Raw genomic sequence first — 72,089 nt, 5'->3', positions numbered from 1 at the left:
TAATTGTTATTCCATTAATCCGGTACAGACTCAATATGAGTAACCGCGACCTTAGAGGGGATGTTATGAGTGTGGTGACTCTAGGCACATTATGAGAGATTGTCCCAGACTTGGGAGGGGTGGATTTCATCAGAACACTGCATCTACAAGCTTTATTCCAATTGATACTCCACGTGCATAGTTAGCTAGAGGTGGAGGACAGGCGGGTAGTGGGCACCTAAGAGGTGGCCACTTATATGTTATCCCTGTTGGGAGAATTGAGGACGTGAGCTCGTGTCTATCATTTTTATTTTTGTGCACCATTGAGGGCTATAAGTCCAAAAGTAATTTTTATTATTCATCACAGTGGGTTTAATGTGTTTCGGAATAATTGATTCTAATTTATTTGAATTATATGCCCTACCGGTATGCGGGTTCATTATGTGTTATGAAACATTATTTACGAAATATATTGAAAAGAAGAAAGAAATGAAATTGAAATTTCGGTTGGCACAATGTGCAAAATACTTGTGATTCGGAGTTGAGGACCAGTGTCACAACCTAAAATCCAACTAGTCGTGATGGCACCTAACCCAACCCGCTAGGTAAGCCAATTATCACTATACAATTTCCATTAACAATTAATAAAGAAATTTAAATAATGCATAATCTTAATCTTATACATTCCCCAAGAACTGGTAATACAAATCATGTGCTTCTAAGAATAGAGTTTACAAAGCGGAGATGAAATAAATACATAGTTTGTTTGAATAGTACATAAACAGAGCTTTTATAAATCTAAGGATACCAAGAATAAGAGGCAGCTACAACAGGAATGCAGGTACATCTTCAAATCCGGCAACCATCGAGCACAGCAACAAAAGCAGCCAATATCTGCACGCAATGTTTAGAAGTGTAGTATCAGTACAACCAACCCCATGTACTGAGAAAGTAACAAACCTAGCCTTAGGTTGAAAGTAGTGACGAGCTTCTACGAAGGTCGGGTCCAAAAATCAGTAGTCCACAACAGTCCATAACCACGTAAAGCGAATAATACAAGAAGTAACTCAGAGATAAAATGCTCAACTAAATCATGATTTCAAAAATAATAATTCTTCCTTTCAAGTACATCAGTGAAAACCCAAATCGTTTACCGAAGTTTCCAAATATATGAATAAGTTTGGAAACAATAATTTTTCCAAAATCCTTTCAATAATAAATAAGATGGTTCATTTTCTTTCCAGGTAACCAGTGTAAAACAAATGCATCACTATGCCCACCTGTCAACATGTGTAAGAAATCATGAATGATGTGATACTGTACAGCATGAGGAAAATACATCTCTATGCCCGTATGTCATGTGTGCATGTCAATGCGATACAACTCAGTGATAAAGTCATATACATACTATCATCGTATCATTTTACTCAGTCCTCCCAGTCACTCAGTCCTCACAGTCACTCAGCACTTGCAATCAGTAGGTACATGCGCTCACTGGGGTATGTACAGACTCCGGAGGGGCTCCTTCAGCCCAAGCGCTATAATCTGCATGGACAACTCACGTGGTGCACAAACAACTCACGTGCTATAATAATATCTGGATCCGCACGGACAACTCACGTGTTGCGCGGACATCTCACGTGCCATAATAATATCTGGATCCGCACGGACAACTCACGTCCTATAATAAGCCAATTTGGCCTGCTGCGGCGTGCAACCCGATCCCATAATTATCCTCACAATCAGGCTCTTAGCCTCACTCAGTCATCAACCTCTCCAGTCTCTCTCTCATGGGCTCACAATGTCATGAAAATAGCCTAAAAATGATGATATGATGTATCAATAATAACAACAGAGACTGCGATATGATATGTAATAATATGAATATAACTGAGTATGAATTTTCAATTTAAAATAAATAATTTACAGCAATATGACCTCTGTGGGTCCCAATAATACAAGCACATAGCCTCAACATAATTGTTTTTAATATGATTTTCAGCTCAATTTCTTTAACACATAAAACCGCATGGAAAATGCCAAGATTATTTAACTACAAAAATTCCACAGAAATAATTATGTCACAATTTCTATAGTGCACGCCCACACGCCCGTCACCTAGCATGTGCCTCACCTCCCAACAATTCACAAAATACATATATTCAGGGTTCATACCCTGAGCTCCAAGATTAGAAAAGTTACTTACCTCGAACAAGCCAAATCCAATGTCGAGCAAGCTAAGCAATGCTCCAGAAATTCTATTATGCGCGTATCAAATTCCATTAGTCACAATTAATTTGATTCATCCCACAAAAATTATAGGAATTTAATTCAATATAAAAATACTATATTTTCCAAAAATCCGACATTACGCTCCAAACATCACCCGTGGGGCTCACGTCTCGGAATCCGATGAAACTCACAAAATACGACAACCCATTCAATTACAAGTTCAACCATACTAATTTCACTCAAATCCGACTCCGAATCGGTATTCAAAACTCGAAAAAATTTGTTTTGTGACATTAAAGAAATTTTCTTCTATTTCTCTTGAAGATTAGATAATCTTACACCAAAAATGAAGTTTAATTCATGAAATATAACCACAAGGGAGTCAAGAACACTTACCCCAATTTGTATGAAAAAATACTTCTCCAAAATAGCCCAAACCGAGCTCCAAAATCCGAAAATGGGTGAAAAATCACGAAACCCCGAATTTAATGTTCTGCCCAGTCGATCCGCACCTGCGGACAAAATTTGCGCACCTGCATCTCCGCTTGTGCTAGAAAAATGTCGTATTTGCGGACTTCACTTGCCTGCCCAGTTTGCATTTCTACACTCACGCAGGTGCGGAATTTTCCCTCGCACCTGCGTCAATGCCTCACAACCCTCTGCCCGTATCTACGCTCCTTCTCGCGCAGGTGCGATTCCTCACCTGTGCACCTCATTTCAGCGCACCCCTGCTCGCACTTGCGAGCTCGCACCTGCGACTACTTTTCCGCATGTGCGATTACACCAGAAGGCTTTAGTTTCAGCAGTCTTCCAAATTCAAAAATCAATCCGTTAACCATCCAAAACTCACCCGAGGCCCCGGGGACCTCAACCAACTATATCAACAAGTCCCATAACATAATACGGACCTACTAGAGGCCTCAAATCACACCTAACAACATCAAAATGATGAATTACACCTCAATTCAAAATCAACGAACTTTGAATTTTCAAATTCTACATCTTGTGGCGAAACACATTAAATCAATCCGGAATAACTTCAAATTTTGCACACAAGTCACATTTCACATTACGGACCTATTCCAATTTCCAGAATCAGATTCCGACCCCAATATAAAAAAGTCAACTTCCCCGGTCAAACTTTCAAAAATTTAATTTTCGGTATTTCAAGCCTAATTCCACTACAGAACTCAAAACAATTTTCTAGACACGTACCTAAGTCCAAAATTACCATACAGAGCTATTGGAATCATCAAAACTCCATTCCGGGGTCGTTTATATATAAGTCGACATCCGATCACTATTTTAACTTAAGCTCTAAACCTTGGAACTAAGTGTTCCAATTCATTCCAAAACCTCACCGGACCCAAACCAATTACCCCGGCAAGTCACACAACAACTTTAAAGTACAATTTGAGCAGTAAATTGGGAAACGGGGTTGTAATACTCAAAACGACCGGCCTGGTCGTTACATTCTCCCCCACTTAAACATACATTCGTCCTCGAACGTGCCAAGAGTTGTTTCCAAGCCATCAAATCACTGTTCCATCTTACCACACACGTACCCGGGGGTGAACCCACGTCACCCTATTCCATATAGGCTTGACAACACAATACGACTGAAATCATTGATTTAACTTTAGCCCATAAACCTTAGAATGTAATTTCCAACCTTTAGAATTTCTTTCATGACACGAATCTTACATTTACACACTGTATGAGTTCGAACAAGCTGCATCGAGCTGTAACTATAACCACGAATATAATTAACTAACATATTACACAACTTGCATGCTCGTAGAACCATTTCTGATCACTAGTAACTACTCAAAACCAACCAATTACTAGTATAAAACCCATATCAAACCAAACCCCATCCCAAAACCTTCGTACACTGTTGATAATAAAAGAAACACGCGAAATTTCATGACCATTTACCAGATCAACAATTCACGGAGCTGTCTCATCCTAACCAGAACTATAATCACTTTCTGAGCCAACTTTCAATATTATCCTTCCGAACATACCGTAATCGAACCTGATTGTACCTATTCTACGTCCAATGACCTTATATTACAAAAAAAAAAAAAACTATTCCACGGACATGCCGCACCAATATAAATCAGAGCCATAACCAATGCTATCCGTGCACCAATACGCGATAATTCAAATGTACTCAATCATGAAAAATGACTCAAATAAGAGAACTAACCCGCAAGATTAACAAGTACCGCCACAACGAAATGCTGAAAATTCATCATACACCGTAGAACCATCACCCGATTCTAACACAAGGTTCATACCTTAACATAACTTCGCTGCAATGTGTGACTCCATCCAAACATTGGTCCATATTATATACCCCAAGCCACCCGTCTCAAAACTAATAACCACGGAGAGGCAAATAACACACTGCCACACAAACCCTGAAAGAACATAACCAATAAATTACATTCCTCGTAGCATAATTGAGTAACTGACAAATCATCTCAGAACACAAATAAGCTCAACATCAACCGAATGGCACATCCCTCAACAAATAGCAGTATGGAGCCAACCATTCTGGCTCGGTGTAGAATACACATCTTAATTGGGCCTACATATGGACCCCCAAATCAACTCGGGTTACCCACAAATAGATAAATATCCCTCCGAAAATCCATAATGACTGAATCATAACACATTCTATCATCTGGCTAGCTCCGGCCACCACTTCACAGTCCATAACCATGAGCAATCTACTCCTGAAACTCCCAAATTCCAAACTCATAGGACACGTGAATCTTCCTAACTGATCCCAATTCTAGCCTTCGAATGACTAATACATCTTTCATGCACGATCATTCCACAAGAAATACTCCCATAATTCTTCTTCGCCACATAGAAATAATTTGAATATCAGCAGTCTATCAACCATGTGAGTACCGCAATACTAATTGTACATCCGTAAGTCAAAATAAAATGCGCCTTCTCAAATCCGCCCCTTTCTCATACAACACGAAGTAGTAATAGTATTCATCTAGTTATTTGGAACCGTCCATGTTGTCCATCATTCGTTAGCCCCTATTCAAGACTGTACTGCCACCTCGTACATATAAATCTAACTTTTGCACAACACATAACATCTATCTTTCCATCTTGTGAAAAGTACAAGAATCTTTTTATAAATTTTGAGTCATCAACAATTTACATACCCTATTACTTAGAACCCTTTCTCTTGCTTCTTCTAGGAGGAAATAACAATACACAACATGTTCCCCACATCGGTAGAAAGGTATCCGGCTCAAACCATCCAGAGTACTTTGGAATCCATTTGCACATAATCAATCCCTTAGAACTAAATTCCTCTAACTCGACCAAGCCTTTCAGGTCCCCAAACCCAAGAATATTGCCACCAAAATATCTACAAAGTCTTACCACATCGTAATTACCCAAAGGACCGATCCTACCATAACCATACTGGTCCAGTCTACTACCCAGTTGTCCTATTTTCTTCGAGTCCCTTCAGAATTTGTCTTCAAATTGATACTTCTCCTTGCTAAAACACCACGATCTTTAACCACCACTCACGTATGAACCCTAGCATAGAACCACAACGCCCTACAGCCCTTAAGCAACTGTATTCTTCTTAAGCACCTCCAGAAACACCACAACTGTAACACTCACTCTGAAAATACCTTATGTGAATTTAAAAATGTTCTTCTTACCTTCCTTATACTAAAATGTAGCATCCCTAGTCATACAGAATTTTCGTAAGTCCAGGCACCATCAAATGCAAATCTCAGGTTTTATCCATACACAAGTCCGGAGAAATTCTCAATTGCAATATAAAATTCTCAAACCCAATAGAAGTTTCTCGAAAGTCACCTACTTTGCTCAAATCTAAATTGCACCCTCAAGTGGACCAAAATACACATGCCCCATTAGCACAACAACACTCAAATAAGTAACTCTACTTTAATACCCCCCCTCCCCCAATCAAATCCATACTGCATGCGTACTACATATTTTAAAAATAACAACTCACTCATCCCATGATTTTTACATACTCATAAAGTACAATATAACCCGTATCCAAGAATTCATTTACTCAAGTTATTCTCGAACTCCATCTCTGCAAGTCATAACTAATACATAAGTATGCCTCAGACCAAAACTAAAATTTAATATATAACCATGAAATTAAGCCGTCTGCAGCACGCTCCCCCACTTGGCTCAAAGCCGTAAATTTAAACACTCAACAACTCACCATATCCATACTCTACTACTGCCCTGATACTTCTGTCAGTTCAACGAAAAATTTTTCTCAAGCTCATACAACACCAACCATTAAAAAAAATATCCCAAATCATCCGTTAAGCTCACAATCATTTTCCTGACACTCAAGTCAACTTTCTCAGCCAGATTCAAATTCATATCTCCACACATACGCCCTGCTAGCAGAAAAGAAACTCTCCACTCACATATAAGGAACACACCTACGTAGATTACTCTCCAGGAGATAACCCACCTCCCTAGCCTCAAATTGGCATCTTGTTATATCTTTATGCAGTCACAATTACTATGCAATCACTTAGTCAATCTAAGTCCAAACTCATTAACCAGATATGAGAATTTAATTAACCCCAAAATTTAACAATGTGAAAGATCCCTCAAAACATTCATACTCGAGACTGTACGTCACATCAAATCAAAAAATCAAGCACCCAATGGCCTTCCCTTTACATTTCAAGGAAACACTTCTCGTTACGTTCAAATCATCTTAACACATCCCGCGGTCACATCATACCTATCATACCTCCATTCCACCGCTCATCGAGCCACAAATTCCACTGTAGGGTCATCACCAGACATATGAGTCCAAATGTACAAGTTACAACTGAAGCTACCGAGCTTAAACTACTGTCTAACCATGACCTCAAGTCCTCCAGACTGACCCATCACCAAAACACATAATACACATCGCGAACCTCATTCATAGAATCACAAGCCGGCGATGCACAACTGATACTAAGTACTCATGTGCGCATACGAATACGTGGAAGGAATTCAAAGAGTTATGTCTCATGCTCAATCAATCACGCACGATAAGGAAAGAAAGATGGGAAGTATATATCCTAAATGCCCTGTAGCCTCTCGAAGATAAGTATGGACGTCATCATATCGATCCGCAAGACTCTACTTGACACTTGCTCATGACTTGTAGAACCTATGAACCTAGAGCTCTGATACCAATCTTATCACGACCCAAAATTCAACTAGTCGTGATGGCACATAACCCAACCCGCTAGATAAGACAATTATAACTATCCAATTTCCATTAACAATTATTAAAGAAATTTAAATAAAGAAAAATCTTAATCTTATACATTTCCCAAGAACTGGTAGTACAAATCATGAGCTTCTAAGAATAGAGTTTACAAAGTGGAGATGAAATAAATACATAGTCTGTTTGAATAGTACATAAACCGAGCTTTTATAAATCTAAGGCTACCAAGAACAAGAGACAGCTACAACAGGAATGCAGGTACATCTTCAAATCCGGCAACCATCGAGCACAGTAACAACAACAGCCAATATTTGCGCCCAATCTCCAAAAATATAGTATCAGTACAACCGACCCCATGTATTGAGTAAGTAACAAACCTAGGCTTAGGTTGAAAGTAGGGACGGGCTTCTACCAAGGTCTGGTACAAAAACAAGTAGTTCACAACAATCCATAACCACGTAAAGCAAATAATATAAGAAGTAACTTAGAGATAAAATGCTTAGCTAAATCATGATTTCAAAAATAATAATTCTTCCTTTCAAGTACATCATTAAAAACCCAAATCGTTTACCGAAGTTGCCAAAAATATGAATAAGTTTCGAAACAATAACTTTCCCGAAATCCTTTCAATAATAAATAAGATGGTTCATTTTCTTTCCAGGTAACCAGTGTAAAACAAATGTATCACTATGCCCACCTGTCAACATGTGTGAGAAATCATGAATGATGTGATACTGTACAACATGAGGAAAATACATCTCTATGCCCGTATGTCATGTGTGCATGTCAATGCGATGCAACTCAGTGATAAAATCATATGCATACTCTCAGCGTATCATTTTACTCAGTCCTACCAGTAACTAAGTCCTCACAGTCACTCAGTCCTCCCAATCACTCGACACTCTCACTCAGTAGGTACCTGTGCTCACTGGGGGTGTGTACAGACTCCGGAGTAGCTATTTCAGCCCAAATGCTATAATCTGCACGGACAACTCACGTGCTATAATAATATATGAATTTGCACGAACAACTCATGTGCTGCACGGACAACTCACGTGCTATAATAATATCTGGATCCGCACGGACAACTCATGTGCTATAATAAGCCAATCTGGCCTGCTGCGGCGTGCAGCCCAATCCCATAATTATCCTCACAATCAGGCCCTCGGCCTCACTCAGTCATCAACCTCTCCAGTCTCTCTCTCATGGGCTCACAATGTCATGAAAATAGCCCAAAAATGATGATATGATGTATCAATAATAACAACAGAGACTGAGATATGATATGTAATGACATGAATATGACTGAGTATGAATTTTTAATTTAAAATAAATAATTCACAGCAATATGATCTCTGTGGGTCCCAATAATACTAGCACATAGCCTCAACATGATTTTTTTTAATATGCTTTTTAGTTCAATTTCTTTAACACATAAAACCGCATGAAAAATGCCAAGTTTATTTAACTATAAAAATTCCACAGAAATAATTATGTCACAATTTCTATAGTGAACGCCCACACGCCCGTCACCTAGCATGTGCGCCACCTCCCAACAATTCACAAAATACATATATTTAGGGTTCATACCCTCAACTCTAAGATTAGAAGAGTTACTTACCTTGAACAAGCCAAATCCAATGTCGAGCAAGCAAAGCAATGCTCTTGAAATTCCATTATGCGCGTATCAACTTCCAAACAGCTCGAATCTAGTCACAATTAATTTGATTCAGCCCATAAAAATTATAGGGATTTAATTCCATATCAAACTACTAATATTTTTCAAAAATTCGAAATTACGCCCCAAAAATCATCTGTGGGGCCCACGTCTCAGAATCCGACAAAACTCACAAAATACGACAACCCATTCAATTACAAGTTCAACCATACTAATTTCACTCAAATCTGACTCCGAATCGGTATAAAAAACTCGAAAAAATTCGTTTTGTGACATTAAAGAAATTTTCTTCTATTTCTCTTAAAGATTCGATAATCTTACACTAAAAATTAAGATTAATTCATGAAATATAACCACAAGGGAGTCAAAAATACTTAACCAAGTTGTGTGGAAATATTCCTCTCCAAAATCGCCCAAACCGAGCTCCAAAATCCGAAAATGGGTGAAAAATCATGAAACCCCAAATTTATGGTTCTGCCCAGTCGATCCGAACCTGCGGACAAGATTTGCGCACCTGCGCCTCCGCTTGTGCGAGAAAAATGTCGCATTTTCGGACTTCACAAGCCTACCCAGTTTTCGCTTCTGCGCGCATCTTCCCGCATATGCGCTCACGCTGGTGCGGAATTTTCCCTCGCACCTGCGATTAATGCCTCATAGCCCTCTGCCCGCATCTGCGCTCCTTCTCGCGCAGGTGCGATTCCGCACCTACGCACCTCGCTTCACCACACCCCTGCTTGCCCTTGCGATCTTTCACCTGTGACTACTTTTCCGCAGGTGCGATTACACCAGAAGGCTTCAGTTCTAGCACTCTTCCAAACTAAAAAAATCAATCTGTTAACCATCCGAAACTCGCCTGAGGCCCCTAGAACTTCAACCAACTATATCAACTAGTCCCATAACATAACACGAACCTACTCGAGGCCTCAAATCACACCTAACAACATCGAAACGATGAATTACACCTCAATATAAAATAAGCGAACTTTGAACTTTCAAATTCTACATCTTGTGCCGAAACATAACAAATCAATCCGGAATAACATCAAATTTTGCACACAAGTCACATTTCACATTACGGACCTATTCCAATTTCCAGAATCGGATTCCGACTCCGATATCAAAAAGTTAACCCCCCGGTCAAACTTTTAAAAATTCAATTTTCGGCATTTCAAGCCTATTTCCAGTACGGAACTCCAAACAATTTTCTGGACACGCTCCTAAGTCCAAAATCACCATATGGAGCTATTGAAATCATCAAAACTCCATTCCCGGGTCGTTTACACATAAGTCGACATCCGGTCACTATTTTAACTTAAGTTGTAAACCTTGGAACTAAGTGTTCCAATTCATTCCAAAACCTCACCGGACCCGAACCAATGACCCCGGAAGGTCACACAACAACTTTAAAGTACAATTTGAGCAGTAAATGGGGAAACATGGTTGTAATACTCAAAACGACCGGCTGGGTCGTTACATTCTCCCCCACATAAACATACGTTCATCCTCGAACGTGCCAAGAGTTGTTTCCAAGCCATCAAATCACTATTCCATCTTACCACACACGTACCCGGGGGTGAACCCATGCCACCCTATTCCATATAGGCTTGACAACACAATACAACTGAAATCATTGATTTAACTTTAGCCCATAAACCTTGGAATTTAATTGCCAACCTTTAGAATTTCTTTCAAGACACGAATCTTACATTTATACATTGTATGAGTTCGAACAAGCTGCATCGAGCTATAACTATACCCACGGATATAATCAACTAACATATTACACAACTCGCATGCTCGTAGCACTATTTTTGATCACCAGTAACTACTAGAAACCAAACAATTACTAGTATAAAACTCATATCGAACCAAACCTCATCCCAAAACCTTCATACACTGTTGATAATAAAAGAAACACGCAAAATTTCATGACTACTTACCAGATCAACAAGTCACGGAGCTCTCTCGCCCCAACCAGAACCAAAATTGCTTTCTAAGCTGACTTTCAATATCATCCTTCCGAACATACCATAATCGAACCTAATTGTACCCATTCTAGGTCCAATGACCTTACATTACTAAACACAACTATTCCACGGACATGTCGCACCAATATAAATCAGAGCCACAACCCATGCCATCCGTGCACCAATACGCAACAATTCAAATGTACTCAGTCATGAAAAATGACTCAAATGAGAGAACTACCTCGCAAGATTACCAAGTACTGCCACAACGAAATGCTGAAAATTCATCATATATCGTAGAACCATCACCCGATTCTAACACAAGGTTCATACCTTAACATAACTCCGCTGCACACTTTGACCCCATCCAAACGTTGGTCCATATTATATACCCCGAGCCACCCTTCTCAAAATTAATAACCACGGAAAGGCAAAAAAACACACTGCCACACAAACCCTGAACGAACATAACCAATAAATCACAACTCCTCGTAGCATAAAGGAGTAACTCACAAATTATGTAAGAACACGAATAAGCTCAACATCAACCGAATGGCATATCCCTCAAAAAATAGCAGTATGGAGCCAACCATTCCGGCTCGGTGTAGAATACACATCTTAATTGGGCCTTCATATGGACCCCCAAATCAACTCGGGTTACCCACAAATAGATAAAAATCCCTCCGAAAATCCATAATGACTAAATCATAACACATTCTATCATCTGGCGAGCTCCGTCCACCACTTCACAGTCCACAACCATGAGCAATCTACTCCTGAAACTCCCAAATTCCTAACTCATAGGACACGTGAATCATCATAACTGATCCCAATTCTAGCCTTCGAATGACTAACACATCTTTCATGCACGATCATTCCACAAGAAATACTGCTATAATTCTTCCGCGCCACATAGCAATAATTTAAATATCAGCAGTTTTTCAACTATGTGAGTACCGCAATACTAATTGTACATCCGTAAGTCAAAATACAATGCGCCTTCTTAAATTCGCCCCCTTCTCATACAACACCAAGTAGTAATAGTATTCATCTAGTTATTTGGAACCGTCCATGTTGTCCATCATTCGTTAGCGCCTCTTCAAGACTGTACTACCACCTCGTACATGTAAATCTAACTTTTGCACAACACATAACATCTATCTTGCCATCATGTGAAAAGTACAAGAATCTTATTATAAATTTTGAGTCATCAACAATTTACATACACTATTAGTTACAACCCTTTCTCTTGCTTCTTCCAGGAGGAAATCACAATACACAACACGTTCCCCACATCGGTAGAAAAGTATCCGGCTCAAACCATCTAGAGTACTTTGGAATCCATTTGCATATAATCAAGCCCTTAGAACTAAATTCCTCTAACTCGACCAAGCCTTGCAGGTCGCCAAACCCAAGAATATTGCCACCAAAACATCTGCAAAGTCTTACCACATCTTAATTACCCAAAGGAACGATCCTACAATTACCATATTGGTCCAGTCTACTACCCAGTTGTCCTATTTTCTCCGAGTCCCTTCCGAATTTGTCTTCAAATTGATACTTCTCCTAGCTAAAACACCACGATCTTTAACCACCACTCACCCCAAGAACCCTAGCATAGAACCACAACTCCCTACAACCCTTAAGCAACTGTATTCTTCTTAAGAACCTCCATAAACACCACAACTATAACACTCACTCTGAAAATACCTTATGTGAATTTAAAATTGTTCTTCTTACCCTCCTTATACTAAAATGTAGAATCCCTAGTCATACAGAATTTTCCTAAGTCCAGGCACAATCAAATGCAAATCTCAGGTTTTATCTATACACAAGTCCGGAGAAATTCTCAATTGTTATATAAAATTCTCAAACCCACTAGAACTTTCTCCAAAGTCACCCACTTTGCTCAAATCTAAATTGCACCGCCCAAGTGGGCCAAAAGACATGTTCCCCATTGGCACAACAACACTCAAAGAAGTAACTCTACTTTAATAACCCCAATCAAATTCATACTCCGTGCATACTACATATTTTGAAAATAACAAGTCACTCATCCCATAATTTTCACATACTCATAAAGTACAATATAACCTGTATCCAATAATTTGTTTACTCAAGTCATTCTCGAACTCCACCTCTGCAAGTCATAACTAATCCACAAGTATGCCTCAGACCATAACTAAAATTTAATATATAACCATGAAATTAAGCCGTCTGCAACAGGTTCCCCCACTTGGCTCAAAACCGTAAATTTAAACACTCAACAACTCACCATATCCATACTCTACTACTGCCTTAATACTTTTGTCAGTTCAACGAATATTTTTTCTCAAGATCATACAATGCCAACCATAAAGAAAATACCCCAAATCTTTCGTTAAGCTCGCAATCATTTTCTTGACACTCAAGTCAACTTTCTCATCCAGGTTCAAATTCAAATCTCCATACATCCGCCCTGCTGGCGGAACAGAAACTCTCTCACTCACATATAAGGAACACACCAACGTAGATTACTCACCAGGAGATAACCCACCTCCCTAGCTTCAATTACTATGCAATCACTTAGTCAATCTGAGTCCAAAATCATTAACCAGACATGAGAGTTTAATTATCCCCAAAATTTAACAATGTGAAAGATCCCTCAAAACATTCATACTCGAGACTGTACGTCACATCAAATCAAAAAATCAAGCACCCAATGGCCTTCCCTTTACATTTCAAGGAAACACTTCTCATTATGTTCAAATCATCTTAACACATCCCGCGGTCACATCATACCCATCATACCGCCATTCCACCGCTCATCGAGCCACAAATTCCACTGTAGGGTCATCATCGGACATATAAGTCCAAATATACAAGTTACAACTGAAGCTACCGAGCTTAAGATGTGGTCTAACCATGGCCTCAAGTCCTCCAGACTAGCCCATCACCAAAACACATAATACACATCTCGAACCTCGTTCATAGAATCACAAGTCAGCAATGCACAACTAATACTAAGCGCTCATGTGCGTATACGAATATGTGGAAGGAATTCAAAGAGTTATGTCTCAAGCTGAATCAATCCGGCACGATAAGGAAAGAAAGATGGAAAGTATATATCCTAAATGCCTTGTAGCCTCTCGAAGATAAGTATGGACGTCATCATACCGATCCGCAAGACTCTACTAGACACTTGCTCATGACTTGTAGAACCTATGAACCTAGAGCTCTGATACCAATCTTGTCAAGACCCAAAATACAACTAGTCATGATGGCACCTAACCTAACCCGCTAGGCAAGCCAATTATCACTATCCAATTTCCATTAATAATTATTAAAGAAATTTAAATAATGCAAAATCTTAATCTTATACATTCCCCAAGAACTGGTAGTACAAATCATGTGCTTCTAAGAATAGAGTTTACAAAGCAGAGATGAAATAAATACATAGTCTGTTTGAATAGTTCATAAACAGAGTTTTTATAAATCTAAGGCTACCAAGAACAAGAGGCAGCTACAATAGGAACGCAGGAACATCTTCAAAACCGGCAACCATCGAGCACAACAACAACAACCAATATTTGCACGCAATCTCCAAAAGTGTAATATCAGTACAACCGACCCCATGTATTGAGTAAGTAACAAACCTAGGCTTAGGTTGAAAGTAGGGACGAGCTTCTACCAAGGTCGGGTCCAAAAACCAGTAGTCCATAACAATCCATAACCACATAAAGCAAATAATACAAGAAGTAACTCAGAGATAAAATGCTCAACTAAATCATGATTTCAAAAATAATAATTCTTCCTTTCAAATACATCAGTGAAAATCCAAATCGTTTACCGAAGTTGCTAAAAATATGAATAAGTTTGGAAACAATAATTTTTCCGAAATCCTTTCAATAATAAATAAGATGGTTCATTTTCTTTCCAGGTAACCAGTGTAAAACAAATGCATCACTATGCCCACCTGTCAACATGTGTGAGAAATCATGAATGATATGATACTATACAACATGAGGAAAATACATCTCTATTCATGTATGTCATGTGTGCATGTCAATGCGATGCAACTCAGTGATACAATCATATGCATACTCTCAGCGTATCATTTTACTCAGTCCTCCCAGTCACTCAGTCCGCACAGTCACTTAGTCCTCCCAATCACTCGGCACTCGCACTCAGTAGGTACCTGCGCTCACTGGGGGTGTGTACAGACTCCGGAGGGAATCCTTCAGCCCAAGCGCTATAATCTGCACGGACTCCTCACGTGCTATAATAATATATGGATCCGCATAGACAACTCACGTGCTATAATAATATATGGATCTGTACGAACAACTCACGTGCTATAATAAGCCAATATGGCATGCTGCGGCGTGCAGCCCGATCCCATAATTATCCTCACAATCTGGCCCTCGGCCTCACTCAGTCATTAACCTCTCTAGTCTCTCTCTCATGGGCTCACAATGTCATGAAAATAGCCCAAAAATGATTATATGATGTATCAATAATAACAAGTCACATTTCACATTACGAACCTATTCCAATTTCCAGAATCAGATTCCGACCTCAATATCAAAATGTCAACCCCCCGGTCAAACTTCCAAAAATTCAATTTTCGGCATTCCAAGCCTAGTTCCAATACGGAACTCCAAAAAATTTTCTGGACACGCTCCTAAGTCCAAATTCACCATACAGAGCTATTGGAATCATCAAAACTACATTCTGGGGTCGTTTACATATAAGTCGACATTTGGTCACTATTTTAACTTAAGCTTTAAACCTTGGAACTAAGTGTTCCAATTCATTCCAAAACCTCACCGGACCTGAACCAATTACCCCGGCAAGTCACACAATAACTATAAAGTACAATTTGAGCAGTAAATGGGGAAATAAGGTAGTAATACTCAAAACGATCGGCCGGGTCATTTCAACGAGATCCTTGCATTTTTATATGATGTGAAATATTTAAACCGGGCTACAAGTCGCGGTGGAAGTTCTATAAGGACGAGGTCCTTCTGGAAAAATATTTATGAGTTTAAAATTCTTCCTTTGTAAAATTTAATTTGTACAATAATATAAATAGGGAGTCTTGCCTTAGGCTTATCTGATAATTCTTGTATATTGTTTGTGCATATTCAGCCATTTTCGTGCTGTAAATATTGATTTCTAACCTATGAGATGAGTGCCCAGGTGGCGTTAAATATGACTCATTAATCCGATTAAGTAATCATGAGGTCCTCATGCCTCACATTCTGTTGTCAGTGTTGTGAAAGTTCGAAATGAGGTGGTGGTTAATTCGAGATTAATTGATGATGCTGTAATTAATTATGAAAAACTTTTAAGACCAGAGATGTGGTGATGAGCATACATATGATGTGCTTCATGTCCTAATATCATTATGATAATACAGTGCTTGTAATGCTGAGATTATTGTTATTGATATATACCTTGTGGTATTTTGTTAGGTTGTGGATGTGCTGTTAGGAGTTGTTTTGGTTTACTATGGCAGGTGGATAGGCCCAATTACAGGGGAGACTCTGCCAAAATGTTTGAAATATTTGAGAGATTGATATGTGTGAAAGAAGAGAAAAGTTATGTTATGTGTTCAAAGGAGAATGATCCTAACCGGGGGAGAGTGTAACACCCCGGAGTACTTCAACAATATCAAGAAAGTTGATGTGTGCGTAGGAACGAGTTGCTATAGCCAGTTGAGACTAATACCGTGCGTCAAAGTGAAAATCAGGCATTTTGGAAATGATTGGAGAGTTAGGGAATTTGCTTTAAAGCTTATAAGAACGGAGAAAAGAAATAATCTCAATTGAGATGGTGTTGTTGGACCCGTGTTAAATTGTGTGAATGTAGAATCACCCACAAGTATGTGTGTAAGAATACACTTAGTAACTTAAACTCCTCAGAAAGATTCTTAGCACGCTCGAGGACGAACGCATGTTTAAGAGGTGAAGAATGTAACGACCCGACATGTCATTTTAAGAATTAACACCCCGTTCAGTGACTTAAGATCTCGAGCAGCTTCGCAATATGTATTATGACCCGCGGGTGTGGTCGAGTTTGATTTTTGAAACTTTCGGAATTAAATTAAAAGAACAATTCTTATTTAGAAGCTTAAATGAAAAGAGTTGACCGAAGAGTTGACTTTTGAGTAAACGACTCCGGAATGGAATTTTGATGATGTCAAAAGCTCCGTATGGTGATTATGGACTTAGAAGTGTGTCTAAAAAATTATTTGGAGGTCTGTAGAAGAATTTGTCTTGAAATGGAAAAAGATGAATTTTTGGAAATTTGGACCGGAAGTGGACTTTTTGATATCGGGGTCGGAATCCGATTCCAGAAGTTGGAGTAGGTCTGTAATGTCAATTATGACTTGTGTGAAAAATTTAAGGACAATCGGACGTGATTTGATAGTTTTCTGCATCGATTGTAGAAGTTGAAAGTTTAAAGTTTATTAAGTTTGAATTGGGGTGTGATTCATGATTTCGATATTATTTGATGGGATTTGAGGTCTCGAGTAAGTTTGTATTATGTTATGGGACTGGTTGGTATGATTGTACGGGGTCCCGGGGGCCTCGGGGTGTGTTTCGGGGTGGTTTCGGATCATTTCGGGCTGTTTCAGAACTGCTGTATCTGGTATCTGAATTTCCTTCTTCGCGAACTCGAAGAGAGCCACGCGAACGCGAAGAGGAGTTTTGAGGCTGCTGGATTTGGCCTTCACGAACGCGAAGGGATGTCTAAGGAACTTTCGTGAACGCGAGGGGCCAGTCGCGAACGCGTAGAAGGAAGGAGGGGACTGGGCCTGGAGTCATTAGCCTTCGCGAACGCGAAGCTTCAATCGGGAACGCGATGCAGTAAGGCTTGAGGGCATCGCGAACGTGAGGGCTTGAACGCGAACGTGATACTATGCAAGGACAGGCCTTCACGAACGCGACGCTGGTCACACGAACGCGGAGAAGAATTTGAGGCAGCTGGGTTTTTGGCCTTCGCGAACGCGAAAAAGGCCTATCTGGGCAGAATTAAAAGTCCCAAAAATGGGGGTTTGAGTTCATAACACAAGAATCAAATTGGGAGCTCGGTAGAAGGCGATTTTTGGAGAGATTCTTGAATGGGTGTTTGGGGTAAGTGATTCTTATCCAGTTTTGATTAATTTTCATGATTATTCCTTTGAATCCATCATTTAATTTGGATTTAAATGGAGGAAAAATCAAGATTTTGTAAAATCTTCTAAAAACGAAAATTTAAGATTTGGAGGTCGAGCTGTTATTGGAATTCGATAAAATTGGTATGGTTGAACTCGTATCGGAATGGGTGTTTGAATTTCATGAAAATTATGTCGGGTTCCGAGGGGCGAGCCCTGCGTTGACTTTTGTTGATTTTTTGGAATAAAATTTTAAGTCGATGTATTATTATCCTGAATTGTTTCCGATGAATTTTAATAAAGTTGTACAATTAATTTGGATAGATTTGAGCTGTCCGGAGGTAAATTCAAGCAAGAAGGCTATTTTGGAATATTGGCCTAACTTCAAAAAGGTAAGTGTCTTGCTTAACCTCGAGTGGGGGAATTACCCCTTAGGCATCGAGTCTTATGTGCCATTTGTGATATGTAAAAAGCCGAGTATGCGAGGTGACGAGTACGTACTCGGGTTTATACGTGCAAAATTTATTGAGTTAAAGTCTTGGAAATATTGTGTAGTAAATTGGATAATTGTTGGCATATATTTAATTATCTAACTGCCATGCCTCAAATCAAATTTATTGAATTTGTTTTTATATGACAATTTGATGTAATTATTACTTGTACATTTATGTGAATTTCGTGAGTTTGATGGTTGATATTCTTGGAATTTAATTTTCATTATGAATTTTCTCTAGGCAAATAATTAATTAAGCAAGCTTAGAAGATGTGCTAATATAATTACCTAAATTTGGATTTAATGAAGGCTTTGCTTTATACTGAATAATTTCTATCTCTGTTGATTGTTTTTGTGGTGTTATACACATTGTTGGAGTCTTCGGCTATTTGTTGTGAAATTAATTAACTTGGTTGTATCTTTGGAATTTTCGTTGTGGCCATTGGGCAAATTGTGATAAGAATTGATTTTGTTATGTTCCCATGATAATTTCCCATGTAAATTGTTGTATTGTGTCAGTTATTATTTTGATGAGATAAGGGTGGCATTTCACCATTGACAATATGTGGGGTATAAGGGTGGTATTTCATTGTTATTGTGTTTGTTGGAATATTGTCCGGGCGGAGCGATAAGGACGGATATAGGAGCGATAAAAGTGGAAATATGAGCGATAAGGGTGGCTATTGGTATTGTCAGGGTGGAGGGATAAAGGTGGCTATAGAAGAGATAAGAGTGGCTATTGTCAGGGATGGTATGTGATGATGAGGAGTGGTTGCATTGGTTATTTTTATGTGATGTTGTGATTTTCCTTGTGTTTATTTTTATATCTTGTGCAATTGGAAGCCTGTGGCTATTGCCAGACGGATTATAAAATAAAATGTGGGCATGAGGTACCGTGAGTAGATAATGAAGATATTGGCACGTGAATTATCCGTGCAGTTGTGATATCAAATGAGGGCACGAGGTGCCAGGGAAATATAATGATTTAATTATGGGCACGAAGTGCCGTGGAAATATGAAAAAATAGGCTGAGACCCGTGTTTATAAAAAATATAAAAATGGGCTGAGACCCGTGGTTGAATGATTATGAAATGAAGTGTCACATGGTGACTTTTTAATTGAAAGAATTATATTCAAAATATTTAATTGGAAGGATTTTTATGCAAAAAGATTTATTGGAAAGGATTACATTCGAAAGATATTTATTTAAAGAAATTATATTTGAGAGAAATTTATTTAAAGGAAGTATATTTGAAAAATATTTATTTGAAGAAATTATATTTGAAAGAGAGTTATTTGGAAGAATTTTATGTGAAAGACATTTATTTGAAGGATTTGATTTAATTGGGTGTAATTGTAATTATTAATTATTGAGCGATATTAATGGTGTTCTTATTGTCTGATGTGCATATCACTGGTTGTTTTATGTTGCCCTTATTGTTACTTGTTTCCTATTATTTTATATATTATGTTGCACATGCTATTAGACTAGTGAGTGTCTTGACTGTACCTCGTCTCTACTCCACTGAGGTTAGTCTTGATACTTACTGGGTACCGACTGTGGTGTACTCATACTACACTTCTGCACATTTTTGTGCAGAGCCAGGTATTGGAGATATCAAACTTGAGCAGAGTTAAAGCGGGATCGTAAGGATTCAAGGTAGAGATGCTTGGTCGTCGCAGTCCCTTGGAGTATTTTCATTTCATTGTATTGTTAATTTTTAATCAAACAGTATTATATATTCGGTCCTCGTGATCAGTCCACGCATTCAGTTATAGTTCGTGACTCAGTACTACCAGTCTTGGGAGGTTGTATATTCATTTTGTTCCGCTGTTAGTTTTGATTACTTATTTAATTTTTTAAAAAAATTGCTTCAAAATGTTATTGAAATCGGCTTACCTAGTCTTAGAGATTAGGTACCATCACGACGCATGTGGTGGGATTTTGGGTCATGACAGGGTAGAGGGTGCCTAAGAAGTGGATGCCCAACCCGTTGATATAATTGCTATGAATTGGCTGAGTCCGATACACCAGATGGTGTAGTTACAAGTATGATTTCATTTATAATAAAAGGAGCACCATTCTTATTTTGATTCGATTCCGATTATCGAGTGAGAATTCCTTTCATGCTCCTTACATATGGTGGATTAGTGAATTTGTACTCCACTCCCGTGTTTATCCCTGTTGGGAGATTTTATGGTGTTAGCCCGTATGTATCATTTTTTGTTTTGTACATTATTGTGGGCTATGAGTCCAAAGGTGACTTTCTATTACTCTCTATAGTGGATTTCGATGTGATTTCGAAATAATTGAATTCAATTTTAAGAATTTTATGCCCTACCGGTATGAGGGTTCATTATGTATTAAAAACAATTATTTACGAAATTTATCGAATGGAAGAAAGAAAGGAAATTAAAAATTTCAGTTGGCACAAGGTGCAAAATACTTGTGATTCGGAGTTGAGGACGAGATCCTCGCATTTTTATATGATGTGAAATATTTAAATTGGGCTACAAGCCGCGGTGGAAGTTATATAAGGACAAGATCCTTGTGATGAAAGTTTATGTGATTAAATTCTCCCTTTGTGAAATTAACACTTGTATTATAGTATTAATAAGGAGTCATGCCTGTTAGGCTTATTTGATAATTCGTTTGTGTTTCTGTGCATATTTATCCATAATTGTGAGAAAAATATTGAGTTTTACCCTACGAGGTGAGTGCCCAGGCAGCGTTAAATGTGACTCATTAAGTCGGGTAAATAGTTATGATGTCTCCATGCCTCACATTTTGCTGTCAGTGTTGTGAAAATTTGAAATGAGGTTTTGGTTAATATGATGTTAATTGGAGATGTTTTAATCGATTATGAACAACTATTAAAACCAAGAATGTGGTGATGGGCATACATATTATGTGCTTCATGTCCTGATATCATTATGATAATGCGGTGCTTGTAATGCTGATATTAGTGTTATTGATATATACATTGTGGTGCTTTGTTGGGTTGTGGATGTGTTGTTAGAAGTTGTTTTGGTGTTACTATGGCAGGTGGATAGGCCCCGTTTATAGGGGAGACTCTGCCAAAATTTCTGAAAAATTTGGGAGTTAGTAAAATTTGGGGGATTGAGACGTGCGAAAGAAGAGATAAGTTATGTTATGTGTTTGAGGGCGGACTCTACTTCTCATTCAAGGGTGAATGATCCTAAGTGGGGGAGAATGTAACACCCCAAAAAATTTTTGAAGTACTTTAACACTATCAAGAAAGATGATGTATGCATAGGCACGAGTTGCTATATCCAGTTGAGACTAATACCGTACGTTGATGTGAAAATCAGGCTTTTTGGAAATGTTTGGAGAGTAAGAAATTGGTTTTAAAATTTATAAGTATGCATAAAAGAAATAATCTCAACTGAGATGGTGTTATAGGACCCATGTTAAATTACGAAACATAGAATTAGCCGCAAGTATGTGTGTCAGAAAGATTCCTAGCACGTTCCTGGATGAACAAATGCTTAAGAGGTGGAGAATGCAACGACCCGACTTGTCGTTTTAAGAATTTAAGTCCCATTCGGCGGGATAAGGCCTTGAGCAGCTTCGTATTACGTGTATTGACTTACGTGCATGGTTGAATTCAGTTACCGGATGATTCAGAGTGATTTGGGATACTTAGTCCCTAAAACGGAAGCTTAAGTCTTAGGATTTTGACCGTAGTTGGAACTGTGTGAAGATGACTCCGTAACGGAGTTCTGTCGATTCTGTTAGTTTCGTTGGGTGATTTTGGACTTAAGAGTGTGTCTGAACTGTGAATTTGAGGTCTGTAGCTGATTTAGGCTTGAAATGGCGAAAGTCGAATTTTTGGAGATTTTGACTGGAAGTGGACATTTTGATATCGGGGTCAGAATGCAATTCCGAGAGTTAGAACAACTTTGTTATGTTATTTGGGACTTGCCTGCAAAATTTGACGTCATACTATGTTGATTTGTTAGGTTTTGGCGCGCGTTTTAGGAGTTGGAAGATTTGAAAGTTCATAAGTTCGATTCCTGGTGCGATTCATACTTTCGACGTTGTCTGATGTGATTTGAGACCTCGAGCGAGTCCGTGTTAGGTTATGGAACTTGTTGGTATGTTTGGACGGGGGCTTCAGGTGAGTTTCGGATGGGCTACGGGTCATTTCCTCCTATTTTTGAACTGAAGTTCCTGTTTTCTGGTGTCCTTCTTCGCGATTGCGAAGCGCCTTTCGCGTTCGCGAAGTGTTACTGCCGACTAGCCCGAGATCCTTCTTCGCGTTCGCGTTCGCTAAGGTTTGGTATTCTTCTTCATCACGCTCGCGATTAGCCACCCGCGTTCGCGAAGCTTTTCCTGGCAGCCTCATATTTCTTCTTCGCGTTCGTGTAGGTTCTGTGCCTTGTTCTTCGCGTTCGCACTCCTTCCCTCGCGTTCACGAAGGATTTTTCTGGAAAGCCTTACTTTACTTCTTCGCTAACGCGAGCCTTTCTCCGCGTTCGCGATGCCTTCAGACTTGGGCAAAATATAAGTTTTTCAAATCGAGGGTTAGGCCATTTTTCATCATATTTTGACTTGTAGAGCTCGGTTTTGAGCGATTCTTTGTGGGGTTTTAAAGAAAATCGATTGGGTAAGTGTTTTTCACCTAGAATTTAATATATTCCATGATTTTATCTTTATTTTTATCATTTAAATTGTGTTTAGAGTTGAGGAAAATGGTGGTTTTTGAAGAAAGCTTTCAAAATGAAAAATCATGATTTGAGGGACGAATTGGTATCGGAATTTGATAATTTTTGTATAGTTGAACTTGTATCGGAATGGGTGTTTGGGTTTTGGAAAATTTGTCGGGTTCCGAGGTGCGGGCCCGCGGGTCGATGTTAGGGTCGAATTTTAGATTTCGATAAAGATTGAGCCTTTATGATCCGGAATAGTTTCTTACGAGTTTTATTTTTGCTTTGAAGTTATTTTGATTAAATTTGAGCCGTCCGGAGGTCATTTCACCCGAGAAGTTCATTTTAGAGTATCGGTTTGTCTTCTTTGAGGTAAGTATCTTGCCTAACCTCGAGTGGGGGAATTACCCCTTTGGCATTGAGTCTTATATGAAAATTGTGTGATTGGAAGCTGTGTACGCTAGGTGACGAGTACGTACTCGGGCTTATATGTGCAAATTTTATTGGTTTAAAGTTTTAGGCATTTTATTTATTAAATTGGATAATTGTTGACATAACTTAAATCCTTGAATTATCACGCCCCATTCCTTATTTGTCAAGTTTGTATTTTATATAATAATTTCGTGTTATTGTCACTTGGATTTTATGTGAATTCCGTGTGTTTGTAGATTTGATATTTTTCTTGGAATTAAATTCATGATGGAATCCTTATCTGCAAATATTTATTAAATGAGTTTAAATTGAGGAGTTAATATAATTATCAAGAATTTAGATTAATGAAGGCGTTTGTTACAACCCGCACTTTGGGGTTGTAATTTCGGCCAATAACTGGTGAGAAAAGGCCTTCTGATGGTCTGACGTAGAGCAGTCTACTCGGGCAACTTGGGCTTTTTAATTTTAAGCATATATAAGGGGGTATAGGTGATGAAAGCTCCGACCTGCCTCCCCCATGCGTGCTGCCACCGAGCCGTATAAAATGACCTGCCTTGGGGGCGAACCCCAAGGGCCTGCCTGGATGACTCAAGGGAGTGTCAAAGGTATCCACACGAGTTTGGGAACTCGTATGGGCTGCGCAACGCCTTAGGGTCTGCGTTGGGCATCAAAAGGGCAGTGGAGGCTGCTATTGTGGAACGGCCAGCCCCGCGGGCTGCCGAGTGTTGGAAAGAGACCTCCATGCCAATTGGATACTTGACGCACCTGTCATAGGGGCATCATGTGTCGACTTGTGAGCATGGCTTTGGTTCAGCCATGCAAGCAAGGGTCCGTTGGCCTAAAGGTGCAGGTGTGGGTGGCACTGCACTACTTCAGAATGGAAGCGTGCTGCAAGAGGGCTATGTATGGGCATGGCACGAAAGAGGCGCATGACAATGGCCAAGGGCTAAAGGTTGCCTTACTCGGGCGAGGCACGAGCTAGTCGCGGATGCACTAGGTGAGTGTCAAGCTTGAGGATTGGGCTGTGCACACGGGAGCAATGCTCAGTCTTGGGCTAAGGACAAGGCATGTCCTAAGCCAGTCCCCAGGGCGCGCATGGATTTTGATCCTAAGATGGAGCGCCACGACATGTCTAGGGCCAAGGGCCTAGGCATCTTACGGGCAGCACAAGTTGGGGCGAGCCTACGGGCGAGCCCCACCGACAGGCACAGGATCGTGCTTGGGAAATCCTGGGACAGGAAGATAGGCTGGCCCGCGACCGAAGGGGAGTCCGCGGGCGCCGCATGGGAGAGCAGGTGCCGCTACCCAATGTAAGGATTTGGGCCCGTGACACTTGGTATCAGAGCAGATAAAGGCCATACTATGCCATGGCACAACATCAAGGCAAATGGTGGATATGGCGAGTGCATTTTGGATGTCAATGCCGAGATCACGTCAAAGCAGAGATTGATGTTCATATGCCACCAAAGATCGAGAACCCGATACTGATGGTCGACGAAAGAAATTGGTGATTCCATTATCTTTTGAAGTCTAAGGTGCTAATGGATGAGGTGATATGCCGATGAGTCGGATGGCCAAGAGAATGCCATGTTTGCCAGGTCATGCAACCATATTGCGAAAGAGTGGGAGCCATGGACTATAAACTTGGGCATGATCATAGCGGAGATCTTGCCAAGGATGCGTGCGATGCATCATGTTGAGTGTCTTTCCTTCGGGAGAAGACTTTGGGTTGCCTGAGGGCATTGCCAAGGTGAGGAATCGGATTTGAGGGTATAGCGAAGCTTTGAAATGGGGCGAGTTTCCAAGTTAGAAGGTGTCATCATTCTGGAAAGGGGTATGTCGAATGATCGGGGACCGAGAGCGTCCAGGTGCGAGGCACATAGAATCGGGAAGCCGTGCTAGCAGGACCAAGAGAGTACCTGTCTATAGGGCGAGTATTGAAGTACTACCGGGAGTATTGGCTACTTGATGAGGAAGTGACGAATGGAAAACAAAGAGCTTTGTTCGGAAAGGCGGCGATGCTATGACTTTGGGAATGTAGTACTCACTAAAGGTCATCCCAAGTGCTGGCCGAATGCCAAGTGGGATGACAGTGCTAAGATGTATCCTCCACATTGAGTGTGGGAGGATCCCGCCTATGTAAGAGGCATAAGGGCAAAGTCGTGGGTCTGGAAGCAAACACATCTTCAAGGTAGTGGGCAAAGAGAGCTGCGGGAGCAGAAAGCTACGTGAGCTATGCCAGAGGCGTTTGAAGGCCATGTGAGCGAGTGAGCTACTAGAGCCGCGCCAAAGAGGGCGTCTTAATGCTACGGGAGCGAAAGGCTACGGGAGCCATGCCAAGGGCATCTTAGGGCTACGTGAGCGAAAGTACGGGAGCGATGTCAAAAGAGCACATGATGTGCTAACCTGTGAAGGAAAGCTTCAGACGGACATGAAGACCGTGAGGGTCATGGTGTGATTTGACTAGTGTGGGTCAATCACAAAGTTAGACACCAGAGGATGCAAGTGCGGAGGCACTTTCCAAGTGAACACCGAATGGAGGTGAAGTGCAGAGGCACGCTTGGAAGATACTTGGGGGAGAAGTGCATGGGGCACGACTCCTTTTGAGAAAGGACTTCGAGGAAGTCCAACCCACAGGACGTAGGGAGCTTGAATGGGCATACCTGAGGGGGCAGACTCCGGGATGTCTTAAGCCATGATGTGTCATTGGGGCGATGACATTATGAGTGTGGGAGGATGTTACAACCAGCACTTTGGGGTTGTAATTTCGGCCAAGAACTGGTGAGAAAAGGCCTTCTGATGGTCTGACGTAGAGCAGTCTACTCGGGCAACTTGGGCTTTTTAATTTTAAGCATATATAAGGGGGGTATAGGTGATGAAAGCTCTGACCTGCCTCCCCCATGCGTACTGCCACCGAGCCGTATAGAACGAGATGCCTTGGGGGCGAACCCCAAGGGCCTGCCTAGATGACTCAAGGGAGTGTCAAAGGTATCCACACGAGTTTGGGAACTCGTATGGGCTGCGCAACGCCTTAGGGCCTGCGTTGGGCATCAAAAGGGCAGTGGAGGCTGCTATTGTGGAACGGCCAGCCCCGCGGGCTGCCGAGTGTTGGAAAGAGACCTCCACACCGATTGGATACTTGACGCACCTGTCATAGGGGCATCATGTGTCGACTTGTGAGCATGGCTTTGGTTCAGCCATGCAAGCAAGGGTCCGTTGGCCTAAAGGTGTAGGTGTGGGCGACATTGCACTACTTCGGAATGGAAGCATGCTGCAAGAGGGTTATGTATGGGCATGGCACAAAAGAGGCGCATGAAAATGGCCAAGGGCTAAAGGTTGCCTTACTCGGGTGAGGCACGAGCTAGTCGCGGATGCACTAGGTGAGTGTCAAGCTTGAGGATTGGGCTGTGCATGCGGGAGCGATGCTCAGTCTTGTGCTAAGGACAAGGCATGTCCTAAGCCAGTCCCCAGGGCACGCATGGATTGTGATCCTAAGATAGAGCGCCACGACATGTCTAGGGCCAAGGGCCTAGGCATCTTACGGGTGGCACAAGTTGGGGCGAGCCCCACCGACAGGCACATGATCGTGCTTAGGAAATCCTGGGACAGGAAGATAGGCTGGCCCGCGGCCGAAGGGGAGTCCGCGGGCGTCGCACGGGCGAGCAGGTGCCGCTACCCAATGTAAGGATTTGGGCCCGTGACACTTTGCCCTATACTGAGTAATTTTTCACCTCTGTTGATTGTTTTGAGGTTTTATATACGTTGTGTGGAGCCTTGGGCTATTTGTTGAGAAATTTATTTATTTTGCTACATATTTGGAATTTGGTTGTGGTCAGTGGCAAATTATGTTATGAATTGGTGTATTGTGTGTGGTTTAAACACTCTCCTTGATGTTATTTATGCTTCCTACCTTGCTTGTTAATGATATACATGTGCTTGGTAAGGAAGAGTGTAAAGCACGAAGGGTAATGCCGTGCCATTTGAATTATATTATCATGTGAGGGAGAGTGTAAAGCACGAAGGGTGATGTCGTGCCATTGAGAGTGTAAAGCACGAAGGGTGATGTTGTGCCATTGAGAGTGTAAAGCACGAAGGGTGATGCCGTGCCATTTTATTTAAATTATCACGTGAGGATGAGAGTTAAAGCACGAAGGGTGATGCCATGCAATTATTTTTATATTATCATATATTCATGGCACGAAGGGTGTTTCCGTGCAGGCGAGGACGAGAAACATACATTATATTGTGATATCGTTTTGTTGTGTATACATTCATGCCTTTATCTTGAGATGTTGTTGTGCACCTATGTTTTCTATGTGACTTGTAGTCGTTGTTGCTTCATGTATACCGCCACTTTATTTCTTTTATTGTTATTGGCATTTCTCCCACCTAGTTGGTACTGTTATATGTATGCACGATGAGAAAGATATAAATGCAAGAAGGGTGTTATCGTGCCAATTGATTTGATCTACATATATACATTGGGTGAGAATGAGACAAATGCATGAAGGTATTGCCATGCCATTTGATGTGATATGTTGAATATATTTCTCATGCCAGGAATGTTAAATGATGTGTTACATGGTGACTTTTATTTGAAAGAACTATATTAGAAAGATATTTACATGAAAGAAGTATATTTGAAAGATATTTACTTGAAAGAATTATATTTGAAAGGTACTTACTTGAAAGAATTATATCCGGAAGATATTTATTTGAAAGAATTATATTCGAAAGATAATTATTTGAAAGAATTATAATGGAAATATTTTTTTTTGAAGGAAGTATATTCGAAATATATTTATTGAAAAGGATTATATTCTAGAGATTTTTATTGAAAAACTTATAGATAAAAGATATATATTTTGAAGGACTTGACTAATTGGTTGTACCTGTGTTTATTATTCGTTTGAGTAATATTTATGGTGTTCCTGTTGCCTTGCTGTTTAAATCACTAGTTAATTGGTGTTGCTATCACTGCTATTTGTTTTCTATTATTTTTGTATGCTATATTGCACAGATTATTTGACTAGTGAGTGTCTTGACTGTACCTCGTCACTACTCCACTGAGGTTAGTCTTGATACTTATTGGGTACCGACCGTGGTGTACTCATACTACACTTCTGCATATTTTTGTGCAAAGTCAGGTATTGCAGATATCGGATTCAGACAGATATTAGAGTATGATCTCAAGGATTCAAGGTAGGACTGCTTGGTCATCGTAGTCCCTTGGAGTATTTCCATTTTATTGTACTATTAATTTCTTATTCAATTAGTACTGTATATTCGATCCTCGAGATAATTCCATGTATTCAGTTTCAGTTCGTGACTCAATATTACCAGTCTTGGGAGGTTGTACTAAATTATATGTTTAAAAACAAAAATGGCTTGAATTATGTTTATAATCAGCTTACTTAGTCTTAGAGACTAAGTGCCATCACGACGCCTGCGACTGGATTTTTGGGTCGTGACATCGGCTAAGGGAAAGCCGCATCTGCGAGGGAATTTCCGTGGATGCGGAGGCACATAAGTGGCTTGAGAGCCGTAGGTGTGAATATGTTGCTGGGCTGAATGGTTTAAATGGAACGAGGCTCAGTCATTTTTAGTCCGTATTTCCTCCATATTTGGGCAATTTTGAAGCTTTTTGAGAGGTGATTTAAACTAGCCACTTGAAGGTAAGTTAATTCTACACGCTTTGAGTTAAATACATAGATTATGGGTAGATTATAACCTATAAATCGTGAAAGTCAAGGGTTTAGATGAAAAACCTAAGTTTTGATAAAAATGAGATTTTAACCACAAAAATGTCTATGGAATTGGATGGAAATGGTATATTTGAGTTCTCGAGGTTATGGGTAACGATTTCCTCCGAAGATTTCTAGAATCCAGGCATGTAGGCCCGAGGTGAATTTTAGGAATTTTACCATTTTGGGTTGGGTTATTAATTTAATAGTCTAATTTTGAATTATTGAGCATGTATTAATTATTTTGTATAACATTTGGATAGTTTCGGAATTTTCGGCATCGAATTGAGACTTTAACGCGGCGTTGTGATCGGGAAGTGTGCTTTGAGATAAGGTAAGTCTCTTGTCTAACCTTGTAAGAGGGAATTTACCCCATAGGTGATTTAAATTAATAATTATTACTAATTGTGGGGGTACGTACGCACGAGGTGACGAAAGTCGATGCATAACTAATAATATTGCTAAAGTCCGGGTAGTTTAGGACTCAAATCATGAATTCCTTGTGATAATTGTATTCTTATTTAATTAAAGTAATACAATTATATTGCAAATTATTAGAGGAAATGGTAAAAGATTGAAATCTCACATACTTGAATTTTTGTTTAGAATATTTAAATATTGTAGAAATTTACACATCCTCATGTGTTAATCTCCAAAAATGTATGTATATATATATATATATATATATATATATATATATATATATATATATATATATATTCTCATTCCGGAGGTTCATAAGAAAATGTCCTCCTTTCTTGTGGAGTGGGCCGAACACCTCGGCAGTATAGATGCATCTATGGATCGCGCCACACGTCCCTCGGCAATGTACACGACACTATGGATCGGGTCGTACGACCACGACGGAAATCGTGCCTAATAATAATAATTACATGATATCTTGATATTTTATTGCAGCCTGTGAAGCTAATTGATAAATTGGAAATTATTGGAATTGAAAGAATTATTTTTTTTTTGTTGGTTAAAGAAAATTATTATTATTCCTATAAATCATGTTGATTTAAATATTTCTATTTGAATATTATTGAGCCTTAGTGAGTGTCAAAGTCAACCTCTCATCACTACTTATTCGAGTTTAGGTTTGATACTTATTGGGTACACATTGTTTACGTACTAAGGCTACACTTGATGCACATTTTTGTGCAGGTACAGATATTTCTAGCGACTTTGTGGGCGCAAAGGTGTGGTTAAATACGGGGACTTAGGTGAGTTGCATTCTATATTACGATCCGCAGCCAGTAGAGTCTCCTTCAGAGTTATTTATATTTCTCCTATCAAATTTGTATTTCGGACAGATGCTATATTTTACCAAAATCCGAAGATGCTCATGCACTTGTGACACCGGGTTTTGGGAGTGGTTACGGGTTATTTAGTAATTTAGTTGCTAAAATATTTATCACTTACTCCATGAGTTCTATCTTTACTATTCAATTGAAGAAAATTTCGATTCAAAAATACTAAAATGAGTAATTAAATTAATTAGTCAAGGTTGGCTTGCCTGACAATGGTGTTAGGCACTATCACGATCTTTTATGGATTTTGGGTCGTGACAGACGACAAGGAGGAAGCAAACATTAGGCGACTCCTAATGAGAGTTGCCAAACAAAAACAGGCTGCCCCAACCACATCTACGCAGTCCAACCGTTCGAAAAAGAAGTCATGAATTTTGAAGACATATTGAAGAGGTGTGATGAAGATGACAAAGAGTTACAACTTGAAGAAGTTGCAAGTTTGGGCAAGAAGGGACAAGACTTAAATTCTTACTACATATTATTATATCACTTTATTAGTATAGTCATTTGTAATATCATCACAGAGTATGTTATAAACTCTGTGATGATCATAGAATATTTAGTGCTCTGTAGTTCTTACTTTTTACATGCATGCTAGTAGGTGAGGCTACTTTATGCCTCAATAGGTGTCACGACCCAAACCTAACCTGTCGTGATGGCACCTATTGTGGTACTAGGCAAGCCGACCTATCCAAAACGCTTTCAAAATATAACGAAAATGAATTAAGACATTTAAAATAACTAGAGTTTTTCATAAAACTAGGGTAAAAACCCAATTAAAACATAAGTACGGAAAAATAGCTCGACATCGGGGTGTCACTAAGTCACGAGCATCTAACAACCAATCTAGAAAATAGAGTCTACTACAGCCTGTGCCAAATGCCAAAATAAGAGAGAAATGATAATAAGAAAGGAGAAGAAAGGACAAAGAACGCCGGCAGCTACCTCATAAGTCTCCGATAGTCAGCTCGTGCACGAACTCAGCGACCGCGAGAACTGTACACACCTGGATCTGCACATGAAGTGCAGGGTATAGCATGAGTACAACCAAATCAGCAAGTAACAGAATTAAATAAGGAACTGAGAAGCAGTGATGAGCTATAACAAAAAAATATAGTTCATTTCAATAATTCCAGCAAAAAATAGACATACTTTCAATTCCGGTGGTGTAAGTCAAATTAGTTCGAGCTCACGTAAAACAAATATGAATCTTCAAGAAATTTCACCACAACAACAGATAACAACTAAGTGCAACAATAAATAAAAGCAAGCACAGTCTCTCAAGGCAGCAATCACTCAACTCATCTCAACAACTCATACTCTCGGCTCTTAGCCCTCAATACACACTCCCAATAGGTACTTGCGCTCACTGGGGGTGTGCAGACTCCGAAGGGGCTCCTTCCAGCCCAAACGCTATATCGATGCGGCGTGCATCCAGACCCAAACATATAAGTTCTCATCAGGCTCGTTGCGGGATGCAACTTAGTCCATAGTTATCCATAAGGCTCGTTGCGGCGTGCCACCCGATCCATATATCCTCACATAGTTCACAGCTCGGCACTCATGCCCTATCTCAGTCACTAACCTCTCCAGCCCCTTCGGGCTCACAGAGTATCATAATAATCAGCCCAAACAGAGAATACAACAAGTATTAACAAAAAAAAAAGAGGGAACAGAGATATAACACATAAGTAAAACTGTGACTGAGTACAAGACATCAATTAGCAGTCAATTCAACAAGTATACGACCGCTGCGGGTCCCAACAGTGATATCATATGGCCTAAGAATGATTTCTAACATAAAAGGCAGTCAATTGCTCCAAGGCAAGGAAAAACAAAAAATAATAATGGCTATTTGACTTTACAGTCTCACAGGATGGACCAAGTCACAATCCCTCACGGTGCATGCTCACTCGCCTATCACCTAGTATGTGCGTCACTTCCAAACACTCGCATCATACCAATCCTCGGGGTTTCATACCCTCAAAAATCAGATTTAAAACTGTTATTTACTCAAACTGAGCAAATCTCTACTCTGAAATGCCTTTGCCTCACAAATCGGTCTCCAAACATCCCGAATCTAGCCACACGTAGAACAATACAATCAATATAGGCTAAAGGGATCAATTCCACAAGAAACGTACTAAATTATAGCCCAAATAACTAAAAATGGCCCGAACCCAGCCCCCGAGCCCACGTCTCGAATCTAACAAAAGTCACAAAATCCGAAAGCCCATTCACTCACGAGTCTAAACATACTAAATTCATCAAAATCCGACATCATTTTGTCTCTCAAATCCCAAAAATTCACTCTCCAAAATCCCAAGCCCTAACCCCCAATTTTACTCCAAAACTCCACTACTTAGGTGATAAATCAACGGAAAAACACCATAGCTAAGGATATTTAGGCTCAAGGAACTTACCTCAGTGAATCACCTTGAATTTCCTTCAAATATCACCTCAAAAGCTCCAAAGTCCGAGTTCAAAATTGTGGAAATCAGGAAACATCTCGAAGTCCTCTATTTATACATTCTGCCTAATAAAACCGCACCTGCGGTCCCTTTTGTCACTTCTGTGACGCCGCATCTGCAGACCAAGCTACGATTCTACGGAAGGTCATTTAAAACCCCTGGACCGCTTCTGCGACTCTCGACTGCATCTGCGATCATTGCAGGTGCGGAAACTACCTCGCACCTGCGGATTCCCTCTCGCACCAGCGCATGCCTGCCCGCATCTGCGACTATCGCAGGTGCGGGAATACCTTCGCACCTCCAATTCTTGCCCAGGTCCTCCGTGGCCGCATCTGCGGTTCCTCAGTCGCTCCTGCAGTCTCGTACCTGCGGCTCCCACTTTGCAGGTGCGGAAAACACTAGAACCAGCAGCTTCAGCTGCATTTTCCAAGTTCCAAACCTTCCGTTAATCACCTGGAATCACCCCGAGGCCCTCGAGACCTCGACCAAATGTACCAAAACGTCCCATAACATCATACGTACTTAGTCAAACCTTCGAATCCTCAAAATTACATCAAAACACCAAATTACCCTAGGATTCAAGCCTAAGAATTTCTAAACCTCCAAATTCCGCAAACGACGCCGAAACCTATCAAACCACGTCCGAATGACCTCAAATTTTACACACACGTAAAAAATGACACCACGAACCTACTCCAACTCCCGAATATCCATTCCGACCATGATATCAAACTTTCCACTGCCGACCAAAATCGCCAATTTTTCAATTTTCTCCAATTCAATCCTAATCCCACTCCGGACCTCCGAATCACATTCCGGACACGCTCCTAAGTCCAAAATCACCTAATGGAGCTAAAGAAACCATAAAAATTCAAATCCGAGATCGTTTACACATAAGTCAACATCCGTTTGACATTTCTAACTTAAACTTCTAATAAAGAGACTAAGTGTCTCAATTCACTCCGTAACCACTCCTGACCCAAACTAACTAACCCGACATATCATAATATAGCTGAAGAACACAAAAGAAGGAGAAATGGGGGAAACGAGGCTATAACTCTCAAAATAACCGACCGGATCCTTACATCCTCCCCCTCTTAAACAAACGTTAGTCCTTGAACGGGTCTAGAAACATACTTGTAGTCTCAAATAGGTATGGATATCTACTCCGCATCTCCCGCTCGGTCTCCCAGGTGTCCTCCTCCATAGGCTGACCTCTCCACTCCACTTTCAATGAAGCTATATCCTTTTACCTCTACTTTCGAACTTGCCGATCCAAAATTGCCACCGGCTCCACATCATAAGTCATATCGCCATCCAACTGAACCGTGCTGAAGTCCAAAACATGGGACGGATCTCCAATATACTTCCGGAGCATAGAAATGTGAAACACTGGATGCACACTCGACAAGTTAGGTGGCATGGCAAGCTTGTAAGCCACCTCCCCTAACCTCTGAAGCACCTCAAAAGGCCCAATGAACCGGGATCTCAACTTGCCCCTCTTCCCAAACCTCATAACACCCTTCATGGGTGATACCTTTAGAAAAACCTTCTCCCCAACCATGAAAGACACATCACAGACCTTCCTATCCACATAGCTCTTCTGCCTAGACTACACCGTGCGAAGCCGCTCCTGAATCAATTTCACCTTGTCTAATGCATCCTGGACCAAGTCTGTACCCAAGAGCCTAGCCTCACCCAGCTCAAACCATCCTACTGGAGATCTATACCTCCTTCCATATAAAGCCTCGTACGGAGCCATCTGAATACTTGACTGATAGCTGTTGTTATATACAAACCCTGCGAGCGGCAGAAACATGTCCTATGAACCCTCAAAGTCGATGACATAAGCGCATAACATGTACTCCAATATCTGGATAGTGCGCTCGGACTGTCCGTCCATCTGAGGGTGGAGGGTTGTGCTCAACACAACCTGAGTACCCAACTCTCACTGCACGACCCTCCAAAACTGCGATGTAAACTAAGTGCCCCTATCTGAAATGATGGAAAATGGGACACCATGCATGCGAACAATCTCTCGGATGTAAATCTCAGCCAACCACTCTGAAGAGTAAGTAGTACCAACTGGAATGAAGTGCACGGACTTGGTCAGCCGATCCATAATAACCCAAATAACATCGAACTTCCTCGAAGTCCATGGGATCCAACTACGAAGTCCATGGTGATCTGCTCCCACTTACACTCTAGGATCTCTAACCTATGAAGCAAGCCACCCGGTCTCTGATGTTCATACTTAACCTGCTGACAGTTGAGACACCGAGCCACAAACCCAACTATATCCTTCTTCATCCGCCTCTACCAATAGTGTTGTCTCAAATACTGGTACATCTTCGCGGCACGCGGATGGATGGAATACCGCGAGTTGTGGGCCTCCTCAAGAATCAACTCCCAGAGCCCATCTACATTAGGCACGCATATCCGTCTATGCATCTTCAACACGCCGCCATCATCAATAGTCACATCCCTAGCATCACCTCATTGAACCCTGTCCTGGAGAACGAGCAGGTGGGAGTCATCATACTGAGGCTCCCTAATATGGTCATAAAGAGAAGACCTAGAGACCACACAAGCCAATACTCGACTCGGCTCCAAAATATCCAACCTGACAAGCTAGCCCGCTAAGGTCTGAACATCTAATGCCAAGGGTCTCTCTACTGCTGGAAGGTATGTTAGACTCCCCAAACTCTCCGCCCGGTGGCTCAAGGCATCGGCCACCACATTGGCCTTCCCCGGATGGTTAAAAATAGTGATATCATAGCCCTTGAGAAGCTCCAACCATCTCCGCTGACACAAATTAAGATCCTTCTGCTTGAACAGATATTGCAAACTCCGGTGATCCGTTTAGAGCTCACAATGAACCCCGTACAAATAGTTCTGCCAAATCTTCAAGGCATGAACAATAGCTGCTAACTCAAGATCATGGACATGATAGTTCTATTCATGAGTCTTTAACTGGCGCGAGGCATAGGCAATCAACCTACCCTCCAGCATTAGAACACATCCAATACTATCCGCGAGGCATCACAATACACTGTGTAGGAACCAGAAGCTGATGGCAGAACTAAAACTGGAGTCGTGGTCAAAGAAGTCTTAAGCTTCTGAAATCTCTCCTCGCACTCATCCGACCACCTAAATGGAGCACCCTTTTGGGTCAATCTGGTCAAGGGCGATGCAATAGATGAAATACCATACACAAAACGACGGTAATATCCCGCCAAACCAAGAAAGCTCCTAATCTACGTGGCTGAAGATGGTCTAGGCCAACTCTGCACTGCCTCTATCTTCTTCGGATCCATATGAATACCCTCATTGGATACCACGTGTCCCAAGAATGCCACTGAACTGAGCTAAAACTCACACTTGGAGAACTTTGCATAAAGCTTCTCCTTCATCAATTGTTGTAGCACAGTCCTCAGATGCAGGGCATGCTCCTCCTGGCTATGAGAGTACACCAGGATATCATCAATGAATACAATGATGAACGAGTCCAAATACGGATGAAACACACTGTTCATCAGATGCATGAATGTTGCTAGGGCATTGTTCAGCCTAAAAGACATCACAAGGAGCTCATAATTACCATATCGGGTCCTGAAAGCTGTCTTAAGAATGTCTGAGCCTCAAATCTTCAACTGGTGATACCCTGACCTCAAATCTATCTTGGAGAACACCATCGCTCCCTGAAGCTGGTCAAATAAATCATCAATACGAGGCAAAGGATACTTATTCTTGACTGTGACCTTGTTCAACTACCTGTAATCAATGCACATCCTCATGGAACCATCCTTCTTCTTCACAAATAGCACCGGTGCACCCCAAGGTGACACACTAGGCCGAATAAACCCCTTATCAAGGAGCTCCTGAAGCTGTTCTTTCAACTCCTTCAATTTCGCTGGTTCCATACCATACGGTGGAATAGAAATGGGCTGAGTGCCCGGCACCAAATCAATACCAAAGTCAATATCCCTGTCAGGCACCATGCCCGGTAGGTCTACAGGAAACACATTCAAAAAATCACGCACCACCGAAACAGAATCAATGGCAGGAGTCTCTGCACTAACATCCGACACAAAAGGCAAATAGGATAGACAACCCTTCTCAACCATCTGTTGATCCTTCTAGTATGAAATCACTCTACTAGGAACATAGTCTATAGAGCCTCTCCACTCAACCCTCGGCAACCCCGGCATCGCCAACGTCACGATCTTAGTGTGACAATCTAGAACATCATGACATGGAGATAACCAATCAATACCCAATATCACATCGAAGTCAACCATACTGAGCAGCAAAAGGTCCACTCTGGTCTCCAGACCTCCAATAGTTACCACACATGATTAATATACGTTGTCCACAATAATAGTATCGCCCACAGGTGTAGATACATGAACAGATGAAACTAAGGACTCACGAGGCATATACAAAAAATGAGCGAAATACGAGAAAATATATGAATAAGTAGAACCAGGGTCAAATAATACAGAGGCATCTCTGTGACAAACTGAGACAATACCTATAATCACAGCATATAAAGAAATAGCATCTGGTCTGGCAGGGAGGGCATAGTAATGGGCTTGGCCACCCCCTGATCTGCCTCCCCCTCTTGGGCGACCCCTAACTTACTGGGCTCCACCCCGAGCTGGCTGAACGGGTGGTGAGGAGACTGGTACTGATTTCGTAGACTGGCTTCTCTGCTGAGCCGGACCTCCCGTAAAGCGGGGACAATGTCTCCTAATGTGGCCAAACTCTCCGCACTCATAGCAACCCCCTGTGCTGGTGCTAAGAACTGAAGAGAGCCCCTAGCACTGGGATGACTGGTAGAAGGACCTGGCATAGACGAGCTATGACCCGATGGAGCACGGGACGATCTTTGAGCTGGGAGGGCTCTGAGAGATGAATGGCCCTGCTGATAAATTTGTGAACCATGGCCAGATGATGCACCACGGTGGACTAGGCGAGCCCTCCGAGCATGTCTGAAAGGACGACCCCTACCATTGTGGAACTACCCCCAGAAGGAACACTACTAAATCCACCCTATCCACGAGGCCTCTTGGCCTCCCTCTCAACCCTCTCCTGACTGCGAACCATCCCAATCTGACACGCAATGTCAACAAGCTCATCAAAAGTAGCACTAGACACTCTCTCTCTCATCACAAGAAATCGCAGCTGAAAAGTGAAGACATTTATAAACCTCCTGACCCTCTCCCTGTCTGTTGGAACCAACCAGATAGCAAGATGGGCCAACTCCGAGAATCGCATCTCATACTGCATCATAGACATATCACCCTGACGAAGCTGCTCGAACTGCCTTCACAAATCCTCTCTGCAGGACTGTGGCACGAACTTCTCCAGGAATAGACTGGAAAACTGCTGCCACGTAAGGGGTGCTGTGTTGACCGGCCTATGCCTCTCGTAAGCCTCCCACCCACTGAAGGCAGCCCTAGAGAACTGAAAAGTAGTGAACCAGACCCCACTGGCCTCTAGAATACCTGTTGTACGGAGTATCCTCTGACACCTATCCAAGAAGCTTTGTACATCCTCTCCCTCGGTATCACTGAAAGATGGAGGCCGGAGTCTCCCAAACATCTCCAATCTATGCTGCTCATCCTCTGGCATGGCAGGAACCACACAGTCCTGAGCAGCTACAACCGGCTGGGCTGGTGGTGCCCCCGGTGTCTGGAATGCCTGTACCACATGCTCTAGTGTGTGGGAAAAGGGAGTCTAAGCACCTCCCCCGGCCTGAGAAGTGGTTGTTGCGGCCGAAATAGAGACCACCTGAGCAAGACTCGTACACGCAGTCAGAATCTGAGCTAATGCCTCCTGAAGGCCTGGAATCACAATAGGCACAAGTGGTGCCTGAGCTGGTGCACCAACAACTGGAATTTGGTCCTGATCTAGGGAAACTGGTGGATCTACAGGTATAGCCCCAGCTGCTCCGCGGGCTACACCTCTGCCCCTACCGCGACCTCTACCGCGACCTCAGCCTTTCATGGCCCTAGCTGTTGGTACTGGTGGTTGTCCATCCTGCCCAGCAGTACGAGTCCTCACCATCTATGAGAGAATGAAATAACAGATATTTAGTTACTAGAACCTACAAATTTGCACGACAAGAATTCAAGAATGTGAAATTTCCTAAGGGTTCGGCAGCCTCTCGAAGATAAGTACAGACGTCTCTGTACCAATCCGCAATACTCTACTAAACCTGCTCATGACTCGTTAGACCTATGTAACCTAGGGTTTTGATACCAAATTGTCAGACCCAAACCTAACCCGTCGTGATGGCACCTATCGTGGTACTAGGTAAGCCGACCATTCCAAAACACTTTCAAAATTAACGAAAATGAATTAAGACATTTAAAATAACCAGAGTTTTTCATAAACCGAGGGTAAAACTCAATTAAAACATAAGTGCGGAAACATAGCCCGACATCGGGGTGTCACTAAGTCACGATCATCTAACAACCAATCTAGAAAATAGAGTCTACTACAGCCTGTGCCAAATGCCAAAATAAGAGAGAAACGATAATAAGAAAGGAGAAACAAGGACTGCGGACGCCGGTAGCTACCTTGTAAGTCTCCGATAGTCAGCTCGCGCACGAACTCAGCGACCGTACACACCTAGATCTGCACATGAAGTGCATAGTGTAGTATGAGTACAACCAACTCAGCAAGTAATAGAATTAAATAAGGAACTGAGAAGCAGTGACGAGCTATAACAAAAGAATACAGTTCATTTGAATAATTCCAGCAAAGAATAGACATGCTTTCAATTCCGGTGGTGTAAGTTAAATCAGTTCGAGCTGACGTAAAACATATATGAATCTTCTATAAATTTCACCAATACAACAGATAACAACTAAGTGCAACAATATATAAAAGCAAGCACAGCCTCTCAAGGCAGCAGTCACTCAACTCATCTCAACAACTCATACTCTCGACTCTCAGCCCTCAATACACACTATCAATAGGTACATGCGCTCACTGGGGGTGTGCAGACTCCAGAGGGGCTCCTTCCAACCCAAGCGTTATATCGCTACAACGTGCAGCCCGACCAATCATATACGTAGTCATAAGGCTCGTTGCGGCGTGCAACCCGATCCACAGTCCATAGTTAGCCATAATGCTCGTTGCGGTGTGCAACCCATTCCATATATACTCACATAGTTCACAGCTCGGCACTCAGGCCCTATCTCAATCACTAACCTCTCTAGCCCCGTCGGGCTCACAGAGTATCATAATAATCAGCCCAAACAGAGAATACAACAAGTATTAACAAACAAAAAAATGAGAGGGAACAGAGATATAACACACAAGTAAAACTGTGACTGAGTGCAAGACAATAATTAGCAGTCAATTCAACAGGTATGCGATTGCTGCGGGTCCCAACAGTGATATCATATGTCCTAAGCATGATTTCTAACATAAAAGGCAGTCAATTTCTCCAAGGCAAGGAAAAACAAATAATAACAATGGCTATTCGACTTTATAGTCTCACAGGACAGACCAAATCACAATCCCTCACAGTGCAAGCCAATACGCCTGTCACCTAGCATGTGCGTCACCTCCAAACACTCACATCATCCCAATCCTCGAGGTTTCATACCCTCAAAACCAGATTTAAAACTGTTACTTACCGAAAACCGAGCAAATCTCTACTCCGAAATGCCTTTTTCTCACAAATCGGTCTCCAAACGTCCTGAATCTAGCCACAAGTAGAACAATACAATCAATATAGGCTAAAGGGATCAATTCCACAAGAAAAGTACTAAATTATAGCCCAAAAATCCGAAATTAGCCCGAACCCAGCCCCTGGGCCCACGTCTTGAAATCCTACAAAAGTCAGAAAACCCAAAAGCCCATTCACTCCCGAGTCTAACCATACTAAACTCATCAAAATCCAACATCATTTGATCTCTCAAATCCCCAAAATTCACTCTCCAAAATTCCAAGCCCTAACCCCCAATTTCACTCCAAAACCCCACTACTTAGGTGATAAATCAACGTAAAAACACCATAGCTAAGGATAATTAGGCTCAAGGAACTTACCTCAGTGAATCGCCTTGAATTTCCTTCAAAAATCACCTCAAAAGCTCCAAAATCGGAGTTCAAAATTGTGGAAATGAGGAAACATCTCGAAGTCCTCTATTTATACATTCTGCCCAATAAAACCGCACATGCGGTCCCTTTTGTCGCTTCTGCGACGCCGCATCTGCATACCAATCTCCGCTTCTGCGGAAAGTCACTTAAAACCCCGGACCGCTTCTGCGACTCTCGACCGTATCTGCGATCATTGCAGGTGCGGAAACTACCTTGTACCTGTGGATTCCCTCTCGCACCTGCGCATGCCTGCCCGCATCTGCCACTATCGCAGGTGCGAGAATACCTTCGCACCTGTGGTTCCTGCCCCGGTCCTCCCTGGACGTATCTGTGGCTCCTCAGTCGCTCCTCCGTGGAGGCATCTATGGCTCCTCAGTCGCTGCTGCGGGCTTGCACCCGTGGCTCCCACTTCGCAGGTGCGGAAGACACCAGAACCAGCAGCTTCAGCTGCATTTTTCAAGTTCCAAACCTTCCGTTAATCACTTGAAATCAATCCGAGGCCCTTGAGACCTCGAACAAACGTACCAACACGTCCCATAACATCATACGAACTTAGTCAAACTTTCGAATACTCAAAACAACATCAAAACACCAAATTACCTTCGGATTCAAGCCTTAGAACTTTTAAACTTCCAAATTCCGCAAACGACGCCGAAACCTATCAAACCACGTCCGAATGACCTCAAATTTTACACACACATCACAAATGACACCACGAACCTACTCCAACTTTCGGAAATCCATTCCGACCTCGATATCAAATTTTTCACTGCCGACAAAAATTGTCAAATTTTTAATTTTCGTAAATTCAAGCCTAATCCCACTACGAACCTCCAAATCATATTCTGGACACGTTCCTAAGTCTGAAATTACCTACGGAGCTAATGAAACCATCAAAATTTAAATCCGGGATCGTTTACACATAAGTCCACATCCAGTTGACTTTTCCAACTTAAACTTCTAATAAAGAGAATAAGTGTCTCAATTCACTCCGTAACCACTCTGGACCCGAACCAACTAACCCGACATATCAATATATAGCTGAAGAATACAAAAAAAAGTAGAAATGGGGGAAATATGGCTATAACTCTCAAAACGACCGGCCGGGTCGTTACAATAGGATTAGTAAGGTAAGGTTTAGCCCTGTATATGTTTGCTCATATCCCCTGCCTTTGGGAAGATATCCAAAGGGCTATGAGATTATATGCCCTCGCGAGACTTTACCGGTAGCTACACCATGATCCTCTATATGAGGCTGCCATCTAAGACAATGTTAGGCGCAGAGAAGTAATTATATAGCCAAGGTATAGAGGAACCACTACTGGTGCTATTGTCCCCCTTATTTGGACTTTTCCTATGTGGTTTCTTTCTTTTTTATTATTAATAAAACTAGTCCTAGGCACCTAGCCTAGTGGATTTTCTATTGAAAATTTAAAAAAAAAATTAAAATAAAAATATAGAAGATAAATATTATTGATGATCAAAGAGATGTGTACTTCTAATTGATTTTTTATTTTGTAATTACTCTACTTTTAGAACTGCCCAAATGAATAAATATTGTCCTTAATTTAAAAATATGTTTATCAGTAGGAGTTATAGACATATTACATCAAAAACTGGTAAAAAATAGATGTAAATATTCTGATAACTTTTAACTAATGATGAAGAAATTAGCTATTGCTAAATCTTAATATATCGGTTACTTTGCCAATCCATTATAATTGCATATATATATATATATATATATATATATATATATATATATATATATATATAAGAAAAAACCAGACAGACATACCTGGTAAAATAAATGAAGCCGCCATCTTATTCTCTTCTCCGCCTTCTCTACCGCCCATTTCCACCACATGAATTCACCTAATTCCACCTCCATCTATCAACTAAGGGTGGATTGTCACTAACCATTTTTACATAGAAGATTATATATAGAGTGACAATGGAGTTCCTAAGTTAAAAAGATATTGTACCTCATACATTACAACCTCTTGGTATGGCAAAAATAATGAGGAAAGAAATTAATGAAACACATTTAAGGAAGACATAAGTAGGGTATTTTTATTTTTCTGCCATTGTTTAAAGGGAAAACTAAGAGTAAAAGGCTAAAAAGAATGAGAGAATAGATAAATAGGAATTCTAGTATTAGAGAGCTCCACATCACTTTTTCTATTCCCAACTTTATATATATATATATATATATATATATATATATATATATATATATATATAGATAGATGGAATTTATGCCTTATGGGAAGAAAATCATGACAAAATGATCAACTGCTTAAGTCCAAAGAAAAAAACCAGACAAATATACCCGGTAAAATAAATCAAGCCGCCATCTTATTCTCTTCTCCGCCTTCTCTACCGCTTATTTCCACCACATGAATCCACCTAATTTCACGTCCGTCTATCAACTAAGGGTGGATTGTCACTAACCATTTTCACATAGAAGATTATATATAGAGTTACAATGGAGTTCCTAAGTTAAATAAATATTGTACCTCATATATTACAACCTCTTGGTATGGAAAAAATAATGAGAAAAGAAATTAATGAAACACATTTAAGGAAGACATAAGTAGGGTATTTTTATTTTTCTGCCATTTTTTAAAGGGAAAACTAAGAGAAAAAGGCCAAAAAAAATGAGAGAATAGATAAATAGGAATCCTAGCATTAGAGAGTGTCACATCACTTTTTCTATTCTCAACTTTATATATACATATATATATATATATATATATATATATATATATATATATATATATATATATATATATATAGATAGATAGATAGATAGATAGATGGAAGTTATGCCTTATGGGAAGAAAATCATGACAAAATGATCAACTGCTTATGTCCAAAGAAAAACCCATACAAACATACCCGGTAAAATAAATCAAGCTGCCATCTTATTCTCTTCTCCGCCTTCTCTACTGTCCATTTCCACCACATGAATCCACCTAATTTCACCTCCGTCTATCAACTAAGGGTGAATTATCACTAACCATTTTCACATAGAAGTCACATAGAATATTATATATAGAGTGAAAATGGAGTTCCTAAGTAAAAAAAATATTGTAACTCATACGTTACAACCTCTTGGTGTGGAAAAAATAATGAGGAAAGAAATTAATGAAACACATTTAAGGAAGACATAAGTAGGGTTTTTTTTATTTTTCTGCCATTTTTTAAAGGGAAAACTAATAGAAAAAGGCAAAAAGAAATGAGAGAATAGATAAATAGGAATCCTAGCATTAGAGAGTGCCACATCACTTTTTCTATTCCCAACTTTATATATATACTAGTTATTTTATTCGCGTTTCTCTCGGTTAACATAGAAATAAAATATAAATAATATATATAATGTATTTATATAATAATAATAATAATAATAATAATAAAAATAACAAATCCAATCACTCTTTTTGTAGCTCTATAATGACAAGAGTACTTGAGGAGAAATCCACTCTAATGGGAAAAAGAAGTTAGCACTCATTTTATAGGCAAAAATTGTAAATTCTGTCGTCTGCTCCAATTGTTTGAACGTAGTTCATAGTATGTAGAGGTAAACTTAATTAATAACTAATACTCCAATTTGCAGTAGTTATACGTGTTTAGCTTTTCGTTCTTTGAAGGCTACGAAAAATAACAATAATTGATTTAACGCTGAAATTAGTTTAATTATTCTTTTGGAGTAATAACTTACGAAAAACTTGATTTGGAGGAATAAATGTTCGTCTTATCAAGCCTTTACAACACATTATCCGAGAGATAGAACACACAGAGGGAAGGCTGAGAGACCACGAGGATCTGTAGGTTTTTCGTCCTTAAATAAGGTCATATTAAATTGCAACGGTAGTATTAGGCATGAATGATTATATGAATAGTTTTTCTCCATAAATAAAGAATATGAAAGGTTGCAATGGTCACCGTAAGTAAACATTAAAGTAAATTACATTTTTAGCAGGGAAAAAAGGAAAACATCTAAGAAAAAAAATAATAAGAATCCTAGTGTAACGACCCGACCGGTCATTTCGAGTATCACAGCCCCGTTCTCTCATTTACTACTCAATTTATGCCTTACAATTAATTTATGACTTATCGGGTCCGGAAGGATTTCGGAGTGAAATGAGACACTTAGTCTCATAATTGAAAATTTAAGTTAGAAAAGTTGACCGGATATGGACTTATGTGTAAACGACCTAGGATTTGAATTTTTATGATTCTGATAGCTCCGTATGGTGATTATGGACTTAGGAGCCTGTTCGAAAAATTATTTAGAGGTACGTAGTGGAATTAGGCTTGAAATGGCGAAAGTTGAATTTTTGGAAAGTTTGACCAGGGAGTTGACTTTTTGATATTGGGGTCGGAATTTGATTCTCGAAATTAGAATAGCTTTGTTATGTCATTTATGACTTGTGTGCAAAATTTGAAGTCATTCCGGATTGATTTGATATATTTCGGCACAAGATGTAGAATTTGAAAGTTCAAAATTCATTAGGCTTGAATTGAGGTGCGATTCGTAGTTTTAGCGTTGTTTGATGTGATTCGAGGTTTCGACTAAGTTCGTATGATGTTTTAGGACTAGTTGGCATATTTGGTTGAGGTCACGAAGGGCTCGGGTGAGTTTCGGGGTGGTTTCAGACCATTTCTAGGCCATTTTTAATTGCTGGTTTCTGCCTATAGAGGTGTGCATCGCGATCGCGAACATTTGGTCGCGTTCGCGAAAAGCAAACAATAGTTTGGTTCCTTGTGAATCGCGATCGTCGAAACTCTTTCGCGATCACGTAGAACAAAATCTCTGTTGCACTGACCCGACTCTGGAAGCTTATATCTCACAATCTATAAGGAATTTTGAGATGATCCACAAATAAAAGTTGTAGCTCTTGATGTCTAGTTTTCAGAAAGGCAAACCATTTGTCATATGTAGTTGTTTACAAAACGTTATGGTGGATATACTATAAGATGTCTGGGAAGAGTTTGGAAATTTTTATTGCATAGGGTTGACTTTGGAAGCTTGTATCTAGCAATCTATAAGGAATTTGGAGAAGAGAAACACATGAAAGTTATAGTCCTTGGTGTCTAGGTTTCAGAAAGTTAAACCATTTGCAATTTGGAATTTTGTATCAATTGTTATGACTATTATACTAGAGGTTGTCTAGAAGAGTTGGGGAGTTTGTTCTTCGCGATCGCGATTGGTTTTCCGCAATCGCGAAGCGCAATTTTGGGGCTCAAAAATTTTGTGCTTCGCGATCGCGAAGAGTAAATGCCTGGACATAAGATACATTTTGAGTTTTCGGCCATTTTAACACATTTGGAGCTATGGAGCTCGGATTGAAGCGATATTTGAGGCGATTCTCACCGTATGGATTGGGGTAAGTGATTCTAACTCGGTTTTGATTAAATTATATGAATCTATTATTGTTTTTATCAACAAATTAGTGTTTTGGGTTGAATATAGTAAAACAAATTCATAGACTTTAATTGAGGATTTAAAGGTCGAGTTGTGGTCGAATTTGAGTAATTTTGGTATGGTTGGACTCGTGGTTGAATCGGGGTTCGGATTTTTGTGAGTTTTATCAGATTCCGAGACATGGGCCCTACGGACAATTTTTGAGTGTAATTTCGGATTTTGTGAAAAAATTAATATTTTGATATGGAATAAATTCCTATAATTTGGGTTGACTGAATCAAATTAATTATGACTAGATTCGAGCCATTCGGAAGTTGTTACGCGCAGAATGGAATTTTTGGAGCATTGTTTAGCTTGCTTGACATTGAATTCAGCTTGTTCGAGGTAAGTAACTCTTCTAATCTTGGAGCTGACGGTATGAACCCTGAATATACGTATTATGTGAATTGTTTGGAGGTGACGCACATACTAGATGACGGGCGTGTGGGCGTGCACCATAGAAATTGTGACGTAATTGTTTCGTGGAATTTTGTAGTCAGATAATCTTGGCATTTTCCATGCAGTTTTATGTGTTAAAGAAATTGAGCTAAGAATCATATTAAAAATCATGTTGAGGCTATATGCCAGTATTATTGGGACCCACAGAGGTCATATTACTCTGAATTATTTGTTTTACATTGGAAATTCATACTCTGTCATATTCATTTCATTGCATATCATATCTCACTCTCTGTTATTTTTTATTGATATATCATATCATCATTTTCGGACTATTTTCATGACATTGTGAGCCCGAGAGACTGGAAAGATTGATGACTGAGTGAGGCTGAGGGCCTGATTGTGAGGATAATTATGGGATCAGGTTGCACACCGCAGCAGGCCATATTGGCTTTATTATAGCACGTGAGTTGTCCGTGCGGATACAGATATTGATACTATAGCACGTGAGTTGTCTATGCAGATTATAGCGCTTGGGCTGAAGGAGCTCCTCCGGAGTCTGTACACACCCCTAGTGAGCGCAGGTACCTACTGAGTGCGAGTGTCGAGTGCCAAGCGATTGGGAGGACTAAGTTACATCGCATTGACATGCATACATTGTAATGACCCGACCGGTCATTTTGAGCTCTAACGCGGCGTTCAGCAGTTTGAGGCCATGAGAAAATTCACTTCAGGTATTATGACTGGTACGTGTGGTCAGAATTGAAATTTTGGAAGTCCAGAGTTGATTTGAAAAGAAAATTCTCATTTCAGAAGCTTTAAGTTGAAAGAATTTACTAAGGTAGGATTTTTGAGTAAACGATCTTGGAATCGGGACTTGAAGGTTCCAACAGGTTCGTATGATGAATTCAGACTTGGGCGTATGTCCGGATCGGGTTTTGGATGACCCAGGAGCGTTTCGGCGCCTATTGTGGAAGTTGGCATATTGGAAGAATTTCATAAATTTGGGTTGAAGTGCATTTCAATGTTATCAATGTCCGTTTGGGATTCCAAGTATGGAAATAGCTCTGTATGGTCATTCCGATATTGGGAGCGCATCCGGAAGTGGATCTGGAGGTTCGTAGGTCATTTTGGGGTCATTTGGCGAAAATTGGAAATTTGGATAATTTTGAGAAGTTTGACCGGGAGTGGAATTTTTGAGATCGGGATCGGTTTCCGATTCCAGAAGTTGGAGTGGGTTCGTAATGTCAAATATGACTTATGTGCAAAATTTAGGTCAATTGGACGTGTTTTGATAGGTTTCGGCATCGAAAATAAAAGTTTGAAGTTCTAAAGTTCATTAAGCTTAAATTGGGGTGCGATTAATGATTTCGATGTTGTGGGATGTGATTTGAGGCCTCGAGCAGGTCCGTGTTATGTTATTGGACTAGTTGGTGTGATTTAACGGGGTCCCGGGGGCCCCGGGTGGTTAAGGGATCGAATTTGGAATTTGAGAAAGAGTTGAAGCATCTGGGCATCTGGTGTAACTGCACCTGCGTGAAGAGAGCCATAGGTACGGGAGATGGCTCGCAGAAGTGGAAGGAGCCAAGGCTGCTGAGAACCATAGAAGCAGAAGGATTTGTTCACTTGTGATGGTGCAGGTGCGATGTCAGTAGCCGCAGAAGCGACAAGGGCCGCAGGTGCGGATGGAGTTCCGTAGAAGCGGACGTGCAGAAGCGGCCTAAGAGCCGCAGGTGCGAGAATGTCGTTGGGCAGTGAGGTTTCTCTAAAACGGGACTTGGCTCATTTTTCTCCCATTTTTCATTTGGTTTGGGCGCTTTTGAAGAGCTTCAAGGGGAGATTTTTAGCAAGCAACTCAAGGTAAGTGATCCCCACTTATTATAAGTTAAATACATGGTTTGTATAATGATTTAAACATGAAAATATGTAGAAATTTGGGAATTTTAAGAGGAAAACCTAGAATTTGGTAATTGTGGATTTTGACCACGAATTTGGGCATGGAATTGGAAATGAACTATATATTTGAGTTCGTGAGGTTATGGGTAAAGTTATCTTCAAATAATTTCGGAATCCAGACACGTGGGCCCAAGAGTTGCTTTGTTGATTTTTCGAGCGGAGTTAGAAATTGTTATAAATTGATTAATTATGAGTATTAGAGCATATTTTGATTGGGTTGCAACTTATTTGACTAGTTTTGGAGCGATGGGTGTCGGTTTGAGGTGATAGAAAGGCTTTGTATCCGGTTACAGAATTTCGAAGCGAGGTAAGTCTCCTTTCTAACCTTATAAGAGGGAATTAACCCCATAGATGGACTATATTATTGTGTGCTTCTATTTGTGGGGGCTACGTACGCACGAGGTGACAAGATTCCGTGTGTAGCTACTAGCTATGCCTATGTCCGGGTTGTTTTAGGCTCACATCATGCCTTGTTGATATTGTTATTGATTTATGTTTATTGTCTGCCTCGAGAGGGAGCGAGATTTAGTTTTCTTATTAAATGTTTTGAAACAAATTGAAATTGAAGAACTTAAAATTTAAAAGGTTTCATTTGAACTTCGTAATTTCGAAAAAGACTGAGTAATGCTATAATAGATTAAGAAATCTGTGTGTAACCGCATCGCAAGTATGATCCGCGAGCGGGGATATTCCTTAGATTTATATTTGACCGCGTCACACGTATGATTCGCGAGCGGGGTATTTCCTTCTACCACTCTTATGGGATCGGGTCGTTCGCCTCAGCAAGTTAATAGATGCATTTATGGTTCGCGTCGTTCGACCCTCAGCAGTGCACAATTTACTTTTATGTTGGATCAGGTCGTACGCCTCGGCACTTCCTATATATATATTATCCTCATGGAATCGTGCGTAACATTTGGCAAGAAGCCAGTGTATCTGAGGGTTTTTTCCCTGATTTGAATTATGACAACCTCTTTGATGAAATTCACTATATCTATATATATATATATATATATATATATATATATATATATGCTCCGATTACGGAGGGAACTTGCAAGTTGAGAGCTTGAGTAAATTGTAAAGAGGAAAATTGTAACGTGTATTTTATACTTGTTTGTTTCATATATTTACTTTGTCTCATATTTATTCACTTCTTTACTGTACCTGATATTATTGGACCACTAGTAAGTGTCGAAGTTGACCCCTCGTCACTACTTCTTCGGAGTTAGGCGGGATACTTACTGGGTACGCGTTGATTTACGTACTCATGCTACACTTACTGCACATTTTTGTGCAGGTACACATATGTTTAGCGGCCTTGTGGTCGCAAAGGCGTGATTATGGTGGGGACTTAGGTGAGTTGCATTCTATACGACGCACCACAGCCAACAGAGTCTCCTTCAAAGTATTGTATTTTCTTCCCTGTCCAAGTTGTATTCCGGACAGTTATTGTATTTTATTTTAAATTTCTAGAAAAGGCTCATGCACTTATGACACCGGGTTCTGGGATAATTATGGGATGTTCACTATTGGAAATGGAAAACATTGCTATTTATTCTGTAAATTCATCTTTTACTAGATAAATTGGAGTAAAATTATGATTTCAAAAATATTAAAATGAGGATTTAATTAACTATTTTGTGTTGGCTTGCCTGATAGTGGAGTCCGGCGGCATCACGACCTTTATGGATTTTGGGTCGTGACAACATGGTATCAGAGCGCTAGGTTCACTTAGGTCTCACAAGTCATGAGCAAGTCTAGTAGAGTCTTGCGGATCGGTACGGAGATGTCTGTACCTATCTTCGAGAGGCTATAGGGCTGTTAGGAGCACTTCCCATCTTGATTCCTCGTCGTGCGATTTGATTCCTTTGAGGCTTATGTCTTCATTTCCTTCCCATTCAATCTTATGCGATGTGAAGCGCTGTTAAAAATCAGGAATTGAGGAATTGTAATGGTACTACAGATGTGGTGCGGGATGTTTCTCCCTGCGCAATTGTTTGTGCTATTGTCATCGCCTTGCGGAAGGATATTCTGTCATTTCAGCTCAGTAGTTATACTTCTGAGATGCTTTGAGGCTATGCACAAGTTGCTATGATTCTCATGAGTTGTAATCGCACGGTATTGATGTGATGGTAGGATGCTTGCCTATGTGTCGGGGCAGTGAATGACTTGGAAGAAGGTTTACTCAGTGCATGGTTCCGAGATTCAGTATCTTATTTTCGGCGGAGGAAAAGAAATTGGCCTATGAATATGCATATCCTGGTTGATGGAGTAACGAGGCTTGGTATTTTCGAGCATAGTAGATTTCACAAACTGTGATGTGGTGTCATCGTCCTTGTTGAACGCGTTAAGGTTCGCCGATGTTATGGCCTTCTTCAATTTTCCTTTGGGGCAGGGTACTATGAAATGGTGCTTGAAATGCGGTTGTCAGAGATAACGGAGTGTAGCGGTTTCGGAATCGAATCGGTACTTCTAGTATTGATGGATCAAGGAAGACGATCTTCGGAAAGGTTAAAGTCGGTAGCAATCGATGGGTTCAAGTACTACAGAGGTTGATTTTGATTTAAGGCAACAACTGGGCAGCGAAGGATGAGAAAGAACGTATAGGAAGTGTCTTGTCGTGGTTAAGTTTCTAGAAGGCCAAGTGTGAGAAGCAGAAATTGGGTAGTTTCTTAAAGGAGAGGGTTTGACCAAAGTGGGAGAGTGGTAGAGTAGCATATGGGTTACTGATTTCGTAGTAATTATACCTAGTGTAGCGGCATTGGATGATGTCGGCATAGAGTTTCCACAGGCGGGTTATCTCTTGTGAGGAGGTTAGCGGTCGAGTGATATTGATGAAGCTTCTACGAAGAATTTCTACTGACTATTCAGGAAGAGGTCGAATATGTGCATGTGGCAGTGATTCATAGTGGCAATGAAGAGTTTAACATAAAGGTTTCGAGGAATTTGGTGGGTTGATTGTGCAAGGTCATGTCAACGATGAACAAAGAACCTTGGCGGGTTCTAGAGTTATGCAACGGTAGCTTCAACCTAAGTAGGAGAGTCCCACCGCCTACAGTTGGATTGCATGGTCGTCTATTTGTAAGATTTTTTTGGTTATCGGCATATTGATGGGTTATTACGACTAAGGAAAGGGAACATCAGGGGTAATTCGAGTAGAGAAATTGATCAATATGTGCTATATTTGGCCTTATCGATTCATGTTCATGATTTGGGAAGACTCAGAGTTTCTATTTCGTATAGATGTGATGTACAAGGAAAGTGATTCCGTCGGGTGATTATTGAAAGAGTGTTCATGTGCTAGCATAGCCCTGGAGTTGATTATATTCGGGACCAGGTCGGAATGGGTGACTCTCAACAACGATCCTAGTAGATTCAAAAGTTAAAGTGCGGTGCCTAAGGAATTTGAGCTTGTAATATGGTTAAGTATCGAGCTTTTGCAGCATATTATGAAAGGGGATTAGAGTGTTCTATGTTATCTTTGGGTTGCGGTGTAGCATTGGAGGAATGTAAGAAAATCACTTCGGATTCATAGAGGGATTTTCCAGAATAGGTGTACCAGTTGAAGATACGAACATGCGCACAAGGAGGGTGAGATGGTTCGTGGAATTTGAGACAGCGTGGTCTCGTGAAATAAGATCACTCAGGATGAGTGCGGATTGAGTTTGTTATATTGATAAAAGAGCTGTTATTATTTCTCAGGAAGATCTAGAGTAAATTAGGAGAAGTCGAGTTTGGTTATCAATGGTTGAATTGGCTTAATGTTGGCAATGATCAACTCCTTCAGTGTGTTAGGTTATTCATGTGATTTGTGATGGTACGTGCGAGGTTTGACTGTCACCGTAACCGATCTTATTTGGAGGCTATCGAGTATTATGGCATGTGATGTGCAGATGGATCCCAAAGGGGTTATGGTGGTTTAGACCACTACTTGCGGATTTGTGAGTTCTACAGTTATGAGAATTCAGTCATGTATTGCAATGATTCTCCTGAAACGAGTAAAGTGAAAGGTTTCTACAAAGTGAAGTGTGTATCCTATTAGTGGTTTAGGAGCTATGATGCAATTCTTGGGCCCTTGCGTAATTGTAAGATAGGTGCGGTGAGCGGCATGAAATTTGAAAGATTAGGGATTGAGGTTGCAGTTCGGTATTGACAAGGATTTCACGAGCTCGGATGAACAGGAAAAGGAATTTAGATGTTTAGAAAAAGCTGGTATTTGTCTCAAGCGTCACCTGAGATCAGTGTCCTATGTAAGAGGCTTTGCATACAGATTGCAAATTCTTCATATGCTTTACAATATTAGTGTGACCTGTGGTATGGATGTGCAGACTTGTTAGTTGGCGTGAAAGGTCATGTGAGCGTGTCCCACAGAAAGATTGTGTAAGAGTGGCATGCTGTCACTTGATTGGGTGAAGATTGAAACCAAGTATGAAGATTGTGGTAATATTGCTGATTCGAGAATTTAGGCCTTGAGGGCGCTCGGTTCACTTGGTTATGGACTGTGGAAGTTTGTTCCGGTTATGATGGTTGTTCTTGTGTGTTTTGGGATAAAGGGGTATTATGGATCCTTGAAAGGTTATTAGCCTAGTACGGTGCGATCAGAGTCAGCCTGAGGTTTGTGGATGGATCTAGATATGAATGTGGGCTCTATATCGGCTCAGATGTGTTCATTTCACCATAGCGCTCCTTATGGAGGAGTATTCGGACGTTAGATGTCGTTTCGTCGTCGGCTATTTCATGTAATACTATATTGTGCCGTGTGAGTTGTGAAACGGCTTGGTAAATTTCTTATGTGTTGAGGTTTCGCATAGCGATGGTGTTATGTGAGCAGGATGGCTCTCGAGATTCAAATCATATATCACACCTTAGTTTTGCTTGCGTTTTGTAGCGTATGGCGCTATATGTCTCCCCCGGGATAGTATTATGCACTTAGCGTGCTTGTGGCTGATATTCGGGTATTTTGTAGTAATGAGCAATCTAGCTCGGTAAGTATCTCTTTATGAAGATTTTATGTGTGTATCGGGTGGCACGCCGCCACGGGTATGTTGTTTGGATCGGGTTGCACGCCGCAACAGTGAGATGTTGATTACAGTCCCATATATCTATTTTCTGGGACTTTGGTGAGTTGCATTCTATACGACGCACCGCAGCCAGCAGTGTCTCCTTCAGAGTATTGTATTTTCTTCCCTGTCCAAGTTGTATTCCGGATAGTTATTGTATTTTATTTAAATTTCAGAAAAGGCTTATGCACTTATGACACCGGGTTCTGGGATGATTATTGTATGTTCACTATTGAAATTGGAAAACATTGCTATTTATTCTGAAAATTCATATTTTACTAGATAATCTGAAGTAAAATTATGATTTCAAAAATATTAAAATGAGGATTTAATTAACTATTTAGTGTTGTCTTGCCTGACAATGGAGTCCGACGCCATCACGACCTTTATGGATTTTGGATCGTGACAACATGGTATTATAGCGCTAGGTTCACTTAGGTCTCACGAGTCTTAAGCAAGTATAGTAGAGTCTTGCAGATCGGTACAGAGACGTATGTACTTATCTTCGAGAGGCTACAAGGCTGTTAGGAGCACTTCCCTTCTTGATTCCTCATCGTGCGATTTGATTCCTTTGAGGCTTATGCCTTCATTTCCGTCCCATTCAATCTTATGCGACGTGAAGCACTGGTTATAAATCGGGAATTGAGGAATTGTAATGGTACTATAGATGTGGTGCGGGATGTTTCTCCCTGCGTAATTGTTTGGGCTATTGTCGTTGCCTTGCGAAAGGATATTCTGTCATTTCGGCTCAGTAGCTATACTTCTGATATACTTTGAGGATATGCATAGGTTTCTATAATGCTCATGAGTAGTAATCGCACGGTATTGATGTGATGATAGGATGCTTGCCTATGTGTCAGGGCAGTGAATGACTTGGAAGAAGGTTTACTCAGTGCATGGTTCCGAGATTCAGTATCCTATTTTCGGCGGAGGAAAAGCAATTGGCCTATGAATGTCCAGATTTGGGTTGATGGAGTAACGAGGCTTGGTATTTCCGAGCATAGTGGAGTTCTCAAAATGTGATGTGGTGTCATCGTCCTTGTTGAACGCGTTAAAGGTTTGCCGATGTTATGGCCTTTTTCAATTTGCCTTTGGGGCAGGGTACTGTGAAATGGTGCTTGAGATGCAGTTGTCAGAGATAACGGAGTCTAGCGATTTTGGAATCGAATCGGTACTTCTAGTACTGATGGCTCAAGGAAGATGATCTTCGGAAAGGTTAAAGTCGGTAGCGATCGATGAGTTATAGTGCTACCAAGGTAAATTTTGATTTGAGGCAACAACTGGGCAGTGAAGGATGAGGAAAAACGTGTGGGAAGTTTCTTGTCGCGGTTAAGTTTCTAGAAGGCCAAGTGTGAGAAGCAGAAATCGGGTAGTTTCTTAAAGGAGAGGGTTTGACCAAAGTGGGAGAGTGGCAGAGTAGCATATGGGTTACTGATTTCGTAGTAATTGTACCTAGTGCAGCGGCATTGGATGATGTCGGCATGGAGTTTTCACAGGCGGGTTATCTCTTGTGAGCAAGTTAGCGGTGGCGTGGTGTTGATGAAGCTTCTACGAAGAATTTCTACTGACTATTCAGGAAGAGGTCGAATATGTGCATGTGGCTAGTGATTCAGAGTGGCTATGAAGAGTTTAACATAAAGGTTTCGAGGAATTTGGTGGGTTGATTGTGCAAGGTCATGTCAATGATGAAGAAAGAACCTTGGTGGGTTCTAGAGTTATGCAATGGTAGCTTTAAGCTAAGTAGGAGAGTCCCACCACCTACAGTTGGATTGCATAGTCATCTATTTGTAAAATATTTTTGGTTATCTGCATATTGATGGGTTATTACGACTAAGGAAAGGGAACATCAGGGGTAATTCGAGCAGAGAAATTGATCAATGTGTTCTATATTTGGCCTTATCGATTCATGTTTAGGCTTTGGGAAGACTCAGAGTTTATGTTTCGTGTAGATGTGATGTATAAGGAAAGTGATTCAGCCGAGTGCTTATTGAGAGAGTGTTCATGTGCTAGCAGAGCCCTGAAGTTGATTATATTCGGGACTAGGTCGGAATGGGTGACTCTCAACAATGGTCCTAGTGGATTCAAAAGTTAAAGTGTGGTACCTAAGGATTTCGAGCTTGTAGTATGGTTAAGTATCGAGCTTTTGCAGCAAATTATGAAAGGGGCTTGGAGTGTTCTATGTTATCTTCGGGTTGCGGTGTAGCATTGGAGGAATGGAAGAAAATAACTTTGGATTCATAGAGAGATTTTCCAGAATAGGTGTACCAGTTGAGGATGCGAACATGCGCACAAGGAGGGTATGAGATGGTTCATAGGATTTGAGACAGCGTGGTCTCGTGAAATAGGATCACTCAGGATCAGTGCGGACTGAGTTCGTTATATTGATAAAGGAGTTGTTATTATTTCTAAGGGAGATCCAGAGTAAATTAGGAGAAGTCAGGTTTGGTTATCAATGGTTGAATTGGCTTAATGACGGCAATGATCAACTCCTTCAGTGTGTTGGGTTATTCATGTGATTTGTGATGGTACGTGCGAGGTTTTGACGGTCACCGTAACCAATCTTATTTGGAGGCTTTCAAGTATTATGGCCTGTAATATGCAGATGGATCCCGGAGGGGTTATGGTGTTTTAGACCACTACTTGAGAATTTTGTGTGTTCTACGGTTATGAGAATTCAGTCATGTGTTGCAATGATTCTCCTGAAATGAGTAAAGTGAAAGGTTTCTACAAAGTGAAGTGTGTATCCGGTATTAAAAAGGATGTCACGAGCTCGATGGTAAGAGGCTGGTATTTGTCTCCAGCGTCACCTGAGATCAATGTCCTGTGTAAGAGGCTTTGCGTACAGATTGCGAATTCTTGATATGCTTTACAACATTAGTATGACCGGTGGTATAGATGTGCAGACTTGTTACCTGGTACGGAATGTCATGGGAGCGTGTCCCATAGAAAGATTGTGTAAGAGTGGCATGTAGTCACTTGATTGGGTGAAGATTAAAACCAAGTATGAAGATTGTGGTAATACCGCTGATTCGAGAATTTATGCCTGGAGGGCGCTCGGTTCACTTTTTTGTGGATTGTGAAAGTTTGTTTCGGTTATGATGGTTGTTCCTGTGTGTTATGGGAAAAAGGGTATTATGGATCCTTGAAAGGTTATTAGCCTAGTACGGTGAGATCAGAAACGGCCTGAGGTCTGTGGATGGATCTAGATATAAATGTGGGCTCTATATCGGCTCGGATGTGTTCATTTCACCATAGCGCTCCTTATGGAGGAGTATTCGGACATTGGATGTTGTTTCATCGTCAGCTATTTCATGTAATACTATATTGTGCCGTGTGAGTTGTGAAACGGCTTGCTAAATTTCTTATGTGTTGAGGTTCCGCATAGCGATGGTGTTATGTGAGCAGGATGGCTCTCGAGATTCAAATCATATATCATACCTTAGTTGTGCTTGCTGCGTTTTGTAGTGTATGGCGCTATCTGTCTCCCCGGGGATGGTATTATGCACTTAGCGTGCTTGTGGCCGATATTCGGGTATTTTGTAGTAATGAGCATTCTAGCTCGGTAAGTATATCTTTATGTAGATTTTATATGTGGATCGGGTGGCACGCCGCCACGGGTATGTTGTTTGGATCGGGTTGCACGCCGCAACAGTGGGATGTTGATTACAGTCCCCTATATCTATTTTCGGGGAGTTTTGTTTTCCATTTTCTGGGGAAAGTTTATAACACCTTTTCGGTTGTCTAATTAGTTGTGTGGTTTGAGTAGTCCCTTCCAGTGATTCGTTTTCATTATGTATCATGTTCGAGTTTGTAGCTTATTGGCATATTGCAGCATCATATGAGACTTCTGGTCATGTCAGGGGTGGCTTGTTGCCTGAGCAGTTTATACTGGGTGAGACGAGAGTTTTGGATCTGGGATCAGTACGATCGGATTATATGAAGTATATTAAAGAGCAAATACCATTATTTGGTTCATAATGGGATGATGATTCTAGTCAAAGGGAGAGATTTAATGATTTGTTGACTCTGCAGTTGGTTATGAATTTCTACACATCTCTTCCGTCATGGAGGTATTGTAAGAGTTGGAACAAGACTTATATATGTCATGAGGTGTATTGTGAGCATCTGATTCTTGGAATTTCGGCTATTGTTATCAGAGGATGTTATTATGGTCATGTGAGTTATGCAGTGCATAGTGTGAATTTAGTAAAGGTATGCAATCATGTATCGGTGCATCGTGTAGTGACTGATACGGTGTTCGTATGAAGGGAACATGCATAGTAGAGAATTCCGGATGTTGGAATTGGACTCTAAGGCTTATTTGGCTAAGTAAAAAGAGAGAATCTTCAGACTGGCCCGAGCAACTGTGCTCAACTGAGTGGTGGCAGCACGGGTAAGTGTACGAGGTGTTAAACAGTGATTTCGGACAACCCCAGAGAAGTTCTTAGCACATTCGAGGACAAACGTATGTTTAAGTGGGAGAGAATGTAACGACCCGACCAGTCGTTTTGATATCTACCATGGCGTTCAGCAGTTTGAGGCCATGAGCAACTTCACTTCAGGTATTATAATTGGTACGCGTGGTCAGAATTGAAATTTCGGAAGTCTAGAGTAGATTTGAAAAGAAAATTCTTATTTCGAAAGTGTTTCTTATAATGTGAGTGGAGAGTTTCTTTTCTGCCAGCGAGGCGTATGTGATGAGATTTGAATTGAATCTGGTTGGGAGAGTTGACTTGACTGTCAAGAGAATAAATGCGAGCTTAGCGGATGATTGAGGTACTTTATGGTTTGTGTTACATGAACTCATGAAACATTTTTGTCGAATCGACTGCGGGGTTATGACAATAATAGAGTCATGTATTGTGAGTTATTGAATGTTTTGATTTATGGCTTTGAGCCAAGTAGGGGTGTCTGCTATCTATGATTTGAGTGCATGATTATGTGTTGTATTGGTTTTTGCCCGAGGCATACTTGTGGAGAAGTTATGACTTACAGAGGTTGAGATTGAGGATGGCTCGAGTAAGAAAATTCCTGAACACGAGCTACATTGCACTTTATGAAAAATATGAAAAACATGGAATGAATAAGTTGTTATTTGGAAGAATGTAGTGCGCACGAAGCGGGGTTACTTCTTTGGGTATTGTTGTGCTAAGGGGGGGCATGTGTCTTTCGGCCCGTTTGGGAGGCGCAATTTGGAATTGTGCAAAATTTTAGGTCAATCGGACGTGATTTGATAGGTTTCGGCATCAAATATAAAAGTTTGAAGTTCTAAAGTTCATTAGGCTTGAATTGGAGTGCGATTCATGATTTCGATGTTGTAGGATATGATTTGAGTCCTCGAGCAGGACCGTGTTATGTTGTTGGACTGGTTGGTCTGATTGGACGGGGTCACGGGGGCCCCGGGTGGATTTCGGTTGGTTAACGGATCGAATTTGGAATTTGAGGAAGAGCTGAAGCATCTGGGCATCTGGTGTAACCGCACCTGCGTGAAGAGGGCCGCATGTGCTGGAGATGGCTCGCAGAAGCGGAAGGAGCCAAGGTTGTTGAGAACCGCAGAAGCGGAAGGATTTGTGCACCTGCGATGGTGCAGGTGCAATGTCAGTAGCCGCAGGGGCGGATGGAGTTCCGCAGAAGTAGACGCGCAGAAGCGGCCTAAGAGCCGCACATGCGAGAATGCCGTTGGGCAGTGGGGTTTCTTTAAAATGGGACTTGGCCCATTTTTCTCCCATTTTTCATTTGGTTTGGGCGATTTTGAAGTTCTTCAAGGGGAGATTTTCAGCAAGCAACTCAAGGTAAGTGATCCCCAATTATTATAAGTTAAATACATGGTTTGTATAAGGGTTTAAACATGAAAATTTATAGAAATTTGGGGATTTTAAGAGGAAAACCTAGAATTTGGTATTTGTGGATTTTGACCACGAATTTGGGCATGGAATTGGAAATGAACTATATATTTGAGTTCGTGAAGTTATGGGTAAAGTTATATTCGAAAACTTTCGAAATCCGGGCACGTGGGCCCGAGGGTTGCTTTATCAATTTTTCGAGCGGAGTTAGAAATTGTTATAAATTGATTAATTATGAGTATTAGAGCATATTTTGATTGGGTTGCAACTTATTAGACTAATTTTGGAGCGACGAGCATCGGTTTGAGGTGTTAGAAAGGCTTTGGAGCTGGTTATGGAATTTCGGAGTGAGATAAGTCTCCTTTCTAACCTTATAAGAGGGAATTAACCCCATAGGTGGACTAAATTATTGTGTGCTTATATTTGTGGGGGCTACGTACGCACGAGGTGACGAGAGTTCGTGCGTAGCTACTAGCTATGCCTATGTCCGGGTAGTTTTAGGCTCACATCATGCCTTGTTGATATTGTTATTGATTTATGTTTATTGTCTGTCTCGAGAGGGAGCGAGATTGAGTTTGCTTATTAAATGTTTTGAAAGGAATTGAAATTGATGAACTTAAGATTTAAAAGGTTTCATTTGAACTTCGTAATTTCGAAAAGGATTAAGTAATGCGATAATAGCTTAAGAAATCTATTTGTAACAGTGTCGCAAGTATGATCCGCGAGCGGGGATACACCTTAAATTTATATTTGACCGCGTCGCAAGTATGATCCGTGAGCGGGGAGATTCCTTAAATTTATATTTGATCGCGTCGCACGTATGATTCACGAGCGGGGTATTTCCTTCTACCTCTCTTATGGGATCGGGTCGTTCGCCTCGGCAGGATTTATGTACCACACTATCATGGGAGCGGGTCGTTCGCCTCGGCAAGTTAATAGATGCATTTTTGGTTCACGTCGTTCGACCCTCGGTAGTGCACAGTTTACTTTTATGTTGGATCGGGTCGTATGCCTCGGCACTTCCTATATATATATATTATCCTCATGGAATCGTGCGTAACATTTGGCAAGAAGCCAGTGTATCTGAGGGTTTTTTCCCTGATTTGAATTATGACAACCTCTTTGATGAAATCCAATATATATATATATATGCTCCGATTACGGAGGAAACTTGCCAGTTGAGAGCTTGACATAATTGTAAAGAGGAAAATTGTACCACGTATTTTATACTTGTTTGTTTCATATATTTACTCTGTCTCATATTTATTCACTTCTTTACTGTACCTGATATTATTGGACCACTAGTAAGTGTCGAAGTCGACCTCTCGTCACTACTTCTTCGGGGTTAGGCGGGTACTTACTAGGTACGCGTTGATTTACGTACTCATGCTATACTTGTTGCACATTTTTGTGCAGGTACACATATGTTTAGCAGCCTTGTGGGCGCAGAGGCATGATTATGGCGGGGACTTAGGTGAGCTGAATTCTATACGACGCACCGTAGCCAGTAGAGTCTCCTTCAGAGTATTGTATTTTCTTCCCTATCCAAGTTGTATTCTGGACAATTATTGTATTTTATTTTAAATTTCTAGAAAAGGCTCATGCACTTGTGACACCGGGTTCTGGGATGATTATGGGATATTCACTATTGGAATTGGAAAAAATTGCTATTTATTCTGTAAATTCATCTTTTACTAGATAAATTGAAGTAAAATTACGATTTCAAATAGTTAACTATTTAGTGTTGTCTTGCCTAACAGTGGAGTTCGGCGCCATCATGACCTTTATGGATTTTGGGTCATGACACACATGACATATAAGCATAGAGATGTGTTTTTCTCATGTTGTACAGTATCACATCATTCATGATTTCTCACACATGTTGACAGATGGGCATAGTGATGCATTTGTTTTACACGGGTTATCTGGAAAGAAAATGAAACATCTCATTTATTATTAAAAGGATTTTTGGGAAAATTATTGTTTTCAAACTTATTCATATTTTTGGCAACTTCGGTAAACAATTTGGGTTTTCACATATGTACTTGAAAGGAAGAACTATTTTTTTTAAAATCATGATTTAGCTGAGCATTTATCTCTAAGTTACTTCTTGTATTATTTGTTTTACGTGGTCATGGACTGTTGTGGACTATTGATTTTGGACCCGACCTTGGTACAAGCTTGTCACTACTTTCAACCTAAGGCAAGGCTTGTTACTTATTGAGTATATGGGGTCAGTTGTACTCATAGTACACTTTTGCGCCTTGTGTGCAGATGCTAGCTGCTCATGTTGCTGTGTTCTTTGGGAGCTGGATCTGAAGATGTACCTGTATTCCGGTTGTAACTGCCTCTTGTTCATGGTAGCCTTAGATTTATAACAATTTGTTCATATAAATTTCGAACAGATGATGTATTATTTCATAGCAGTTTTGTAAATTCTATTCTTAGAAAATCATGATTTTTACTACCAGTTCTTGGGGAATGTATATGATTAAGATCTTTATTTACTTAAATTGCTTTAATAATTGTTATTGGAATTGGATAGTTGAAAGTTAGCTTACCAAGCGGGTTGGGTTAGGTGCCATCACGTCTAGTTGGATTTTGGGTCGTGACAAGTTGGTATCAGAGCTCTAGGTTCATAGATTCTACAAGTCATTAACAAGTGTCTAGTAGAGTATTGCGGATCGGTATGATGACGTCCATACGTATCTTCTAGAGGCTACAGGGCATTTAGGATAATTTCCATCTTTCTTTCTTTATCGTGCGGAATTGATTCAGCTTGAAATATAACTCTTTGAATTCCTTCCACGCATTTGTATGCGCACATGAGTGCTCGGTATCAGCTGTGCATCGCCGGCTTGTGATTCCATGGACGAGGTTCGAGGTGAGTATTCTGTGTTTGGGTGATGGGCAAATCTGGAGGACTTGAGGCCATGGTTAGACCACAACTTAAGCTCGGTAGCTTCAGTTGTAACTTGTACAATTGGACTCATATGTCTGGTAATGACCCTACGAGTGGAATTTGTGTCTCAATGAGCGGTGGAATGGTTGTGTGATGGGTATGATGTGACCGCGGGATGTGTTAAGACGATTTGAATATGACGAGAAGTATTTCCTTGAAATATAAAGGAAAGGCCATTAGGTGCTTGATTTTTGATTTGATGTGACGTACAGTCTCGAGTATGAATGTTTTGAAGGATCTTTCACGTTGTTAAATTTTGGGACAAACTAAATTCTCATGTCTTGTTAATAAGTTTGGACTTGGAAAGATTAAGTGAGCGCGTAGTAATTGTGACTGCGGAAGGGTATAACAAGATACCAATTTGAGGCTAAGCATGTGGGTTATCCCCTGCGGAGTAATCTACGTAGGTATGTTCCTTATATGTGAGTGGAGAGATTCTTTTCTGCCAGCAGGGCGTATGTGTGGAGATTTGAATTTGAATCTAGCTAAGAAAATTGACTTCAGTGTCAAGAGAATGATTGCGAGCTTAGCGGATGATTTGAGCTATTTTTATGGTTGGCGTTGCATGAGTTTGAGAAGAAGTTTCGTTGAACTGACTGTGGCATTATAGCAGTAATAGAGTATTGGTATTGTGAGTTATGGAATGTTTTAATCTATGGCTTTGAGCCAAGTGGGGGAGCCTGCTATTGATAATTCAATTTCATGGTTATATGTAAAGGTTTAGTTTTGTGTTGAGGCATACTGGTGGGTTAGTTATGACTTGCAGAAGTTGAGATCAAGGATGACTCGAATAAGAAAATTCCTGGATATGGGTTATATTGCACTTATGAGTATATGAAAATCGTGGAATGAGTGATTTGTTATTTATGAATGATGTAGTGCGCACGGAGTATGAATTTGATAGGTGGTATTAAAGTAGAGTTACTTCTTTGAGTATTGTTGTGCTAATAGGGCACGTTTCCTTTGGCCCATTTGAGCGGTGTAATGTGGATTTGAACAAAGGGGGTGACTCTTGAGAAAGTTCTAACGGATTCGAGATTAATATGTAACAATTAAGAAATTTTGATGGATTTGTTTATAGCTAAAATCTGAGATTTAAGTTGGATGGTGTCGAGACATGTGCCATTTTTGTATATCATTATGGATTTTATATTTCGGTATCAGGAAGGTGAATGAAATGCCCTTAGACTCAAATAAGGTATTTTTAGAGTGGGTGTTTCGGTTATGGTATTTATAGGGGAAATTATGATGTGGTGAGACTCTACAGATGTTTTGGTGGTAATATTCTTGGGTTTGGTGACCTACGTAGTTTGGTCGAGTTAGTGGAAATTAGTTCTAATAGCTTGGTTATGTGCAGATGGATTTCAAAGTGTTCTTGATGGTTTCTACCATGGTTTGAACCGGATATTTTCTACTGGTGTGGGAAATGTGTTGTGTATTGTGATTTCCTCCTGGAAGGAAACAAGATGAAGGTTTCTAACTAACCAGGTATGTAATTTGCTGGTGACTCATAGTTGATAAAGGGATTCTTGTGCTTGTCATATGATGGCATAATAGATGTGGTGTGTTGTACGGGATTAGGATTTACATATACAAGGTGACAGTTCAGTCTTGAAGAGAAGGTAATGAATATTGGACAACATGGCCAGTTTCAAATATTTTGATAAATGTTATAACTGCTCGGTAATTCCTGATAAGGGTGCGCATTTTAGAAGGGGCATTGTGTTTTGACTTACGGATGTTCATCGGTATTGCAGTACTCACCTGGCTTATAGACAGCTGATATTCAAATTATTGTTATGTGTCACAGAAGAATTATGAAAGTATTCCTCATGGGATTATCATGAATGAAAAATGTATTAGTCATTCTAGTGCTAGAGTTGGGATCACTTACGGTGATTCATGTGTTCGATGAATTGGGAGACTGGGAGTTCTCAGAAGTATATTGTTTTGGGGTTGCGACCTATTTGAGGTGACTATTTTATTTAAAACTCGATGGAGGCACTACTTACGTTAATTATTTGTGATAGCTATGCACTATGAGTGCGCATATATGTGAGGTTTGAGCCCATGTGCGGTCATTAGAGCAAGTATTCATACTCGGAAGAATGCTTAGGCTATTATATGCCTAGAGTTGACTGTTAAGCGTAAAGTTATAACGTTTTCCGTATTCGTACCTTTGTTGAGAACTATCTGGGCTATACTTGAGGTTACAAACAAGATGATTCCCTAAATAAACGGGGTAGTTACTAATTCTGCGTTAAAAAAATTGCGGATTTGAAGTGTGATAGCAGACTTTGCACGTGCTTACACTATGGCGTGCTATTTCTACCAGTCCAGGAGCCTGAGAATCTTATTTCATTATCATATACAAGTGTACTTTTTTAATTGCTCATGTATGATATGCTAGGACTGGAGGCTTGTGACCATGTCGGGCGATTCATATTATTGGCATGTGAGTTGTCCGTGTTGTGTGTGGGAATTCTATTTCTATAATAATTTATCTGATCTATTAATTTCCTTCCTCTACAATTGTGCACATGCAACTACCGTTATCCTCTTCACGAAATTTGAGGAGTTGGTTGTAACATTGCGGTTGTGGTGGTGCTTGTTGAACTTGCAATACGGTTCTCTTCCTTGAGACATCTCCCATATTTGGGTACACAGATTGCGCAGTTGTGGCTTGAGTTATATTGATGTGGCGTGTCTGTGGGATAGTTATGTTTAATAATATAAGGTCATTGGACCTAGAATGGGTACTATCAAGCTTGATTATGGTATATTCGGGAGGATAATATTGAAAGTCGGCTTAGGAGAGGATTATGGTTCTGGTTGGGGCGAGAGAGCTCTATGGCTTGTTGATTTGATGAGTGGTTATGAGTTTTTGATTGTTTCTTTCATCATTGGAAGTGTACGAAGGTTTCAGAATGAGGTTCTATTGAATGCAGGGTTTTATACTCGTACTTGGTTGGTTTTGAGTAGTTACTGTGATCATAAATGGTGCTACGAGTATGCGAGTTGTGTAATATATTATGTGATTATATCTGGGATTATGGTTATGGCTGGATACAGCTTTTTCAGGCTTATACAGTGTGTTGATGTGAGATTCGGGTCTTGAAAAGAATTCTGGATGTTAGAAATTTGGCTCCATGGTTTTTGGGCTAAAGGTTAAATTAATGATTTTCAGTTATGTTGTGTGGTTAAGCCTATATAGAATAGGGTGACGTGAGATCACCCTCGGGTATGTGCATGGTAACGTGGAATAGAGATTTGAAGGTTAAGAACAACTCTTGGCATGTTTAAGGACGAACATATGTTTAAGTGGGGGAGAATGTAACGACCCGACTGATCGTGTTGAGTATCAAATCCCCGTTCCCCCATTTACTGCTCAATTTATGCCCTACAGTTGATTTATGACTTATCGGGTTAGTTGGTTCGGGTCCAGAAGGATTTCAGAGTGAAATGAGATACTTAGTCTCATAATTGAAAATTTAAGTTAGAAAAGTTGTCTGGATGTGAACTTATGTGTAAACGACCTTGGATTTGAATTTTTATGATTCTGATAGCTCCGTATGGTGATTACGAACTTAGAAGCGTGTCCAAAAAATTGTTTGGAGGTCCGTAGTGGAATTAAGCATGAAATGGAGAAAGTTAAATTTTTGGGACGTTTGACCGGGGAGTTGACTTTTTGATATCGGGGTCGGAATCCGATTCGGAAAATTGGAATAACTTCATTATGTCATTTATGATTTGTGTGCAAAATTTGAAGTCATTCTGGATTGATTTGATGTATTTCGGCACAAGATATAGAATTTGAAAGTTCAAAGTTCATTAGGTTTGAATTGAGGTGCGATTCGTGGTTTTAGCATTGTTTGATATGATTCGAAGTTTTGACTAAGTTTGTATGATGTTTTAGGTCTAATTGGTATATTTGATTGAGGTCTCGAGGGGCTCGGGTGAGTTTCGGGGTGGTTTCAGACCATTTCTAGGCCAGTTTTAATTGCTGGTTTATGCCTACAGAGGTGTGCATCGCGATCGCGAACATTTGGTCGCGTTCGCGAAGAGCAAACAGCAGTTTGGGGCCTTGTGAATCGCGATCGCGAATTTCTTTCGCGATCGCGTAGAACAAAATCTCTGCTGCACTGACCCGAATTTGGAAGCTTATATCTCGCAATCTATAAGGAATTGGGAGATGATCCAAAATTGAAAGTTGTAGCCCTTGATGTCTAGTTTTCAGAAAGATAAATCATTTATCATTTGGAGTTGTGTACAAAAGGTTATAATGGATATACTATTGGCTGTCTGGGAAGAATTTGGAAATCTCTGTTGCACAGGGCTGACTTTGGAAGCTTATATCTAGCAATCTATAAGGAATTGGGAGATGAAAAATAAATAAAAGCTATATTCCTTGGTGTCTAGTTTACAGAAAGGTAAACCATTTGCAATTTGGAGTTTTGTACAAAAGGTTATGACTATTATACTAGAGATTGTCTAGAAGAGTTGGGGAGGTTGTTCTTCGTGATCGCGATTGGTTTTCCGCGATCGCGAAGAGCAATTTTGGGGCTGAAAATTTTTGTGCTTCGCGATCGCAAAGAGTAAATGCCTGGACGGAAGATATATTTTGAGGTTTCGGACATTTTAACACATTTGGAGCTACGGAGCTCGGATTGAAGCGATGTTTGAGGCGATTTTTACCATATGGATTGGGGTAAGTGATTCTAACTCGATTTTGGTTAAATTACACGAATCTATTATTATTTTTATCAATAAATTAGTTTTTTGGGTTGAAAATTATAAACAAATTCATAGACTTTAATTGAGGATTTGAAGGCTGAGTTGTGGTCGAATTTGAGTAATTTTGGTATGGTTGGACTCGTGGTTGAATGGGGGTTCGGATTTTGTGAGTTTTATCGGATTCTAAGACATGGGCCCCACGGGCGATTTTTGAGTGTAATTCCGAATTTTGTGGAAATATTAGTATTTTGATATGGAATAAATTCCTATAATTTGGGTTGACTAAATCAAATTAATTGTGACTAGATTCGAGCCGTTCAAAAGTTGTTATGCGCAGAATGGAATTTTCGGAGCATTGTTTAGCTTGCTCGACACATCATTCATGATTTCTCACATATGTTGACAGATGGGCATAGTGATGCATGTTTTTTACACGGGTTATTTCGAAAGAAAATGAAATATCTCCTTTATTATTGAAAGGATTATTGGAAAAATTATTGTTTTCAAACTTATTCATATTTTTGGCAACTTCGGTAAACGATTTGGATTTTCACTGATGTACTTGAAAGGAAGAACTATTTTTTTTTTTGAAATCATGATTTAACTGAGCATTTTATCTCTGAGTTACTTCTTGTATTATTTGCTTTACGTGGTTATGGACTGTTGTGGACTATTGATTTTGGACCCGACCTTGGTACAAGCTCATAACTACTTTCAACCTAAGACTAGGTTTGTTACTTATTGAGTACATGGGGTCGGTGTTACTCATGCTACACTTCTGCACCTTGCGTGCAGAAGTTGGCTGTTGATGTTGCTGTGTTCGTTGGGAGCTGGATCTGAAGATGTACCTGCGTTCCGATTGTAGCTGCCTCTTATTCATGGTAGCCTTAGATTTATATCAATCTGTTCATGTACATTTCGAAAAGATGATGTATTATTTCATACCAGTTTTGTAAATTCTATTCTTAGAAGCTCATAATTTGTACTACCAGTTCTTGGAGAATGTATAAGATTAAGATCTTTATTTTGGGCAGTTGGATAATTGGGGATTGTTATTGGAATTGGATAGTTAAAAGTTGGCTTACCTAGCGGGTTAGGTTAGGTGCCATCACGTCTAGTTGGATTTTGGGTCATGACACCTAGTTTACAAGAGGTGGCAACTCTCATTTGCCCTCTCCCATATGTGAGTTAAAATCTAAGCAAAAAATAGATATAATTGTCCAAGAAGTCTGTCAATAAATACAATTTATAACTCATTAAACAATTGGGGGTTATGAAGTTGAAAAGTTAAAACCCACAATAAAGAGGTGTGAGTTATGGATGTGAATTTTAAAAAAAATATAAATGATTAAAATGAAAGAAAAAATTCAAAAAATTGAGGAAAAAGATAAATAGGATTCCTACACTATGAGATGTGCCACATCATCTCGTCAAATCCCTCTTTTATATATTTATATAGATATTTCTTATGAAATTCGGGTTCGATAGTAATTTCAAATGCAATTTTCTTGACAGAAATCAAAGCAGCTGCAAATCCTTCATCTCTTTATTTGTTAAATAATGAAATCAAACTTTTTCACTTCACATAACTTTTTAAATTTTTTATATATATAGCCTATTATATATAAAAGAAAAATGGGGCCTCCACAAATATGTGGCTTAAAGCAGTTGTTTTACCTGCTTTATGGACGGGCCGCCCTTTGATATATGAAGGTCGTGCCTCGCACGGGGCCCAATAGAGTCTTGTTTATCTATACGATATATGAAGATCGTGCCTCGCACGGGGCCAATAGAGTCTATTTATCTATATGATATATGAAGGCACTGCCTTGAACGAGCCCAATAGGGTCTATTTATATATATAATATATGGAAGGTTGTGCCTCACATGGGGCGTGCTCGGGTCTATATATATACATATAAAAGAATGCTTTCATATGTTATGTGCCCTACGTGGCTTATTATATTCCAGAACTGAATGAATCTACAAGATGGTTCATGTTAAGATAGGACAACTGTGCTCTCCCCATTCATAGGACAACATTGAAGAATCTACACTATTGTAGCTGTCCAAATTCAATGCCTCTGTAGAAAAGAATTTATTTTCAAGCTAAGATTAAACAATTATAATTTGAAAGAGGGTCTTGACAATTTTATAATATCACAGGTCATCATTCCAGACGAGAATTTAAAATTACAATACCAATCAAGGATAGAGAAAAAGGTATTACAATTTAGGTTATATTAATTTGTGATCCACATTAATGTATACTCTGTAAATAAGCTTTATTTTTGTTGCTTTTGTAGGGGAAAATTAGAGGTTGAAAACGAACCAAAAAAGCAGAAGACAAAAGGAATTATCAAAGAAAAGGTAAGTTGATTTAGAGTTTAATAGATACTAAATGAACTTTCCTTTTTCAAACTTTAAAATTGGACATGTTAAATAGATATGTAACTTTTATTTTCCAAAAAACGCACAGGGATCTGTTGATGTCTCATTGGATAACATGGAAGACTCCGAGGAGGATAAACATGTCATTGATGGTGTTAAGAGAAGAAAGACAAGAAACCTAATCCTATATAATTCTATTATTTCCACTCAAAGTTGAAGCTTATATGTGACTTTCATTAATTTAAAGTTTCTGTTTTATTGTATCTTTTTTATTTCTGGGGACCCCTTTTAAATAATGTACTCATGAGAATGCAATATAGATAATAAGAGAGTACTTTACACTTTTTAATGTGTTACTTATTCTTTAACCTAATGTTTTACCTTGAGCCAGAAGTGGTAACTTGAGTTGGGTTTAACATTTTACGCAGGGGAGGCCCGACCAATTTCGTGGCCTAAAGCCAAACTTTATGAGGGGTCTTAAAATTTTTATTAATAAAAATATTTTATTTTTATTTGAAGTCTATTTTTCTACCTTTTTTTAGATGCAAAGTTATTATTAATTTTTTATAATCAATTTCTCTTAATAAGGTTTTCTCAATTGACAATATAGCTAATTCATTTAATATCTTTGAGACATTGTTGATCTTAGGTAAGATTTTATCAATTTTAATTTTGAAACACTTTTTTCCGCTGAAGCAACGGTAATAGGAGTTATTAATATTATTCTATAAGTAATATAGGCATTTGGAAAATAATCAAACCTTTTTATTTGATTGAGTATATCAATTAAATTGTTATCTTCTAATTGTACTATTTTTGTTAATATTTTTTATTCAGAAAATAAATCTAAACTATCAATATCGGGTTGATTATTATGATTTAAGGAGCATTCAAGATGAAGGCAATATATTTTTAAATTTCCATCAACTAGTGATCTCAGTTTTGACCGATAAATATAAAATCAAAAATATTTTCATATGCCTCTAATTGTTCAAATCTATTTTAAAGTGGAAAAATAACCTTGTCTACTACTCTCTCCGGTCCATAATAAGTGATTTTTTGGCTTTTATTTTGGTCCAAAATAAGTGTCCTTTTATATAATCGAGAAGGAATTAACTTTATTTTTCCAAACTTTTTCCTTATTTACATATCTCAATGTGTCAAGTTAACAACATATAAATTTTAATTAAGGATAATTCAGTCAAAATATATTTTTGTTCTAGGAGTCAGTATTTTCTTAAGGGGGACATCAAAGGTTAAAAAGTCATTTACTATGGACCAGAGGGAGTATGTATAAAAAGTAATCAACTCTAAAGGACACTTCGAGAGATTTTGAGATTTCACTATGAACATTCTCCTCAAATTATTTCTTCCTATATATTACACGTTTTTTATAAAATTCGGGTTCGATATTAATTTCAAATGCAATTTTCTTAGTAGAAATCAAAGCAATTGCAAATTTTTCATCTCTTTATTTGTTAAATAAAGAAATCAAACATTTTTACTTCACATAACTTTTTTTAAATATTTATATATAGCCTATTAGGTGTAAAAAAAATGGGGCCTCCATAAATGTGGGGCCTAAAGTGTAACGACCTGGCCGGTCGTTTTGAGGTATAGCGCGTCATTCAGCGGTTTGAGACCTGTCACGACCCAAAATCCACCTAGTCGTGATGGCACCTAACCCAATCCGTCAGGTAAGCCAATTAACCATTGTCCAATTTAATGAAATTTATTAAGATAAGAAATGATAATACGCCGCT

This window comes from Nicotiana tomentosiformis, chromosome 4, assembly GCF_000390325.3.
Source record: "Nicotiana tomentosiformis chromosome 4, ASM39032v3, whole genome shotgun sequence".
Classification (NCBI taxonomy): Eukaryota; Viridiplantae; Streptophyta; class Magnoliopsida; order Solanales; family Solanaceae; genus Nicotiana; species Nicotiana tomentosiformis.
This window is presented reverse-complemented; position numbering follows the sequence as displayed.